This window comes from Tursiops truncatus, chromosome 14, assembly GCF_011762595.2.
Source record: "Tursiops truncatus isolate mTurTru1 chromosome 14, mTurTru1.mat.Y, whole genome shotgun sequence".
In the NCBI taxonomy this organism is placed as follows: domain Eukaryota; kingdom Metazoa; phylum Chordata; class Mammalia; order Artiodactyla; family Delphinidae; genus Tursiops; species Tursiops truncatus.
In genome coordinates this window covers 19,927,873-19,999,961 of record NC_047047.1, presented here as the reverse complement: position 1 = coordinate 19,999,961, position 72,089 = coordinate 19,927,873, and the positions used below count along the sequence as shown (strand labels likewise).

Below are 72,089 nucleotides of genomic sequence, written 5' to 3'. Positions count from 1 at the left end.
TAAATTTGAAGAGCTTAAAAGACACAAGTTTTCAGTTGACATTTATGAATGAGGTGTGGACCTCTGAGTTGTTTGTATTCAAATTAGAAACTTTGGAGCAAAGATGAAGGTGGCAGTTAAAACCATGGAAGTAGATGAAGTGTCCCAGAGGTTGTCTGAAGTGCTATAAGAAATATGGGATCCTGATTTCCCAAGAACACCAATCACTTAAGAGAAAAACAAAGAATGAAAAACATTTAATGAGAAAGTGAGAAAATATATCAGGGTATTTACCATTGAAGCCAAGGAAATCAGCAAAGTGAAAACAAAACAAAACAAAACATGGCAGAGAGAGAACTGTTACTTTCACTTCGAACACTTGGTTTAGAATTTTACCCAGAACATAGAGGCAAAGAAAGGCAGATTGTAAAATAAAATCTTGCATTTGTTCATTGCTTCCACCCATGAGGTCTCTGGGTTTTGAGAGCCAGTGGGAGGAAGGAGGGTAAGAGATGGCACAGTCAGCTGGGAGGCTCTTCTGTGGCCAGAGCTTTAGGATTTCAGAAGTCATGAAGCCTGGTCTTAGGGGCCCCCGGAGCTCAGCTGATGATGAGAAGAGGCAGTGAGACGTGGCTAGATCAGCAGCCAAATGATGACCATGACCCAACACATGGTCTGCTTAGAAGGCTGCCTGTGGTGTTAGATTTGGTTTCTCCTCATCCTGATTTCTGATATTTAAGCTGGCAGAATTTTCCTTCTAGTTACATTCTTTACTACTACACTCACTAATTGATTATTGGCACGGGTAAGGTTTTAACTGTCACTCTTATGTGTGGTTGGTGCAAAATATGCTTTCAGTAGGAGGGAAAAGCTGTATCTCTTGTTAACAGTGTGCCTGTGTCTCCAGCAAAAATAAAGGTGTTTTTCTAATAGTGCCCCTATAATTAGCAGAAATAGTTTATCAGTAAAGATGAAACATGTCTCCATATATCTGGCCCCTGCCAAATTGTTTTCACACCATTGTTCCGTGCACAGGCAGAGGGATCGTGATTTTATTGTGGGAGTGGGTGGAGGTGAGCTCACCATTAATTGGTTTTCCTCAACTTTTTCTCGGATGAGAAGAAAGAGATCCCAAGTATGCATTGTTTCCAGGGGCGAAAGGCGATCACCAGATGCTGTCCAGGGAGGGTCAAGACTAAAGAGAGGCCACTCTGTTTGTTCATTAAGAAGCTGATATCATGATGCTCTTCGCCAAAGTAGTTTCAGGAAAATGGTCAGCTCAGAAATCTGAAATAGGAGTGACTAAAAAGAAGGAAACTGAAAATTGTGTGTTTCCAAAGTTGTCTGGCAGAGTTGGATGCTGAAAGGCAAGGGAAGGGGTAGTAGAAAGGGAAGGTTTAGTTTAGTTTGCTTCATTTTCAATGGAGCAGCTTGAGCCTGGGCGTAGGGAGTTCACTGGCAAATTAGGTAGTAGGTAGAAAGCAGTGAGTTTTTGAATGCTACCACTTGTTACAATTTTGTGCTTCATCTCCGCAATTTCTCTTATTTCTACCTGATTGCAAAGCCCAAATTAGACAAAAATCGGTGGAGGGGTGGAAAGAAGATGCCAGTTATGCCTTGCTTTGGATGGCGGATAAATTGCTGAAGTCCAGTTTTGTAATTATCATTACCTTTTGTAAATCCTAACTATAAGGGAAGTTATGATTTAAAGAAATCCCTTTTTTAAAGTTAATGCCACGACTTGTTTTTATTTGTTAGTAAACAGGTATTTTCATATAGTTTGTTCAAGGAGAAGAATTAATGACTTACATATGCATTTTGTTTCTATTCTCTCATTTCTCTTGTGTACAACAGATCAATTTGTAAATATTAAAATGCCAGACAGGTTAAGTTCTTAATTCTTACTTTAAAAAAAAGTGTTGAAGACATTAGGAATTTGTCTTCAGACATGAAGAATAGACTCGGTTGCCAAACTTGGAAAGTAAGCAAATGTTATGGTCTTGCATTTATATACCTACTAATTAGGATATTAAATGATATTTCCATGACAACGGAAACTGTCTCCTTGCACGTTTGCCTTATGCCTGCAATAATAGATAACAGGGTGTCCAAGAATAGTAGCCTAGGGTCCTCGACAGGCAAGGTGTGTAGGTATTGACACAGAAGTATGCATGCAGGAGGCATTACTGCATTTCTAAAAATGATATTTGAGTTGCTAAAATAATATTAATAAATATTTCAAATATTAACCCACCAAATGAGTTATGACATTGAAAAGACCTAAAGGACTTTCCTGAAGTGTGTCACATGCACTGGATTCGGTAAATGATTTCTCCAGTCTCAAGAATTCTCCCACCATGTCATAGTGTGCTTGAGGATGCTGAAGTAACCAATATCTGCTCCACTTCTCTTGAAATGGACAGGGTTAATGGATCAACAGATGTTGCCCTCTCAACCTACTTTGTCTCAGGAAATAAAATTATAGAGGTGGACCCAAATCCCTAGGGAGTAATTCTGCCCTAGGGATTAGGGAGTGACTTCAGAGATGCTTAAATAAGCTTTTTGGAGTTTTCTGACCCCAGTGATTTTGGCAGATGAGAGAGAATGCTCTCTTGTCTTACTTCCTGCTAGCCTTTGTCCCAAATGTATATTATGATTGTATTATTTTGCAAAAGTACTACTGTGATAGAATTAAATTTAAAGATGATTTTAGATGGATTCATTGAATGTGCTTCAATCCTTTTAAAATTTCCTTTCTGACCACATTCCTCTGGTGAAATAATTGATTTCTTTTCACCATCATTGATTATTTTTGACATGTGAACTTTCTAAACTCCTTTCTCTTGCTGGTTTCTGATGATAGATTTTTGAACCATCCAAAAACCTCCAGGCAGCTACTTAATTCTATACTATCCTCCTGTCACATAATTTAATCTCCTCTCTCTCCCTCCCTCCCCGTCTCTCCCTCTCTCTTTTCCTGAGTGTCAGTTCTCCAGTGTTACATCTCCTAATCTTGACACACACCTGCACCAGATTAGTTTTTCATAGTCCTAATTTTCCATACTGAAAAACATTTGGTGCACTTCTGTGGCTACCAAATTAAATCTAAGTACCTTAGCCTGCCACTCAGAGCTCCCATGTTCCAAAGTCAATCTCTTATTTCAAAAATATATTCGCATGCTCCTCTATGTGAACCCTGTGCGCTGGCATGTATGCAACATTGCTCTCCCATTATACCTCTTTTCTCCTTCACGGGTACCTGAGACTCATTTTTGCTGTCTACCAGGAGACATTCTACATGTTCTTTAAGTCCATCTAGTATACATCCTCCCTTCTTGATGACCCTGTATCTGAGCCCTTAAAATGATTCCATCTTACTCTCCTAACATCTAGATCCATTTTTGGTACCCTACCTATGTTATACCTTGTCTTAGATTTATTGCTGTATTTGTTGCCCCGGCTACATATCCCACTACACAGCCTACACAGTTGACTGTGAATGTCTTTAAAGCGGGGATAAGTTATATTTATCTAAGTATCCCTTTCAGTCTGTGTCCCTAATTTAATATATGTTCAGTAAGTATGAGAGTAGTTTAGAAACTTATTGAATTTAAGTATGTTCACCCTTCTAAGACATGAAGTGAATGGAAGTTTGTATAAATTTGAGGGTATTTGGAAATATCAACGTTACAGTATCTAAAAGTTGACAGTTATTCTTTGAGAATTAGAAAAAACTCAGTGAGTTCCCATGTGTTATTCTGTTGCATAGTCTTGCATAATTATCTAAGATCATAACGTTTGCATTTTATGAACCAGAGTTTATTAAAGAATACATAATTTGGTAATTATGCTATAGATTATGAGTGACAGAAGTAACCCCTAAACTGATTAGGATCTTAATAATGCCTTATGTTTGTAATGATTTGGGAGTATATAGAGCAGCACAGAGACTATGTCTTCTGTGGGAGACTAGTCCTGACCAATGCTTCATTCAAAGCAAGTTCTGCAGACAAGTAAACTTGGGAAATGATGTTTTTTGTTTGCTGTTTTTTTTTTTTTTTTTTTTTCGGTATGCGGGCCTCTCACTGTTGTGGCCTCTTCCGTTGCGGAGCACAGGCTCCAGATGCGCAGGCTCAGCGGCCATGGCTCACGGGCCCAGCCGCTCCGCAGCACGTGGGATCCTCCCGGACGGAGGCATGAACCTGTGTCCCCTGCATCGGCAGGCGGACTCTCAATCACTGCGCCACCAGGGAAGCCCTGGTTTTTGTTTTTTAATAGTGTTTGAGAGTTTCTGTCAGTAAACAGGCAAATAAACAGCCCCAAAGCAAACAACAAAATGCAATTGAACTACATTTAAATATTAGACATCCAGATACCTATAGTCATTTGGCAAATCAAACAAAAAAACAAAAACAAAACAGTCTACCCTCTTGTGCCCAATCCTGCTGGAAAAACTGGCATCCTGCAAAATACACCAGAGGAAATAACTGATCTGAGGCATTTATAAAGCTTTCTATTAATTATTTTTGTTGCACAAATAATATTGTAGCCAAGGAACTTTTTCTAAAAGGAGAAATTGTAACCCTTGTGTCACCATTGTGGCATATGTTGTTCCCATTTCTGTGTTGCCTTTCAGGATTGTTCATGTTCATTTTCAGCATTTTATTGTAACCATACCATGCATATGGTTATTTCTAAAATTTATAACTACTCTCCTATCGTTATATACATTTTATAATTATCAATTAATGGCTATATATTTCATTGCATTTAAAAATATTTAGATTATTTCTGATTCTCATTTACAAACAATTTAGAAGTGAACACCTTTGTGTGCATAGCTTTCTATTAAAAAATCAGCGTACAAATCCTAAGACTACAGATAGGAGTTGAAGGCTCTAGTGATTATGGCCATATTGTTTGCTGTAACTGTTGGATCTGTTTATATAGCTTCCTGCGGTGATTGATTATACCCAGGCCTTCTACTGTCATGCTAGCAACAGATATTCTATTCAACTTAATTGACATGAAATGGAAACTTGTGAACAGGCATTTTTATTCTGCAAGCTGATATAGATGAAAATTAGTTTATTATAAGAATGATTTACAAAAACTTTTGCTGCTCTTAACCCATGACCATCTAGACACAGATGTATTTGTTCTAGTACCTATAGCGCTTTTTCTCCTGAGCCACTCATTGCATTTTTGATATTGTTCTTGTTTTCTCCAATTTCTCAAATATAACATTGTTCATGACTTTGTGATGACGTCTCAATTATATTTTAAGTAGCTTTCCATTTGTGTCATTACAGGCTCCTCTTTAAAAAATTTCAAGTTTTAGAGGAATTTTTTTTCCATTTCTGGATTTTTCTGTGTTATCTCTTTATGGCCAATTGGTAAAAATTATTTGAAAAGCTAATTTGTGAAAAATTCTTGCAAAAATAACCTAGAAAGAAATATATATTACTGTTTATTTGATAGCAGGTAGGGAAGGCCTTTCTAAGCATAAAAAAGGAAGGAATTTAAAAGTAAACAACTGATAGATTAAATATGACATACATTTTTTTTTTTTTTTTTTGCGGTACGAGGGCCTCTCACTGTTGTGGCCTCTCCCGTTGTGGAGCACAGGCTCCGGACACGCAGGCTCAGCAGCCATGGCTCACGGCCCCAGCCGCTCTGCGGCATGTGGGATCTTCCCGGACCGGGGCACAAACCCGTGTCCCCTGCATCGGCAGGCAGACTCTCAACCACTGCGCCACCAGGGAAGCCCGACATACATTTTTAAATAGTAAAAAAAAGACAAAATAACATAGTAAACTATACACATAAAAACAATTTTGAAATATATTATGTATGTCTTAGTCTATTTCGTAGTTAATGATCTCTTACAGATCAGTAAGTAAAAAGCCCTTTGCAGAAAAAAAATGGATAAGCTTTTATTCCAGTGAACATGTTTTGCTTTTATAATCAGGAAAAAAGAAAATTTATAATCAGGAAAAAGTTGTGATAAATAGAACATAAAGGTAGGCATTTTGCAGTTGTGCCACCTTTCTAAGTCATTTATTCTTACTGTATAATGATACAATCTTACTTTAAGTAAACAATCTTTTTTAAACTAAACAGTAACATCAGATATAAATGCTAGCGGAGTTTGAGTTTCAAGAGATTGATCAAATATGAAGAGAGAGCAAAACAAGGTGCTGAATGGGTATTTCCAGAAGGAATTAAAGATAGTGATGATAGGTTAAGATTCTTACTTTCTTTTTCTCCCAGGCTCCTGTATGACTGCACGTCGTCAGCTCTGTTGAAGAGTTGAGAAAAATCCCACCCAATTACCATGATTAGAGCTGCCATGCCAGAAAATATCACTAATGTTATTGGAATGTCTCAAAAGACACATAAGTGACTAGTTCTCAATTTCTCTCCTGATTTAGGCATTTATCATGTTCAGTAGATGGTACCCAAGCTTCTTGAGGAGAGGCCACGTGGATAAATAATTTTCAGAGAGGCCAAACCTGCAGTGACTGGCCCAGGGTCGTAGGGCACTGAGCAGTGTCTGCTGAAATGGGAAGAGAGGTTGCCAAAAAGTCAGTGTTGGGGAAGCTACTAAAGTAGTCTTGTTCAGGCTTCAGAGGCAGCACCAGGCCTCTCTCTGACCTGACAATGACGCTAAAGCTGACTACATGCCAAACTGCTGAGCTATACCCAGGCCAGCAGGGGTGGCACCAGCACCGGTCGTAAACCACTAGATAAGACAGAGAGTAAGTCATGGGACTTCTTGCACATTGAGTGTGGGGCCAGCCCCTGGGGATCAAGAACATTCCAAAACTTACAAGTTAAGACCAAGGCATGTATGACAACAACCAGAGCCAAAAACTTGCGGTCTGATTGTTATCAGCCTGCCGCCTGGTGCTAAAAGCTGGGCTCTTCAAGTGGCAAACTGAAGTCTCACCTGCGGGGTGGATACACTGCCCGGGACCTTCCCAAGTGGGACTCCAGATTGCTGTTCAAGTGACTTCCCAGCGCTACCTGTATCTGGATGTAGGTGCTTCCCCAATTCAGTGATGTATAAACCTCTGTCTTTACTATTCTTTCTTAGTTATACTGTTCTTAGTATGCTGTAATCTTTGTTAATTCAATACACTCTCTCTAAATTCTCGTTTAACTGAGTATAGAGTGGTTATTTTACCAGAGAATCCTATGAACCTTGAAACCAAAAGTTAAGGCTTTCATCAAAACAGTCAGACACAATAGAAAACTGTATCTGAATTCACAGCGCTAGCCTCACTTTCCTGAGTAGCTAGGTTTTTTTGTAGTTTGTCAAGAGCTGAGTGGTGGAATTAATCAGGCGATAGCATGATCACTGTTCTGTTGATTTTGATTATATATTCATCCCTATTAAGATGCAAACAGTATGGTTTGTCGCTATCCGGATTGCTAGGAAAAGTGTGGGCAGATTCACTCAATCTAATTCCTTAATAGGCTGTCCTAGCTGATAATACAGCCTCAGCTGAAATGGTAAGATCCAAATAGATTCAGCTGTCCCTGATACTACACTACCATTTTAAGATTCCAAAATTGTGACAAATATTTTTTGACTAATAAAATTGTTCAATATGGACAAAAATTATAGCAAGGTTTTCTGAGTGATTAAATTAATATATATATAAGTATCTATAAGGAAGGGGTGTGTGTGCGGCGGGGGGAGGCAGTGTGTGCACACATTTGCTTTCAGCTCATCCTCTCCTTCTACATTGGCCCCATGGATTTTAGTGGAAGTTCACCTGTATCTCTTGGTCTTCATATTTGCCTTTTGTTCTTTACCTGGGGTTCTAATGTTGTTCATCTCACTTTGTCATTGTTGACTGAATTGACCATTCTTTCCTGCAGTGTCTCTGCCCTTTTTATGTGTATGTAGTGGGCTCAGAAAACACCACTGAAAGTGGTTCTCTTAGCGAATTGAGAAAATAACTCCCTGAGTGATTTGACCTGCTCGATCCACCAGTCTGCCTTGCCATGAAATGACCACTATTTCTAGAAATTAGAACCCAGTACTAATAATCCTACTTTATTTCCCAATGCTTTCCCCCAGATTTCTGCTCTTCTGGGATTTTGTCATCTCATCTCTCAGAATGCCCTGCCCATGCTCTGTTCTTGCCTTCCTGTCACTTCATGCTATTTCTTATGTTGTTGCATCACATTTAATCCTTTTATCCTTCTGTTCTTATGGTTCCAGTGTCTATGTTTGGAATTTTTTTCTGTATTTTCCAATAGTGAGAGGAATCACATATCTGACCTTAGGAAAACCCAACTTGAGTAAAATCCAACTGGCTTCCTGGCAGGGCAACTATGGTGTTTTCTCCATAACCTAAAAGCTGTGGCGCTGTCAGCTTATAGAAGGATGACGCTGCAGCAGTAGTTACATAACAAAGATTATTTGAAAAAAAAAAACCAACAAAAATCTTGTGTGTATTATTTTTTTTTTTTTTCTATTTTTTGGCTGTGCTGCGCAGCACGCCGGATCTTAGTTCCCGACCAGAGATCGAACTCGCGCCCCCTGCAGTGGAAGTGTGGAGTCAACCACTGGACCTCCAGGGAAGTACCTTGTTTGTACTTTTAACCGCAAAGTATCAGAAGGAAGTATCTTTAAGAACCTTATACTTACTGTACTTTTATAATCTAAAAATATTACATTTCTTCCTAATCCCCCCCTTTTTTTCTCTCAGAACTTGAGCAGGCCAGTCCTTATTATTCCAGCCATGATATTTAGTGACCCTTAGAATTCTTGAGCAGCTGCTGGCTTGACATAGTGATCCAAAATACTGTGCAAGCACAGTGGATGGCAGGACACGTTGAATGGAGTGATTGGGAAAAATACGGAATATGGCCTTAATATTGAGAAGATTTTGAGAGTAGAAATAGGGGGTAGGGTTGGCAATGGTGGCATTCGGGAACAAATGGAGAGTATGAACAAAACAGGAGCTCAGGGAATGTTGTGGAGAGGTGAAGAGGCTTGTGTACTTGATAACTTAGGCTCCATGGGGTCAGAGTTTGGTAGGGAAATGGTTGGGAGCAGATGTAGAGGTTTTTTGTTTTCTGTTTTTTTCACTTTTTTGATTATTGACCTTTTTTTTTTTTTACATCTTTATTGGAGTATAATTGCTCTACAATGGTGTGTTAGTTTCTGCTTTATAACAAAGTGAATCAGTTATACATATACATATGTGCCCATATCTCTTCCCTCTTGCGTCGCCCTCCCTCCCACCCTCGGCTGAGGGATTTGGGCTTCACTTTTCCACAAGGGGAAGCTGTCTACTTAATATGTTCTGATGTCTGAAGCATGACATAATGACTGTGCAAAGAGAGAATCATAATTGGGAAAGGTGATGGCAGAGAAATCAATTAGGAGGCTGTTGTAGTAAGTCAGGTGAGGTCTTATGGGGGCCTGAACAAGGGCAGCATGCTTGAGAATGGGATAATCTAGAGGTGATCTGCTGAAACCAAAATCAGAATCAATAAGGATAAATCCAAGGTTCTCATAGGCATGAAAACATCCAAGTAATGGCACAGATAATGGTTAAGAAAAGACTAACTAGGCAGGCACAAGTACAGCAGACAGAGACCTGGGAGTCCAAGAGGACCATATGGTGAATGTGAGTCAGCAGTGTTGTGCTGTTATTAAAAAAAAAAAAACAGAACCAACACTGTTGAGAAATATATTAATAGGAGTGAGGCATGCACATGGCAGGAAGTGGCCTTTCTGCTGTATGCATCATTGTTCAAACTTTTACTTTTCTTGTGGACTCGATTGGTCTTCACATTTCAAGAGGTTGTTTAGGAAGTGTAGGGAGACCTAGAGAAGGCCAGTTCAAATGCTGGAGGTAACAGAAGGTCCTTGAGGTAAAGCTAATTCACAGTAAACCTTTTTCGACCTTGTGAGACCCATTGGTGCCATGGAAGTAGTTAATGTCAATTCTAACAGCTGAAAGAACTAAGCTTTCACAAAAGTCCCTCTGCATTAGTCATTATTTCCTCCCACTTTTATCCTTAACATAATAAGTAGTGGGGGGCTTTATTAGGAGAGGAAGAAAAAAGGAGGTCTTGAAGTGCTACCTTTACCCCCAGCTGGGTCTATATTTTCCTTCAGTTGTCTGATCCTGTCATCTCATCATACTTGTATGGACCCCTCTGCTAGGCAGCGTTTGAAAGTCCCTTTGGTGTCACTTTTCAAGGAAACCTTCCCTGACTGCCCAGACCATATCAGGTTCCTCGTTACGCGCTTTTTCTCATAGCACTTTTCCTAATGAGCAGTTATACACTCATTTGTGTAATTATTCTATAATGCCTGTCTTCCCCACCAGACTGCAACCTCCATGAGAACAGAAGCAATGTCTGCTTTTGCCTGCTGTTTCCCAAGAGCCTATATAAATATTTCTTGTATGAAATAATAATTATGCCTATATCACAAAAGGGAATGAGTAAGACAAAGAGGGAATTCAGAAATGCACGTCAAATCTTCGGTGCAGGTTTGGACCATTCAAAGAGAGGCAGCACATCTTAGTGGTGTGGACTCTGTTTGGGTCCAAATGCTGACCCTGCCACTTACTTGCTTGAGCAAGTTACTGAACCTCTCTGTGCCTCAACTGTCTCATCTGTAAAATGGACGTGATAATATTACTTACCTCTTAGGATTGCTATGAGACTCAAAAGCTTGATATTTGTAAAGCACGTAAAACAGTGCTTGGCACAGAGTAATTGCAGTATATGTTCTTAAAATGAATAGAACAGAAACAGAGTTTTGCTGCTTGAGCTGACTCTTTCTCCATTTGGAGTATCCACACTTTGTCTCCTCAGCCAAAATACTAATCTTCATTGCATTCTTGTTGTAATCTCTTACACTGGAGTCCCCTAAACTATGGTATGAAGGCCACTTGCTTTATTTTAGCTGATTCACAGGATAAATAAATTTTTAATTAATAGCTACGTGTTCATAACTAGTACATTAAATAGATGATTTCATTACAAAGAAGCTAAAGTAAATATTTTTCATGGTAAATATATAAATGAATTATATGTGACTCAATTTTCTTAATATTAATGAAGTCACTTACAAGTTTAAAAAAAAACTGTTGGATTCTATGAGTGTGCTTTGTGTAGTTTCTGGACACCATTTAAGTCGTTAATGATTTATTTGTTTTTCTGAATATTTTTTAGTATTGAAAAATTTTCCTACTTACCACAGGTTTGACCAGAGAAGCTGCTTTAGACATCTTAATGCTGTCAAGAGAGTAGAAAATTGGCAGTATTTACTTAATAGCTTTCTGATTGGTATGATTAAATGTGTAATTTTAATGTCATATTGATCAAAGGGTTTTGTTTTGTTTGCCTGTGATTTTGTACCTTGTAAAATGTTCATGAAACATGGCCTGAAGGAATATTTCTCAGTTAGGTTTTAAATCTAAAATTGTAATTGTGCTTATCTATGTGTGTTTTGTCAACATTTTCAACCTTTGAAGTTTATACTAGTCAATATGCTTAATAATGGAGTGGATTCCTGATATCTAGCCCAAATTCCTAGGGCTTAGGAGTTGATTAAATAGATAGCATAGTGCTTAGTGCCTCAGTTTACTAGAATGGTACCTTTGAGAATGTATGGAATTTGCATTTCCTCAGTCTTCATGATTTTTATGGAATATTTGACCTGGTCCTTGTGGTGATAGTTTTTCTTAATGCTAGAAAACTAATACTGCCATTCAACTGAAAGCTTTCTGGCCTTCTAACTTCTTTTTTTCTTTAGCTTTTAAAAAACTATGCTTTATATTTCTACAACTGAAATATGCCTAACCTTTTAGATTGAAAGTACTATATATTGTGTGAACATTCTTAGCACTTTTAGACTTGCCATGATGACCTGAAGGGCTCTGTCTGCCTGCTGCAATTGCCTACTGCCAGTATTAGCCCACATTTTCATCTGCCTGTATAGGCTATTGTCGTCAGCCTTTCAATGTTGAAAGAAAGAAATGTTGTATTACAAAACGCACTGTTGTATTATCTGACATTAAAAGGAAATGATTTATTCTAAAATAACTATTCTATTTAGAATTCTTTATGTTGAGTTTTGCAAACTTAAGCAGCAGAACTTACTTTTCCTTTTTGTATTTATTATTTGACTTTTTTTGTTCCTGTGAATCAAATGCTTTGAAATTAAGTTGCAAACTTTTAAACAGAATATCTCCATTTTTTTGTATGTCTTGAGCTTTGGAGTAAAACTCCTAGATTTCTGTCTTAGCTCCATTGTGCACTAGTGCTGGACAGATTTAATGAGCATTTCTGAGCCCTAATTAACTTATCTGTAGAATGAGGTAATAATGCTAACCTGCAGAGTTGTCATAATGATTAGAGATAATGTATATAAAATTCATAGCACAGTACTGGAAACATTATCATAAATTATTATCTTACATATGTTAGAGTAGAATGTAGCTATTTTAACTTCGGGAAATCTTATACACACACACATTTATTTATTCCCAAAAGGTAATCTCACTATCTCCTAGTAAATTAGTCAAAACTTTGACGAAGAAACATTTATAATTTAGTGTCTTTTTTTCATCATGATGCATTTCTGCCCTTAATATGCTGCTGTGAAATTTTAACATATAATCAGAATTTGGAGGAGTTTAGTAAACTTAGTGAGTATCAAAATAGTTTGGTGTATATTTTGTCATTTAAAAAATAGAATTCCTATGTTTTTAAAAATTTCTAATGCCTTTTCAACCATTTATAAATGCTCTCTTTTTATTTATGGGCAATTATTTTGACTACCTTGTATTCACCATTTTCCCTCTGCCAAGTTATTTTCAGTAATTCAGCTACTTCCATCAACCTGGTTGGACCTTTTTTAATGCATTGGTTTTATACTTGACTAGAAAATGAGCAGATCACTTTATTGCTGACCATATTTGAAAATGTGATTTTATAATAGAAATTATTTCATAAGCTACACAATATTGCAGAACTATCTGGAAATAATACATTGTATCTATCTGTTTTACCAGGTCTACTCTATACCTTTATCATGAAATCAAAATTTTATTAACATCAAAACTTTGGAAATATTAAATAATAATGAAAAGAATACTTAATTTAGAATTCTTTTTATAAAATTATTAAAGTAGAAAAATACAACTGAATAGTTGTAATACATCAGTTGAATGTATAGGTCAGTTACAGAAAAGTCAGTCTATAACCTCCTGAGATTAAGAGACATAGCATGCAGTGGCTTTTTTGGCATGAGAACCTATAAATATGACATTCTTTTTTGTAAGTGAAGCAGTTGAAACAAATTCTTTTGTATAAAGGGAATGGGTCAAAATTGAATTTGGTAATTCCATCAAGTGGGGAGATTCTGAGATTAGAAGATAACTGTACTAGTTCCTATGTTGGATGCCAATACAAGTCTCTTCTATGGTGTAGAAGATATAGACAAGTTCATGTGGCTTTGTTCATAAGCAGTTCAGGAACATCTAGACTAGGTGTTAGTGACATGGTAGGAGGGTATAATATCTTCAGAGCTATTTCACGGTGACATTAAGAGGGTGGGTTTTACATGGGGCACAGTATGAAGATAGAAATCACTTCTTAAATTCTGTGGGTCACCAAGGAAAATGCTTAGCAGGTATTTAGAGTCCATGTGGCCTAACAGAAATATTTTCTTGGCTTTTTTCTTTCCTTGAGTTCTGGGTGGACTTCCAAGCTCAGACAGGCATACATTGGAATAGGAAGCAAGTGGCTGTCAATTAAAAGACTCCTTTTGAAGACCAACAGTTTACTCTCTAGAGAGGAGCTGATTATACTCCAGTTGGAGCATAAGATAATAGTTCTATTTAATTGGTGACAGGCTAGGGATATCCAGAAGGAAGATGAAAGGGAAGAGAACAAACCTATATTGAGTGCCTACTTGGGAGTGGTTGCTTTAGTTGCAATATGTCAATTAATCCTAGAAGGAATACTAGGCTAGTAATATCATCCATGTCTTGATGAATGCTATGATATCATATATGCAACACTGTAGGTATGTTTCCATTATAAATTCTTGTTTAAAGTGGATAATATCAGTATGAATCTTATAGGTCATGCAGACTTAGGTTTTTCTTTAGTTCCAAATATCTATATGATATTTAAATTGGGCTTCACAGAATACCACTGTTTCAGAGAGAGCATTTTAGCCCCCATATGCATTCTCACATTCTTCCTTTGGAAAGAATGGAATCCCAGAATTAGGTGTAGGATAATATATGCCCCAGCCTCTGTTGTATCTAGATGTGATCATTGACTAAGTTATGTCCAATAAAGTGTCAACCATGGTGTGTGCAACTTCTAGGCCCTAGGCTTAGAGAGAAAAGGCATGACTCCTCTTCCCCTTCCCTGCTACCCAAAGGCTGGGTTGAGTTATGGTAATGAGATTTAGAGCACAAGATGGAAGCTGCCTATTGAGCAATAAGATAGAAGGAGCCTGGGTCCATGACATGGAGTAACCATATCAATTATGAACTGCATTCGCTCCAACTGTTATATGAGAGAGAAAAACCTTCTTTAATCACTTGCTGTGTTGCCTTTTGTCATAGCAGCTGACCTGGTATCCTAACTACATCAACACCTTAAATATCAATATATTAAGATGATAAAACAGTGAAAACAATACTTTTGTATAATTGGAGAATGTCTTTTTTTCCTTTTCAAAATAATATTAAAAGTGGTTTACTGATTTTCAAAAGTGAATCCATATACCCACAAAGGGTCAGGGATCTCCCAAGTTAGAAACTCCTGATTTCAGCAAAGGGGGAAAACATGTGTGACTGGAAGTGAGGTAAGTACTCAAGCAGGTTTAAATTAGGCTAGGGCAATAATAATATTAATAAAATTAATAAATATTAATTATATTTATTAATAAATATAATAAATTAATAGTAATTATAAGCACTTAATAGGTGTCAGGCACTATTCTAAGCCATTTATTTACTGATTTAATACTCACAATAAGCCTGTGGGATCAGTACTATTAGTATCCCTATTTAAGAAAAGAGGAAATGTGTAATTCAGGCACACGGCCAAGATCACCCAGCTAGTTAGGGGAAGAGGGGGGGTTTTAACCTGGGCAGTCAGGCTCAAGTCTCTATTCTTAACTATGTTTTCTTTTCGAAGATTAAACACTAAGTTGAGAATGGTTGGGCATGGGGGCAGCTTATGCAGTGTTATATTTATTATTTGAGCACAATTACTATGTATATTATCCAGGTACATGTTTCCACTCAAATGATACCTTTCCCTGAACTGTCTATTGTTTCCTCTAGGTCCCAAATTACAGAGAATTACTGGGTTCTTTAATTCTCAGGAGTTTTAAAACCATGTCTCAGAGAATAGCACTCTAACTATGACCTAAAACAACTTAGAATTCACAGGACAGTTTCCTAGCCAGTTGTATCTAAGCTTTCTTGACCTTATTATAGACAAACTTATTATAGATATCCTTTTTTAAATATTTAAAATTTTATTAAACATATTATTATAGTAGTTCTGAATAAACTATAAAAAGAAACTTCCTTATAATCCTTTTATTTACTAAATTACTTCTGTTCATTTATCTATAGGTGTTCATTCAATTCTTATCCATATGCAGATATATTTAAAAGAGATACTAAGAGTAGTGTGTATTTCTCTTTGATTGCTTTACATTTCTCTGTTGCTAACCAGAATGTGGTTTTGAGTAGACTCATATAACAGATTAAAGCCTATTAAATGTCTCGAAGGTGGAGCAGTCATGTAAACAATTGCATATTAACTCACTGGAATATTATTTTCTTAATTTTATTTTAAGAATTATATACAATTCTTGGCCTTCTCAGCAACAACACTCCCTCCAGAAGCATTTTTATTTATTTGTCTTTCTAAAGAAGATAATGAACCTGGATCATCTCTCAACAACAACTTGCCTACTTAAAGGTTCCTTCTCAGATTTAAGCCTTAAGTCTTGGTCAAGAATGCTTTAGACCAGCAACCTAAGTGTCCATCAACAGAGGAATGGATAAAGAAGATGTAGTATATGATGCATATAGTATCCAATGGAATATTACTCAGCCATAAAAAATAACGAAATCTTGCCACTTGCAAACATGGATGGACCTAGAGGGTATTATGCTCAGTGAAATAAATCAGACAGAGAAAGACAAATGCCATATGATCTCACTTCTATGTGGAATCTAAAAGAGCAAAATAAACAAACAAAAAAAATAGAAACAGACTTACAGCAAACAAACTGGTGGTTGCCAGAGAGAAGTGGGTGAGGGGTTGGGCAAATATGTGAAGGCGATTGAGAGGTACAAAATTCCAGTTATAAAATAAATAAGTCATGGGAAGGTAGCATACAGTGTAAGGAATACAGTCAGTAATGCTGTAATAATTTTGTATGGTGACAGCTGGTTACTAAACTTAATGTGATGATCATTTCTTAATGTATTTAAATGCTGAATCACTATGTTGTACACATAAAACTAACATTATGTATGTCCACGGTGCATCAATTAAAAAATGCTTCCAGACCAATTACTTTTATATGAATTAATGGAATTTTTGAAAAGAAGAAAATCTGATGTATGTGTTTACTGCAATGTTGAAATGTAGTGTGTGTGTGTGTGTGTATGTGTGGTTCTCTCCAGGACCAGTTCTCTAAGGCATAGTAGGGGTAATAACATGATTTATTGATTTAAAATATTTCTACGTAGATGAAATTTACAGAGCTACTCTCCAAAATGATTTCTTTGATGCAAAATTATTGGTGACTAATTTTTCATATTTATTATATTAATAAGTGTTTTCTCCAGTATGACTTCTGGTACCTAAAAGTGTTAAAGCCATTAACAAGAGTACAAATAGAGAGTTCTGGCTGAAGAAAATTCCACATTGATTACATACTCTTTCAGTATACATTCTTTGATGCTCAGTAAGGTTTTCTTATGGATGAAGTCTTTCCAACATTGACAACATTCATATAATTGCTCTCCATATGAATTTTTTGATGCAGAAGAAGGGCAGAACTCTGGCTAAAGAATTTTCCACACTGATGACATTCATATGATTTCTCTCCTGCATGGGTTGTCTGATGTGAAAGAAGGTGACAGTTTCAAAGTATTTTCCATAATCTTTACATTCATGGTTTCATCCAATTGTGAATTCTGTAGTGCATAATGAGATGAGATTTTTGGCCTTAAGAGTTCCCACATTTGGAGTTCCCTAATGGCCTAGTGGTTGGGATTCCAGGCTTTCACTACCGCGGCCTGGGTTTAATATCCGGTCAGAGAACATCCTGCAAGCCCTGTGGTGTGGCGGTGCAGCCAAAAAATTACATAAATAAATTAAAAAAAATAAAAGAGTTCCCACATTCATTTCATTCACACAGACTCCCTCTTACATATGAGTTCTCTGATACATTATGAAGTGGGTGTTCTGTCTGAAAGATTTTCCACATTCAGGACTTTCATGAGGTTTCTCTCTGGTATGAGTTATCCAATAAGCCTATAGATATGAAAAAAATGTTTTCCCACATTGATTGCATGTATACAGTTTGTCTCCAGTATGAATTCTCCAATGTGCAAAAAAAAAGATAGAAGCATTAAAGACTTTTGGACTTACTTCCACATTCTTTACATTCATAGGTTCTTCACTAGTATGATTTATGTGATGTCAGTGTAGTGAGAACTCTAGCTTCATACAGGCATCCTCATTTTATCATGCTTCAGTGTATTGTGTTATTTTACAGATTGAAGGTTTGTGGCAACCTTTCACCAAGTAGGTCTATCAGTGCCATTTTTTCCCAATAGCATTTGTTCACTTCCTGTCTGTGTCACATTTTGGTTAATTCTCAAAATATTTCAGACCCTCCACCAGCAAAAAGCTATGACTTGCTGAAAGCTCAGATGCTGGTTAGCATTTTTTAAGGAATAAAGTATTTTTTACTTAAGGTATGTATATTGTTTTTTTAGACAAAATGCTACTGCACACTTAATAGACTACAGTGTAATGTAAATGTGACTATAATATGCACCAAAAAATTCATGTGACTTGCTTTGTGGCAATATTTGCTTTATTGCATTGAGCTGGAACTAAACCTGCAGTATCTCTGAGGTTTGCCTGTATTCTTTACATTCATAGGGCTTGTGTTTTTAGTTATACCCTCACATGTACCAAGGGATGTACTAGAAGTAAGAAAGTTATCACTATCATTTGTTCAGTTATCTCCTGCTGGAGTTCTTGCAAATTGAACAAAGTGACTGTTCTAACAAAAGATTTGACTATATTTATTTCTCTTACTTACATAGCTTTCCTGATGTCCACTAAGCTAAATTATGTATTAAACTTTTGACACAAGCCATATTTTACAGACCTACTCCCTAAGCATAGCTGAGCAGGAAAAATATGATCTCCTCAATATTTACCGTTTCCATAGACTCTCCTAAGTACTTTCTTTTGTATGAATGCAACTTGCCTGAAGTGCCTCTCCTCATTTTTCCAATAATTGTTCAATTTGTCTTTACATTTCCAGACTCTTCATGATAGTTACCAGAGCTCATTTCTTACCATTTCTTCCATTTAAATGTCATAGAACTTTTTATCTTCAGAAGTGTTATTATTGAAAATTGATAATGTAATTTCAACTACAGTCTCTGAATCTGGCCAGGTCTTTTGGTGACTCCTTTTCTCTATCAGCCTTGGTTTTCCACATTTTCTGACTGGAGGATTTATATCTGTTTGGAAAGCTGATGCCCCAAGGAAACCAGGTCCTTGTATTTCTCAAGCAGCACGTTTCTGTGAATGAGCTGCTAAGCAGCGTACGACAGCTCTTCTTTCTCCTTCGTCTAGTTCACAGACACGTTCCTGAAGGTCACCCGTGTCTGGAACTAGACAGTTCACAACTCAGCTTCTGTTGCCTCCTCTTTCCTGATGGAGATTTCTTGAGTAAGTGGAGAGACCTGAAAACGCAACACTTCCCATCAGGACAGGTGCGGTTTGGCTTGGCCTGCCCCGACAGTGCGTTCACCTCTTGACCTGACTCACACGTGCCGCAGTCTAGCTGCTGCAGCCTTCTCCGTGTCACCTCCCTACCCCCACTCCCAGGCACTCAGGCTGACCCATGCCCAGTGCTGTCAACCTGCGTAGAAATGTCTTTTAAAGAAAAGGCTATTTATTCCTGAAGAAGATCTGTTGTGACATGAGGATTTTGTGTCCATAGGTCATGCAAAATATAATAATGTTTTAGAACTCACATCTACTTCTGATTACTCATACAAATACTAATTATTTTAAATTCTCTTTTTTATATCTCAATTACTGACTTAAAATGTAGGGTATTATAGCATAGAGATTTGAAACCTGGTTTAGCCAAGAGTGGTTTTTAAAACAATTAACGTAGATGTCTTTGGGTGGAGTTTTATTGTCTAGTTCCTAGGGTTGCCATAACTACCCTGACACTTGGCACATGGATCAGGGCAGGATTCTTAAATTATGGAATATGCTGCTTGCAGAGCCCAAAGCAGGTTTTCTCCTTGCTCATCTGGTCTGATTAACTTAATTTCATTGACATAGGGGACAGATGTCATGTTTTTCAGAACATCCAAGATGGTTCAGCTCTCTTCAGACTTCAATGTGACAGAAGACAAGAGAGTTAACCTTACCCTAGTGCAAGACCATAAATGTATGCTGTTTTCCTTCCCATGTAAATATGAATGGCTTCTGAACATACTTCTTAAGAGAGTTAGAAAAGAATATATTCACTAGTTCAATGACTGCATACATGAGTCTGTGTTAATCTGTTCTAGTAAAAATACCACATTTCACATTGCACCTGCTCTTGGGGTAACATCTTGATTACATTTGTGGTAGTCTACTGCCGTCTTCCATGACCCACATGGTTTTTGTAGAGGTCAGTCTTCTGAAATAAATAGGGACGTGATGGGGACCACCACCCCTAGATCCTTTAGAACATTATGGTTCACAGTAATTTCTGCTATTCCCCCTATTAAGGGATATTGTGTTTTTTTTGGTTTTTTTGTTTTTTTTTGTGGTACGTGGGCCTCTCCCTGCTGTGGCCTCTCCCGTTGCAGAGCACAGGCTCCGGACGCGCAGGCTCAGCGGCCATGGCTCACGGGCCTAGCTGCTCCGCGGCATGTGGGATCTTCCCGGAATGGGGCACAAACCCGTGTCCCCTGCATCGGCAGGCGGACTCTCAACCACTGCGCCACCAGGGAAGCCTGGGGTATTGTTTTTTATACACCATCTTGAAAGAACAAGGAGGAGGGCAGTATCCAAGACTTCTACTGGGCCTTTCCTTCTCTAACATTTCATTTTAAAGGACAGTGGGCCAAACTGGGAGATCTGCTATCTGCAAGTATGTTTGTTTCAATTGTACTTTCAGGGACCACTGACATTGATCACTGGCCGGATCCATAGACCCAGTGGAGTCGCTATGAACCAGACTTGAACTAAGACTCCTTCTGTTACCTGACTCTCAGAGATCCCCACTCTAATGGAGGAAGGGCATAATGATATTTCCAGTCCCTAGAGAGCAATGTTGTTTCATACTCTGTGTCTAACAGTTCTCAAAATGTCTAGTTTTCCCCTTGCTGTACTGTGTGGCTGTCTTTATAAACGACTGATCCTCAGCTGATCCCGCTGGGAACTCTCAAGTTAGAATGTTCTCTCAGACTTGTTCTGTTTGAGGTAAAAGGACCACATCTTTGAACCCCTAGATGGAGCAGTCACTGGATGCAATCATTCCCTGGGGAGAAGGCATAACCTTGGCAAGGCATCTTCCTGCAGTCAAAGGCAATTTCCAGAGAGGGACTCAGACATAAGCCACCAATAGATATCTCTCCTAATATCTGGAGAAATGAGTATTTTGGTCCTGAAAAGGGGATCTAGGCAGCACACCACAGCATCCACCACAAAACCATAGCCAGATTGTAATAGCAGAATGCAATGAAATATAAGAAAAGAAATAAGGTAGTGAGAAGGCCCAATATCAAAGTGTTCAAGCTTCACCTTGTAGTATTATCATAATGTCACTGAATATAACATTCACTCATTCATTAACTCTTTATACCAAATACCTTATATTGTGAGCAAGGTTAGGGATCCTACCATTGTTGGGGAGAGTGACAGGTAGAACCCGGGTCTGCTTCCAAGGACTTCTGTGCCCTTCCTACTAAAACTAAAGGTCTTATAGAGAACCTAAACTAAGGTTACTGCTTAAAAAGTGGAGAAATAGAGTACATTGGATGTGTGATTCAAGTCAATGAGGGACGTTTAGATAAGTAAGAATTATTATTACTTTAGGAAGTGAGAGCAATTTTCAACTTGTTCTTATAGTTGTGTCTTTTAGTATTTTATACTATGTGTCAATATAAATTCTTCAAATAGATTTTGGTTGTTGAATGGTTATACTTGATCTGCTGTCTGATTCTTCAATGTGACATACTGTATTTTTTTTTTTGAAGGGGATTTTTTTTAAAAAAAATTCTTATTGGAGTATAACATACTGTTGATGTAAAGCTTTGGCTGCATTTAGCAAAGGTGGATGGAGAATTGCTTGGCACTCATCTGCTGGGCCCTCTTCATAAACATTGATGTCTGATGGTACATGAAATTTTGTTTGAGTGGCTGAGCATATATATTAGAAACAGTATTAAGAGTTTCCTATATGTTGAAGTGAAATGACATTGCAGCATCATTTGAGGAAAATCACTCAGCATTAGTTTGCATTAATTGCTGGAAGTATCTCCTTTAAGATTGTTTAGGAGAAAAAAAGTATGTACGGATATCCTTAACATTTTGAGAGGACATATGCTACATACTGTTAGAAGATAGTTTTGTGCACTTTGTTTCAGAGAACACTGAGATCAGCCCAGGGATAATTCTAGATCTTGCCTTCTGGTGGGACTGACACATTGACTTATTGAGGTAGTTTTGATATACCAGAATCAAATAGCCCAGTGGTTCTGGATCCAACTCCTGTTCAGCTGTGAAGGTTCCTATATGAATGCCTCCGTGAAAAATAAAAATAGGAAAGGAGACTTGACTTACCTCATGCAAAGCATCAGATTGCACTAGACATTCTATTTATCTAAATGAATCCTCTTCTCAAAACAGCCCCACAAAAATGGGAATTATTGTTCTTATTTCATAACAGGAAAATGGTGATACTTCCATGGTCCTGGTTTCCTTCTTCTTTTCTTTCTTTATGGCTTTACCTTGTCCTACCCAAAAGAGGCATGAAACAAAATCCAGAGAGCAAAATGGATATTAAACCTATTGATTTTTGGTATCAGCGTGTTTTAAAGATCATTTCGAAATCATATACAGTTGGCCCTTGAACAACATGGGTTCGAACTGCATGGGTCCACTTACATGTGGATTTTTTACAGTAAATATATTCTGCAGTACTACAAGATGGATGGTTGGTTGAATCCTCAGATATGGAACGATAGATACAGAGGGCCAACTGTAAAGTTATACAGGGATTTTTTACTTGGATGGGGGAGGTATTCAGCACCCCCAGTCTCTGCATTGTTCATGGGTCAACTGTAATTGCCTTTCCTCATTTTAAAGATGAAACCCAAAAGGGCCCTGCAGCGGCTGAGGCCCCATGCCACTCAGCTGGTTAATAGTTGGGTGTAGTGCTTTTGTTGCCTTAGAGCCCATTCCTTTGTGGGTTATATTTTGTATGCAAATGGAACTGCAAAGCAACACAGTGCTTTAAGCTATGTAGGTGACAACAAACAAACAAACAAAAACCAAACATTGTTCCTATCTCTTCTTTTTTGGCAAATTTACTTTTGCCTTTTCAAGAGCAAAATGTGAAAACTGTTGTTTAAGGGATACAGTGGAGTATAGAGCGGCTGAGAAAACAGCCAGCAGCCTGCCCTCTGCCCCCGCCCCCATGCCGTGCGCCATGTGTGCCCCTGAATGTGGAGGTGTTCAGTGCTGGGAAGGAGAGGTGAGTGTGAAGTTGGCTTCACACTAAGCCATGAAAGAGAGTTTTACTTCAGATCCCCCATTCATGTTATATGTTTCAGTAATTAATATGGGTTTATCACTAATTTAGAAAATGGTCATCAGCCATCTCATTTAAGAAGTTCCTTGTTTTGTTTTAACATTTCAACTGCTCTATTTTATTTGAATTGTGTCTGAATATATAACTTTATTTTCATACCTTCAGAAGTGTTTCTTTTTGTGTAAGAAACAGATACCATGCCCTCTATCATGGACAGAATTCTGACTAGAGCATTGGCTCTCATTGTTGGTTATGTGTCGTTTCCACTTGGCAAGAGTATTTTTTACATTAGGCTTTGCCAAGGTCGACTAATATAACAGTTACTTAGAAGATAAGATAAATGCTTATTCTTCAAACACAGCTCACTGTGTTTTCCACTGACCTTGACTAAAGAAAGACTTCATGAAGTTCCTTTCAAAGACTGAGCTCAATAAGTAAACAAATGTGAAAAATGTAAATATTTTCATTGGCAGTTGTGAGGATTTAATTTCTCATTGAAACTTAAGAAATTCACCTGTTCTGACAACTTTCTGGTTCTATAAATTGGTCCATTACAATTTTTGTAAAGGTCTCTTTTTTTTCAATCCAATTATTGTCGAGACACATTAACCTCAAGTTTCAAAGAGAATAAGGCTATAGTCCTTCCTTGTAGGTTTATTTACCATTGCCTTATTTTTCTGATTAAGTAGTGCATTATCCTTTATATAAAAGAATACTCTTCTGACTCATCATTAATGGAACAAGTGCTATGAGTTAATTTTCTAATAATAATAGAGGAGCTATGGTCTGAATGTTTCTGTCCCCCTAAAATTCATATGTTGAAATCCTAATGCTCAATGTGATAGTATTAGAAGGTGAGCCTTTGGGAGATGATTAGGTCGTGAGTGCAGAGCCCTCATGAATGAGATTAACGTCCTTATAAAGGACAGAGAGCCGGCTTGTACCTTCTATTGTGTGAGGACACAGAAGGAAGTCAGCGGCCTGTGACCCAGAAGAGGGCCTTCACCAGAACCTGACCATGCTGGGACCCTGATCTTGGACTTCCAGCCTCCAGAACTGTGAGAAATAAATTCCTCTTGTTTATAAGCTACCCAGTCTGTGATATCTTGTTATAGCATCCTGAATGCACTAAGACTATAGATTGTATTGAGCTGTCCCAATTCTGTCATTTAATGTGATCTGCCACTACCATTTGCTTAGAAACTTGGCAGGGTTATAGCTGAGCCCATGACTGAGGATTAGAGATACTCTTCCATGTAATTCTATCTAGTTTGCAGAAGATTTGTGGTGGTAACCTTGACCTCCCTGGCAGAATGCACCATTGTGTGTACTGACCCGACTAGCCCTTTTATTCTTGGTTCACCATGCATCTGAAAAGTAGGAGAGGCATGGCTGACTTTTGGTCTAGAGCATCTTCAAACATACATGATAATGATGGCTTCTTGTAGTGCATGAAATAAAACCAGTGCCCTGATATATTCCTAGTTACATTGCTGTGTATAAACTGGGCACTCGAATGATGTGTGATGAGTATGTGTTCTGAAACTCTGTGATGCTCAAACCTGCCTGCCTGAAATGAAGCCCTTGATACCTAGCTATTCTCCAATGCAAAAGTAGCCAAGTGTTAACATCCCTTGTTTTCTTCTATGTAGAATAGTGCAATGAAATGGGATTTCAAGCCAGACAAGTGTAGATTTAAATACTGACCCCGCCCCCCAAGTATGTAGCCTCTATTTGAGTTACATGATTCCAGTTTTTAAATCTGGAAATGGTATTATATATATGTGTGTATGTGTGTATTATAAAATAGATTGGTTTTATTATTAAATGATAAAAGCAGGTGTTTGGAAATGTTAGTTTTTATTGGAGGAATTAAAAAAAGTTTTCTTGGCTTACCTAGTTTTTTAGAATATAAAATTAGAAGGACCTCTGTGAGTCACTGAAATTACCTATCTTTATCTTCTGGGTTGAGTCTTCTTACATAGATGCAGTCTGCTTCTTAAAGGTCTTCAGAGAGGGGAACTCTAAAGCCTCTTTGGCAGAGTATTCCAGAACCTAACAGCAGTCATAGTCAGGAAACTCTTTCTCATATCTGATCTAAATAGCTGGTGCTGCTGAAATTTAAATTAATTTTTCCTTGCAACTTATGTTTATTATGCTTATAGTAACCCTAGAAATGAATTTAAATGATGACTTAGTTATCCTTGAGATTACTTTTCTTCATAACCTAAAACTTTTGCCTGTCGGGAGAGTTCAGGGCCTCAGGTATCCCTCTTAATTTTGATGTAATGCATTTATTTTCTTGGCATGTATTGTCCTTGGTGATTGTCAGTGAGAAGCCCTTTGTTTCAGAAACTGGAGACAGAATGTGTTGGGTGAGCTTTCAATGTTGGAATTTAAGTCAATATCCAGGAGAGAGGTCTTAGAGTAGCTAGTAGCAATGCACATTTGAAAATTAAATGTAATTCACTTTTTAGGTCTCCTTAGTTTAAAAAAATGACCTATGTTTACAATTTGCCTGTTTAGTTTTAAACTCATTGCCTTTCTAATGGTCTCATATACATTTTATTACCTAAAATTTGAACCTTTTATTCCCTGGGTATGAAAGACTCTTACAGAACTTATTAAGCCCTTGGAGGATTGTGTTAGGCTCTTTAGCTCTGGCTGTTTTTTGCTTTCAAAATGATGGCTCTGCTTGTGGTGGCATATTCCATATGAAGTCATATGACTATAAAATCCATCCTGTAATTTATTTCTTTAAACCCTGTGTTCATATGTGCAGATTAACTGGCTGCTCTGCACTTGTGTCTACACAGGGTCGGCTCCTCAAACGGCTTTAAAACCTCTTATTTTGTAAGCGTACTACTGCAGTGTAAACCTAATTAAATGAGAACTTTTGGTTCAGTAGAATTACCTGTTTAGCTGTGCATAGGATGTTCCTGGTGAGGCTTGGGCTTGATTTTGTTTTGCTTTGTTTTTAAGTATGAAGCTCAATTGACAACATTGCACAGAAGCTCCAGAGTGTTTACACATATCTAGATATACACACATATAAACATTCATACAGAGACAGTCTTACATTTCAGACCAGAATATAGTTATTAGCATATTCTAGTTCTGTATAGGTTTTTCTCAAGAAATTTAAATAATATTCTTGGTGTGTGTAGGTAGTTTCTTACGCAAAGCTTAGTTTGCAATTAAACATGCACATAATTGTTACTAACTCACTGCTAAACATGGCACTACTATGCAGATTGATCCAGCCATCTAATGATGAAAAAATGATTATACCCATATCCCATTATTAACTGTAACTTAATCAACTATCATTTTATATTGATAATGTCATTTTAGTGAACGTTTCTTCTTCTAATAAATCTCCTAATAGATAACAGAATTCAGATTTTATGAAAGTGTTAGTTATGTATATATCTATGTTCATTCATTAAACATGTATTTATGGTTTACAGTAGGTGCTGTGAGGGTTTAATGAAAGACCCATTATGAGTCCTGCCCTAAAGGGCCTTTTGTTGTAATAGGAAAGATAATAAATATAAAATATCTATTATATAGTGTAGAAGGTACTCAGTACCACATAGAGCTTTAGAAGCTTGGAATAACAGTAAGAACTAATTTCCTGTTTGGGGAATTAACAAGGGCTTAGCTAGGACATGAAAGATGAAATAGACTAGTGTAGGGAGATGTTCTAGCCGAAGAACAAACTGTAAGGCAAAATTTATATGCAGTTTTTGTGGAAACTGTGGGAACTCTTCATTTTGATTGGAGCTTGGGTAATGGTGGTAAATAAGGTTGAAGCCTGACAGTGAAGTCTTTGAATGCCAAGCTAAGGAGAAAATTAGTTGCAACTGTACGTTCTTTGTTTAGCATGTTATGGGTATTGAATAGATGCCTATATGCTTTCTCTCTCTTTCTCACTCTCTCTCCTTTTTTGTCCTTACACCCCTATCCTTCTGCCTCTGTCTTGCTATCTTTAGATTGTTAGTTCATCAAATCTTTAATCTTTGGTTTTCATATACTCGGCATCTATTATTGGAGGTGCTAAAACAGATGTTGATGAATGAATGTTGAATAATCAAGATGCAACTTTATAGGTAGTGGAGAGATAGAGCATGTTTTAGCCTAGTACTTTGGGAAGCTGAAATTTGGGGAAAATAAGAGCTGACATCATTAGGTAAGAAGAAACATTGAAAAGAACTGATACCAGAGTTACATGGTCAGAGGTTGTTTCCCCAGTGTATACCACTAACTTCTACATCTGATAATTTATGCTAATCACCTGGAAATTTTTCAACCTGATTGACTTCTAAGCTTTACTCTTTGGAGATTATGATTTGGTAGGTGTGGGGTGCCAAGGATCTGGACTTGATTGTGATAACTTGCCAGGTCTGGGAACCACTTATAAATGAGATACAATGAGGGCCTGGCCTCATTTTCCTGTGGAAATGGAGCACAGGGGATGTACTCAGAAAATGTTACAGAGATATCGTTGAGTAAACTTGTGAACAAGTTCTTTCCTAGTGGTAGGAAAGAATCAAAACTGACATCAGGCTTTCAATCCTGATGCTGGGAGGCTGGTGATATCATTTGTGAAGCAGTGATGTTTAATGGTTGTTGACAGAGATATTAATTGTGCTTTGGACAGAGGGAGAGAGTGGGAGGAGCTAGGAGGACATCCAGGATCTCTGTCCAGAAGAGGGTTCCAGGGTTGCCTGGAAGAGAGGACAGCACAGAACTGGGGATTAAGAGTTTAAAGCTGATTCTTATGTATAATAATAGTGATTATGATGGTAATGAAAATGTAAATACTACTTACCATTATAAAGCTACCATTTATGTAGCAGGCTGCTGCTAAGAAATTTACATACAGTTTCTAACATCATCCTTACAAAAACCCTGGGAGATCCCCAATTTACAGAAAAAAAAAAAAAGACTAGGACTGAGAGAATTTCGTTTTCCTGTGATCAATAACGAGTGAATGTGTGGTGTATATGTTTTGATGACGCCAGCACTTGACATACGACTCCAAAAAAAATCTTTGTGCCATAGTGACAAAACAGTGAAGAAAGATCAGCTAGAGATTTTTTTCACTTACCTGAAAGAGAAAATGACAACTTGGAGAAAGTGGTTTTTTAAACAGCAATAATTGCTTCAGAGAGGTAAATTTGTATCAGAACTTGAGAAAATCTACCAGTTTTGGCAATTAGGAGATCATTAGCAACCTCTGAGGTTAGAATTTCAGAGAAATGGAGATGGAAGAAGACAGAATACAAGGTAAAAGTCTGTCTTCTGAGACCAGGAGAGGTTGATTGTAGCAGCTCTATCAGCAGGTTGGTGTTTATGGAAAAGAAAGAGGAGAGGCCCTGTCTGTGAATGTTCAGGGTGAAAATGTTCACACACTTTTAAAATATAGAAATAGGCTTGGAAGAATCTGAGTGTTGCGTAACTGTAAAAATGTCATTGAAATTGGCTTTAATTCAGGTTGCTGGCTTCTACGAGTAGGAAAAAACAATTGGAGAATGTGGCAAGTGTGGGTGGTTGGATGGATAATGATGTGACTTTGTCTCTTTATACTCTTGCTATTAAGGAGAAAAAGAGGATGGCTATTGGAAAGGCAAAAGAAATGCCTTTTCCTAGAAAAGACATATCTCTTGAGCCTCTCAGTTCCAGACAATAAAGTGTGAGTATGGTAGAAAAAGAATAGTTGAGCAGAAAATGATCTTAAGAGCCACAGACAGAAGCTGAGTTGTGACTATATCCCAGAAGTGCCTTAACGAGAAGGAAATGCTCACGATGAGCTATTTATTCAATCTCAGGGCTGGACATTCATGGAGAAGAAGGATCCCAGATTTCACCTCCTTGTATCTTTTCCCCAATTTTATCATTTTAATATTGCTTTTTCTCATTTTTTGAGATATAAATAACATACCATAAAATTTGCCCTTTAAGGTGTACTGTAGAACAATTTTTAGAATATTTGCAAAGTTATAGAACCATCACCACTCTCTAATTCCAGAACATTTTTCTAACCCCTAAAAGAGACCTCATACTCATTAACAATCACCGCCCATCTCCCCCTCTATTCAGCCCCACTATCTACACAGTGTTTCTACAGATTTGTCTCTTCCAGACATTTTGTGTAAATGGAGTCATACAATATGTGACCTTTTGTGTCTGGCTTCTTTTCCTTACCATAATGTTTTCCAGGCTTATCCATGTTATAGCATTTATCTGTACTTCATTTATATTTATGGATGAATAGTATTCCACTATATAGGTAGACCACATTTTATTTATCCATTTTTTAGTTGATGGACAGTTGGGTCATTTCAATTTTGGGGTTATTATGAATAATGCTACAATGAACATTACAGTACAAGTTTGTGTGTGTGTGTGTGTGTGAAGATATGCTTTTGTTTCTCTTGGGTATATACTTAGGAGTGGAATTTTGGTCATATGGTAATTCTGTGTTTAACTTTTTGAGCAGCTTCCAAACTATTTTCTAAAGCAAGTGTACTATTTTACATTCCCTCCACCAGTGTATGAAGGTTACAATTTCTCCACATCCTTGCTGACACTTTACTTTCCATCTTTGTGATTATAGCTATCCTAGTGGGTGTGAAGAGGTATCTCATCTTGGTTTTCATTTGCATTTCCCTACTCAATAATGATGTCAAGCATCTTTTCCTGTACTTATTAGCTATTATATCTCTTCTTTGAGTCAGTTCTATTCAAATCCTTTGTCCATTTTTTATTCCACAAAGAAGGGAAGGTCTATTTTGTCTGACATGACTGTTGCTACCTACAATTTCTTGTCATTTCTGTTTGCATGAGATATATTTTTCCATCCCCTCACTTTCAATTTGTGTGTGTATTTAGCTCTGAAGTGAGTCTCTTGTAAGTAGCATATAAATGGGTCTTTTTTTTTATCCAGTCAGCCACCATAAATGCTCTTTTGATTAGAACATTTAGTCCATTGACATTTAAAGTGATTACTGATATGTTTGTACTTACTTCCATTTTGTTTCTTGTTTTCTGGTTGTTTTTGTAGTTCTCTGTTTTTTCTTCATCTTTTAGTCTCTTCCTTTGTGCTTTGATGATTTTTTTTAGTGGTATACATTTGTTCCTTTCTCTCTAGTTTTTGGGTGTCTACTGTAGGTTCTTAATTTGCGGTTACCATGAGGTTTATATATGTTGACTATAACTATATCTACTTGCTTTAAACTGGTAGTCATTTAATTCAAACATACTCTAAAATATCTACCTTTTTTTACTTTCCTCACCCACATTTTGTGTTTTTGATGTCATATTTTACATCTCTATGTTTCTCTCTTCACTGTTTATTGTAGACAATTTCTTTTAACTTTTAATCTTTGTACTAGCTTATTTAAGTGCTTCATCCTTAGCCCTTACTATATATTTGCCTTTCCTAGTGCGATTTTTCCTTTCCTATAGATACTTCTTGTTATAGGCTTTTCACTTAGAGAAGATCCTTTAACATTTCTTTTAGGGTAGGTTTAGTATTGAACTCTCTTCATTTTTGCTTGTCTGAGAAGTTCTTTATCTCTCCTTCAATTCTGAATGATAACCTTGCTGGATAGAGTATCCTAGGTTGCAGGTTTTTCCTTTTCAGTACTTTGAATATATCATGCTACTCCCTTCTAGCCTGCAAAGTTTCTGCAGAGAAATCAGCAGATAGCCTTATGGGGGTTCCCTTGTATATGACTCTGCTTTTTCTTTCTGCCTTTAGAATTCTCTCTTCAACTTTTGCCATTTTAATTGTGATATGTCTTGGTGTGAATCAGCTTGGGTTCATCTTGTTTGGGAACTTCTGTGCTTTTTGTACCTAGATATGTGTTTCCTTCTTCAGATTTGGGAAGTCTTCAGCTATGATTTCATCAAATACATTTTCAACCCCCTTCTCTCTCTCTTTTTCTGAGACCCCTATAATGTGAATGTTGGTATGCTTGTTATCCCAGAAATCTCCTAAACTGTTCTCACTTTTTTTCATGTTTTTCTTTTTGATGATCTTATTGAATAACTTCCATTATTCTATCTTCCAGATCACTTATGTGTTCTTCTCTATCACTTAGTCTGCTATTCATTCCTTGTACAGTGTTTTTCATTTCAATTATTGTGTTCTTGAGTTCTGTTTTTTAAAATATATTCCAGTCCCTTGTTAGAATTGTCACTGTGTTCATCTATTCTTTTCCCTAATTCAGTTAGCATTCTTAATACTAACACTTTGAATTCTTTATCTGGTAAGTTGCTTATTTCTATTCATCATTTAAATTTTCAGGGGTTTTCTCTTGCTGTTTCGGTTGAGAGTAGTTCTGTCTTTTCATTTTACTTAACTTTTTCTGTCTCTGTGAATTTTGGTGGAGCAGTTACCTATAACAGTGTTAAAGAGGTGTCTTTATGTGGAAGTGTTCGTAAACAGTCTGCATGAGCCCAGTGCCTTTGGTGGAAGAGCTGGATTTGATGTGAACAGAAATCATGTCCTTCCTCAGGGTATACTGTCAGCTATCACCTTGGTGGGGCTGGAGATGGAGGGGCTAGGGCTGGAGCCCTGTATGGGGTGGGGCTTCCCCTCTGCTCAGTGGCTGTTACTGCCCTATCGGGGGCAGGGTCACATCCCAAGTTGATGGAACAGAAGTCTTTTTTTTTTTTTTTTTGCGATACGCGGACCTCTCACTGTTGTGACCTCTCCCGTTGCGGAGCACAGGCTCGGGACGCGCAGGCTCAGCGGCCATGGCTCACGGGCCCAGCCGCTCCGCGGCATGTGGGATCCTCCCGGACCGGGGCACGAACCTGTGCCCCCTGCATCGGCAGGCGGACTCTCAACCAGTGCGCCACCAGGGAAGCCCTGGAACAGAAGTCTTATGGCTCAGGTTTGAGCTAGAGGTTTCCTTTAAGCATGTGCTCTCCTCTATCTCAGCACAGGCACCCTCTCTGGAGCAGGAGGGGCCCATGCATGTTTCGAGCCGTAGTGTGCCAGCTGCAGACAGAGGTCTGGGCTGTCTCCAGTGTACCACCCCTGCTGCATCTGAGTCTCCTTTGCCCCTCACAGCCAATCACTCCCTGTAGCCTCTGCCAACCATGCTCAGTTGTGGAGCCATGAGGCAGGGCAGGTGGGGCCCACGTGGGCTACATGGGCTCTCGGCATGTATCAGGACACAGGCTGTGGCAGTCTGGCTGCTGTCACAGATTGGGACCACCCCTGATGTGCTGCCTGTGTAAGCATCAGCAGTGGCAGCCCCCACCATGCCATGGTCCCATCAGACGCCACCCAGGGTCCGAGTTGTCTCTGTATCCCCTTAGTGAGCTCTCTCCCAGGTCCTGGCAGTCCTCGCTCCAGTGCGGAGCTGTGAGGTGAAGTAAGTGTGGCTGGAGCATTCCAGTGCTCCAGTGCAGAGCGTTGGTTCAGGCTGGGGCACGTACTGGGGTGGTTACAGGAAACTGGGCAGCCACTGGAGCAGTCCTCAGTCAGCCCTCTGCCCCGCCTTGGGAGTAAGCCAGCGCTCACATGCTCCTCGCAAGTGGAGTCCAGGATTCCCACGGCCCTTCTGTGAGTTCCACTGGCTCTCCAACCAGCCAAGTGGGCTTGTTTTCCCTGTGTCAGATTCCAGGACTGGGCTGCCTGAGACATGGTTTGAAAAGCTCACTCCCCATGGCAGATCTTCACCCCTTCCCTCTGAGTCCCTTCCCAGGGGCACAGGTCCTGATCTGATCGCTTCTCTTCCCTTCCTACCCGATTGTGTGTAGCTCTTCCTTACAGCCTTGTTTGTACAGGAGTCTTTCTTACAGTTTCAAGTTTCAATGAGAATTGTTCCATATGTAGATGTATGTTTGATGTGTTTGTTGGCGGAGGCAAGTTCACTCCTTCCTACTCTACCATCTTGATTGATCCCCCTGTCTTTTCACTTTTTGATGGTGTCTTTTGAAGCACAAATGTTTTTAATACTGATGAGGCCAAATTTATCTCTTTTTTGGGAGGGGTTGCTTGCCCTTTTGGTGTTGTTTCCAAAAAATAATTGCCTAATCCAAAATCACAAAGATTCACAGCTCTGTTTCCTTCTAAAGAGTTTCATAGTTTTAATTTTTATATTTACATCTTTGATCTATTTTTAGTTAATTTTTATATATGGTGTGAGATAGGAGTCTACCTGCATTCTTTTGCATGTGGATATCCAATTGTTTCAGTACTTTTTGTCTTCAGAAGTTAATTGACCATAAATGTAAGGCTTATTTCTCAACTCTCAATTCTAATCAATTTATCAGTATGTCTATCTTTATGTCAATGCCGTATTGTTTTGATTGCAGCAACTTTGTAGTAAGTTTTGAAATAATACTACCTTTTAATATTATATAACGTAAAACTTACGACTGCCAATTTAAAGTTTGTGTTTTTTAATAATATAATTAGGCAGAATCATTTGCTAGTTTCTGTTCTTAGTCACCTTGGCTGAAAGTTGATACCTTTAGTCTCCCTGGCTGAAAACTTGATAGGACTTTGCAGCCCTTAATTTCTCTGAATAGAGACAGAGGAAAAGTGTCTAGATGGAGACTACAACTCTGAAGAGAAATTGATGGCTGTGATTGTAGAAATTCTACAAGAAATAAAATATTATTCAGCAATTCAGGTCTATAATTTGAATATTATTTGTTGCTGATTGGATTATAAAGTTATTTTAAACTTAACATTTATGGGTTTCCTTTTGGAAACCTATGTAGCATGAAAAGAGAAGCTTTGGATATATTATATACATATAATATATCCATATTTTGTTTAGGTGTACTCATGCAGTTATGCATATGTGAAACAAGCAGCATTATATCACTTTCTTTTTATTAATCTGAAAGAATAAATGTAGATAAATTGGAGTTAGATGTTAAAAAGCCAGAGTCCTTGTTTGATACTAAAATTGTGATGTATCAGTGTGTGACAGAGAGAGAAAGGGAGAACAAGAATACTAATGAACTTACTTTCTAAGACATTGCTGTTTTCTAAGATATGAATGTGAGTAATAAAAATATGCAAACAACATATGCACTCACATGCCAGGAATGTGTTTATTCATGGTATAGTACATTGAATGTGATGGGTGAAGTGCAAATCCAGCTGATATGATCAGGTATGTGATTCATCATATTTTGCAGACATTGTTTTGTTATACATTTGGGAAAAAAATCTCATCTAATAATAGGATCTGTATATTCTTTCCTTCTTTCAATGTTGTTTTCTCTTCCAAGTGTATGTCATTTATTTGTCATTTAGTGTGTGTACATGTATTTGTATGAAAAATGTATTATTATTCTCATATAATTTATGATGGGATTCAGAGTTGTTTGGTCTGGATTGAACCACCCTCCCATCAGTCTGTAGGTAATAACATATCCTTTGTCTCTTTATAGCAAAAATAGATTTTAAAAATAGTTGTATATGTAACCATCAAGACCATACACTACAATTAATTGGTTTTGTTTCAAATTCATTATGTAGTGAAAGGTGTAATTACACAGCTCAAATTGCATCCCTTTCTCTCAACATCATTGCTGTTTTCCAGTGGGTGGTGGTTTATAAATGCAGGAGTAAGGATGGAATGGGGTCCTTATTTGGTCAAAATAGTCTTATTTTACTCTATGAGGGAAATAGGCATATAAAATTTGGAACTAATTATGCAAATAGTTATTTCCACATATAATTTATGAATTTCATTTTAAAATCCTGTTCTAAAGGTGGACAGGCCTTTGAATCACATGTTGTTCTTTAAACCAGCTCATAATTATGCTCTGTCACACTCACCAAGTATACTGGTGCAACATTTATTTACCTTTCATTAATTTGGAAACAGCATGGTTTGCTAAATTATACACTGGTCATTCAGAGTCATCATATCAGATGCAATTGAAGGCAAGATTGAATGGTATGTTTCTGCTCCCACGTGCCAGCCTTTGTTGACATAGAGCACGTGGTGCTGTTTCCCATCATAATAATGGAGGCCATCTCCAGGAGGCATTCCTGGAGCAGGTCTGAGGAGAGTGCACCTGTGGGGATGGTGCAAGAAGCATTCTTTTCCTTCCAGCCCATTTTGGCTCTGCCACGTGTAGATTTATGTATATGTTGCCCACTTTCACCATCACTCGAAATAGGAATGCAGCTACCCTGTTACAGGGAGGTGATAAAAAATGCATTTTGAGCTGATGTTGTAAAAAATATCCTATTAAATTTCATTTCAGAGTTTTTATTATGTAATTTTGAAGATTTAGCTGTTTGTTTAGATAAATGCCAACGGCAAACTCAGGTCTTTACTCTGTGCAACTAGATATTCCATAATGTAACATACATGTTCGTGGAAGATAACTTTTTGGAGACAAAAGGTGAACTAACAAAAGTCACTGCTCGCTGACACGTTTTAACAGGGGTTCCTTAAGGAGGGAGACAGAATATTTTAAGCTGAGAGAGGTGAAGACGATTGAATTTTCTTTTTAAATGAAGGAGTTTACACATTCTTAGCTTATTTTAGAAATCCTACTCTGCAGACCATACACATTTGCATTGATTTTTGTGGGACAAAAGTGAAACTGGGGCTTCCCTGGTGGCGCAGTGGTTGAGAGTCCGCCTGCCGATGCAGGGGACACGGGTTCGTGCCCTGGTCCGGGAAGATCCCACATGCCGCGGAGAGGCTGGGCCCATAAGACATGGCCGCTGAGCCTGCGCGTCCGGAGCCTGTGCTCCGCAGCGGGAGAGACCACAACAGTGAGAGGCCCGCGTACCGAAAAAAAAAAAAAAAAAGTGAAATTGATTCATACCCTGTCACATTAGTGTAATTTGTAACAGCTTTGTATTGCATATTAAAGTTTTTTTTTAAATGGTGAGTTCACACTTTTTTCACAAGTATGCTTAAATTTAATTTAATATATGGGGCAAAGAGTAGAAAGAATGGCCTCTCGATACTTCTCTGTTCCTTAGAACATATCCTAATTTTTTTTTTCTCTTTTGCTCTGGAGTTCAATCATCATGCTAGTGATGTTAACAGCTAATAGTTTGTAAGTCTTGACATCTCTTCAGGTATTTATTTCAGTTGAGCTGTTTTAATCAAGCACTATTTTATTTTCTTATTTTTTTATCTTCCGCTTCTCCCACTAAAATAGTAAACTCCATGTAGGCAGGGGCTTATAGTGATCATAAAGGACCTGGCAGATCATACTAAAATGTAAACCTTTATCTTGTGGGCAGTGGGTGAGAACAAGGGTTTAAGTGGGGAAATAACCTGATCAGATTTACATCTTAAAGACAGAGTTCAGAGCAAGATCATGGTGGTCTCGTGGTGGGGGCATGTCTGGAGGCAGGGAGAGGACTTAGAAAGCTGATCCAATAAGAGATAATTATGGCCCAATTTAAGATATTGTTAGTACATTGTAAAATCATGGACTAATGTAAGCAATATTAAGGAGGTAGAATCCATGGGACTTGGTGCTTGATTGATGTAATTAGTGAGGGAAAGGCCGAGTGCAGGACCATTCTCAGGTTTCTTTTTGGCCAGTTAATGGAATCACGTGTGAAGAGAGACAAATATTTTTTCTAAAACACAATGAGTTCAACTAGGAGTTTGTTTCATGTGAAGTACCTGAAGGCCATCAAGAAGAAATATCCAATAGGTTGTTGGAGATAGGAATCTAGAACTCAGGGGAGAGATCCATGCTGAGGATAATAGGGTTTAAGTTTATCAAAGCATAAATGGCTGTTGAAGCCATAGTTAGGGAGATTTTCCAGGAAAAATATAAAGAGAAGACTAGGGCTCAGTTGAGCCCTAAGGGTTGTTGACATTTGTCCCATAAATAGAGCCCAAAAAGACGAAATGAGTAGCATCCAGAGAGGTAGGCAGAGAACCAGGCACATGATGTGCCATGAGAAGAACATATCAGGAAGTTTGTGGCCAACAGTACAAGATGATGCAGAGGAACTGAGTAGGAGAAATCTGTTAGACATTTATTGAAACAGCATTTATTGGGGGCCTGTTATGTGAGTGTGGCCTTCAAACCAACCCAGTAAATGCTTGCCACCAGCTTTCAAAGTGTTTCATTAAAGAAATCGTCACAGTTAATTCCTGATAATCTAATACAGGTTGTGCCTTCTGTTTCCCCCCTTTAAAAGACCTTTCCCATGTTGTAAGGAAAAAAGTAGAAGGTAAATGAAGAGCTATCTTTTCTGTATTCAGGTCCAAATGTATAATTCTCGGGAAAACATTCTTTTCCATGACGAATAATTTCATTGATTAGGAGAAAAATGGAAATTTTTATAAGGTTGCCAACCAAAGTGGTTCTCCACTTTTATTTTCAGCAAAGCTAAATCTGCATATTGAAGATGTATCTTGATATGCAAAGACCCAAAAGATGAAATGCTGACACACTTAACTGATTTCTTTCATTTTACTTTCTTGACGTTGGCTGTGCACATACATAGGCAGACAGTCATATGAGATAGTTACAATTATTTGGATGAAAGAAAATGTAATATTTTGCATAAAATGATGAGAAAATGTAATTGGAAAAACTGAAGGAAAAATGGAAATCCAATTTTCCTTAGTTTGGTACTCAGTATACAATTCATACCTGTCCATTGTGGTGAAATGAAATACTTTCAAGTTGCGTTGTATTTGGAAATTGAATCCTACTTTAATTTCTTGCCACTAGAATTTCTCCTGTACTTAAAGTTCTTACTAAAATGATATGTTAAAAACACAAATAGCATATTTATGATTTGCTTTAATCAATGAAACATAATAAAATGTCAAATGCTCAACATTGACAAGAATTTAAATAAAAAAGATACTATACTGAACAAACATTTGGATAAACACATAGAAAATGCCTACCAAATTCAATATAGTAGCTAATTTTTAAACTAGAATTTAGAAAGAAAGTCACTCATTTTGTAGACAAGAAAACTGAATTGGAAGAAGGAAATTTATTTGACTAAGGTACATTGACAACTCATATAGCCTTGAGATTGCATGAGGCCAATTTCATAAAGTTCTGCTGCTCCTTTTTTCTTACGGTGTTATCACTTGTAATGCATTCTCTTTCCCAAATGTATTTCATCTTTTATCTCTAAAAGATGGAATTTTCCTTGAATTTCTTATAGACCTTAATCTGGCACTCCTAAGGCTTTTACAACATTTTAATGTTTCCACATTTACTGGATATGTGATTGAGTGTGACCAATGCAGGCAAGTCTGCTTGACTTTACCTGAAGAGGCCTTTCAGTTTTACGTTTTATACCATTGCTCAAGCAGGAAGGCACCTCTACCTTCTGCCTCTTATTTTTTCCACCTGCCTCAACAGGTAAGGGCCAATTCAAATGTTGTTGCCCCTGTATAGTCTTCACTTTTCATCCTAGTCAGAATGAGTTAATCCTTCCTCTTTATTCTGGCTTGATGAGTCCCCCCCAGCTCCCTTCCCAGTCAAGTAGAGGCAGAGATGTTAGATGAATTCCTTGGAATTGCAGTCTGAGGTCAGGTGGCCATTGCTTATGGGGAGGCCACAGAAGCTGGAGCCAAGGGATGTGTTTTACAATACAGCATCCTGGGAAGAAGCCAAAATCAGGCAATGACTCGTCAACTCCAAATGGTTAGGCTTTGAGGGATGGTGTAAACTGGAGGCTCCAATCAGAACAGAACAAATGGTTTAAAATTGAGGAGAGAGATGGTACCTTAAAAAAAAAAATCACTAAACCAGAGAAGACTGGACTGTTCTTAGAAGATGCCTGCAGACTTGATGGGGCAGAAGGTAGGCATTAAAGACACTGACCTGAGGAGGACACCAGATCTTTTTTTCAGACATCAAGTAATGCTTCTTATACCATTTACATATAGTAGGATGATAAATTTTTATCTCATCTGATAAATGTAAGAGTCTTCATAGTCATGTTTTTATTGTATTATTCTTTGTTCTTCACTTAGTGTAATGTCTGGCATATCATTAGTGCTAAGTAAATATTTGTTCATTTATTTAGTAAATGTTGAACCCATTATATATGGAAGTGTGACATACTGACATTTCTAATTTTATAAGTTCATTAAATCATTCATTCATTCATTTAAAAAGTAAGTATTAACTATATCTTGGTAATTATACAGAGAAGCAAAATTAGTGCTTATTTCAACATCTAGAGGAGAAAGCAAACAGTAAATGGTTACCACGGTTGCATTAGGTATGGTGACAGGTTTCTGTATGGGGCATTATGGGAGCCCTTCTGGAAATAGCTATACTCTCAGGGAGAGGCTAAAGAGTTCATTTTTGCTGGGTGGAGGAATGAGCAGGAGGCTGCCAGGAGAGTCATGGGGCAAAAATGCATGTGAATGTAGGGGAAATGGTTTGGTAGGTGAGTGTACTGGGGATTGAAAAGGTAGGAGAGAGCAAATGCAAAGAGGGGTCAGATCATGAAGGCATGCTATACTAAAGAATTCAAACTTGATTCTTTGTCTTGAGAAGGACTGAAAGATTTATAAAGGGATTCTAAGTGCATTTCTTTTGTTCTTCACTGCTTTATTTTCCACCTAATTTTTGATGTCCTATCCCATATGTGCTTCTAGGAATCTATCAGGTCTTAAAACATTAAACCATCCAGGAATTAATGGAGGACTTGATACCACTGTCACAAATATAATCACCAGTCACTTAATGGTTGTATCTGCATTGGAAACTCCATGTTCCTATTTAATTATTTCTTTAGCAAATTTAAATTCAATGTCAGCTAGGCTTAAGCAACATATGTAGACTGAGACTTTTAAAAAATCTATTAAGGTACAAATAAAACATTATAATTACTTCTCATGCCAAAGCCCTTTTGGAATTGAATGTGTTGATATTTATTGTGGAGATAACCAGGCCATAAATTCTAAAAACACATTTTATTACTTCTAAATTAACACAGCTGAACTAAAATGAGACCATGGTTTATAATGACTGGTTAAATTGCAGTAATGTCCTCTTCAACCTAGTAAATTGGCATCATTATGTACAATCCTCACATTATAACAGCATTGCCTTGTAATACTTAGAGAATTTATTCTGTATCTTGACTTGTAAATGTGTTAAACCAGGACTTTCAAGTGATAGATAAATTTAAATTCACATGTGTTAATGATGTTGCTGTTTATAATTAATATAATTAAGGACAGAACTTCAGGGGTTTTCACAGCTATCATTTGCTCCTGAAATCTAAAGAAAAGTGGAATTACTCTACCATTTATTGGTATTCTGCAGATTTTATTCTTCAGAAAGTTTTAATGAGCTAGAATTATGTCAGAAACCTTGATATATGTCTTTTAAATTATGACAGATGATGTCTAAATAATTGTCTATCCTGATCTATTATTTCTTGAAAGGTCTTCAGGAACATAGCTTCAGTACTCTGTTCAGTGGATCAGTTCACTGTTGTATTCCCCTAGTAGACAGTTTTCCTTCTGATGAGATAACTGGCATTTCTTAAGTAGTGTTGGGCAAGGTCTTGGTATCACAATCCCAGGTGTTTGGCAAATCCCAGGAATAATTTTTCCTTTACTTGTTTCTGGGATATAAAGTGAGATACTGTTGTTGAAGTCTTTGTAAACATGGAAAATAATTTCTCACAAATAACTGATGTATAAAATTTGTATGATCCAATTTAGATAAAGGAATTAAGAACCTGACGATGAAATTTGCTGATTATAACTTGTCAGCATAAGAAGTATGATGGTACTTGTAGATCACACTGGGAATACTTCAGGCTAAATGTAGAATTCAAAGCACTTTTATAAATTGAAAAAGAGATGAGAAAATTTGATAGTAAATTTAATTGGGGGCATATTCCGGGAAGTACCCTTCAGAATAATAATAAGCTATAAATGTAGAAAATGAGAATGACACACTATAAGTTTAATAAGTGAAAAAAGATCTAGAGATAATAGTGAACTAAAATTGAACATGAATTAGTCACTCTTCTTTTGCATAGAATGTGTAGATTAAGTGCTACGCAGAGTTACAAAGAAAATGAAGCAATATAATGCTGCCCTCAGGAGACCAATGAACTAATGAAAAAAATATAAATATGAAAGGTCCAAACTATAAAGTATCTATGTTGTTCTCATTCAAACTCAGGGTAATTTGCCTACTGTTGAGTGCCTGTGTGGCTGGTTGAAAGGACCAAATGTTAAATGATTTTGCTCTATTTTATATCAGCACTGATAACAACCCAGTTCACTTTCTTCTGAGGTATCTCCTTGATGTATAGCCTGGGAAAATGTGGATCATTAAATCATTAGAAGCACTTGACCCTAGAGGATTATGTACCATAATATGCTACTTGAATTTTTTGGCTTAAATTATTTCAGTGTTTTAAAAGGAATCGGGCCTACTTTTTATTTCTTTTTTGGAATAGTAATACATGTCTCATCTTAGAAATGATATCCATCATTTATGTAGTCACCAAGCTTTAAATTTTTAATTTTTGTTGGGCTCCTACCCACGCCCACCCCTTATCAACATATTCAGTCTATTACATAGAATTTTAATTTCAGAACTGGAGAGGAACCTTAGAGGTCATATAGTTCAATTATCATCTGAGATATGCATCCTCTTTACAAGGTCTCTGATAAATATCTAGACTATTTTTTTAATATCTGGAATGACAGGTAACTTTCTAAGTCCTTTCAAATCTTACTTCCTGATTGATATATTTGTCCTTTCAGCTTTTAACCTGGTTTTGATCGTCATCATGCATGGATGTCTGCAAATAGCCTCCTAACTGATCTTTCTTCTCCAATTTTTTCTTTCCTAGAATATCTTTACACCACTGTTTCAATAAAATTCCTAAAACACTTTGATCATATTGCTACCTTGATTCAGAAACCTTCAGTAATTCCCTGTAGCCTGCAGGATAAAATCAGAACTCATTAACTTGACATAGTCTAGCTCAACATATATTTCTGGGTTTAACTTCACCTTTTTCAGCTTCCCCAGCCCATCCTTTGAGCTTAGTTGGTCTACTTACTTTTGCTGAAATTATATTGTTCTTTCTTGTTCCAGTGCTATTGCTGATGCTACTTCCCTTGCCTCTTCCTCTTTCACTACTACTCTCCTCTTATTTAAATACTACACATATCTTAAGAGTGAAGTTGATCTTGGGGAGACAGCAGTGAGTGGTGGCTTGAAGCAGGATCTTAGTTCCCTGCCCAGGAATTGAACCCTGGCAAGGCTGGATGAAAACCAGGAATCCTAACTGCTAGTCCACCAGGGGCTAGAGGCTAGAAGCAAAGTTGCCCTGGCTTTTGCCCCCATTGAAAAACAAGAATGTCTTAAGGAGGCAAAAACCGTAAAAACAGGTACAAAGTTTATTATTATTAGCATAACACAACATGTGGGAGGGCACGCCGAGAAGCAGTTTCTTTAGACAGAAGCAAAGCAGGAATACACACCCAGAGAGAAAGGGTGTGGGCGTCTTCCTTATTGAGGAGGAACCTGGTAAAGAGGCAGTTAAATCATTTATATAAGGGCAGTTCTTCTGGGTCTTTGTTCTCCTCTGGCCAATTATCTTGCTTCTTTTCCCACATCTGACCTGTCTTAGGGCCCTCCCCAGTATGCATGCACATCTTTTTTTAAGATGGATTCCAGTGCAGAGGCCTATGGGAGGTTGACGCCACCTGTTATGGGGTGACGACCCCTCCCTTTTTGACCCTCCAAGGAGCCTTCCTGTGCATGTACAGTTAGGGAGGTTTTCTTGACTTCAGGAGTGATAGATGTGGTCATTTTATCTCTTTATTCCAGCAGACCTCAACTCCTGCCATTAACTTTATCCTTGAAGTGTCTAGGGAAAACAAAGCTCCAGTTTATTCCACTTGACAGACTCCAGCTGTTCACCCAGGGCTCCGTCTACCTCCTACCTCCCAGTGCTCTCTTTGGTAAATTACTCCAGACCACACCCAGCATACTGTGACTCTTCCTTTCCTGAACCCTTATGGGTGCCCATTTTCAGCCTCATTCATTTGGTGCATAATCATGAGCTAACTTGGGACAGTTCTCAGATTGTTATATTAAATTGTAATTTGTCTTTTGTATTGATGTTTAACTTTTTTTTCACATTTTAATACTTGGCTATCTTCCAGATTTATTTTATGAGTTGATATGGTATAAAGCATATGGTTTTCTAACTGTATTCCACCAAATCTTAGGGGTTCCTGGAAATATGACTGGGGAGGGCGAGGGTATAGACTGGAATTTGTGGTTCCCCAACAACTTCTACCTGAACACCTCTGCTTTGATCTGTTTTTATACCAAATCTATGCATCTGATTACTTTTGAGAAAAGCATTCAGACTAAAGATGTTTGAAAACTGTGAATGAGTTTTCCCAGAAAACTTGGAGAGGAACCCAGACTTGGAAAAGAGAGAGTGGATTTTATGTCCACTTTTAACTGTTCACTGTCTTCTACTTTAGTTTCCTCATTTAAAAAATTACAAGGTCAACACATATTACCTTACATCTCTTCCACTGTAGAAGTTAATGATGCTAAGAAAACTAGCTTTATTAAAATATAGTGACATCTGATTTTTTTATTTTTAAAAAATGTTTATGGAAAGTATATATTTATTTAGACCATTCTATTATGAAGTTGCTTGCAGTTTTTAGTTGCTGTTATGGCCAGAATGTTCTACATATGGTACATTAATTATATAATAATTAAATATGAAAAAGGCAAATTCTTTTCCACTCTTTCCTTTTGATCAAAATATTATATATGGCATTCATGTACCTTTGGCTCTTTGGTACCACTTGCAAACCCTTAATTAGCATCATACCAGAAATCCTTGTATAAACTTTAAAACCTTGAGAATGTTGTCTTCAAAAACCACAGAATTCAAAAACAAGGTGAGGTGGGTGTACAAGCAGTTTAAAAAACATGAAGGCTAGATCTGTGTAAACTTAGAGAATGTCATTCCTTAGATCAATTTTTTTTCCAATATCTTTTTCAAAGTAGGAGGCCACCATAAAGATATGTAACAGATGTAAGGCAGAGGAAAGATCTTAAACTTGCTTGTTTTGCTTGTCCTCATACCTACAGTATTTAAGGATGCCAGTAGTTGGCACCAACAGAGTATTCAGTTTTAAAAGTGGAAAAATTTAAAGCCTGAAGTTTACCTAGTTTGAGGTCTGCTAGGAGATTACCACTTAACTGAAATCATATCCATACTGAAACAGATCAAAACCTGAACTTTGCAGATTATGTTATTCAGCAGGTTTCAGCCACAAACCAAAGTCTGCAGATGAGGGACTAAGATTTCCAAGAAGTTAAGCATAGAATCAAGATTTTTCTAATTCTAGAGAAATGCAACTCAAAACTACAATGAGTTACCACCTCACAAGGTGGTTCAGTGGTTAAGAATCCGTCTGCCAATGCAGGGGACACGGGTTCGAGCCCTGGTCCAGGAAGATCCCACATGCCGCAGAGCAATTAAGCCTGTGCGCCACAACTACTGAACCTGCGCTCTAGAACCCGTGAGCCACAGCTACTGAGCCCGCATGCCACAACTACTGAGCCCGCATGCCACAACTACTGAAGCCCACGCACCTAGAGCCTGTGCTCCACAGCAAGAGAAGCCGCTGTCATGAGAAGCTCATGCACCGCAACGAAGAGTAGCCCCCGATTGCCGCAGCTAGAGAAAGCCCATGCACAGCAACGAAGACCCAATGCAGCCAAAAATAAATAAAATAAATAAATTAAAAAAAATAAAAACACGAGAAGATACTAGAATAACAAGTTTTTTTTTTGTGCATCACTGTAGAATAAGATGCTTAAAGTTGTCATGAGGAATAGTACCTGGCACATCTCGGAAAATAAGGCGGATGTTTCCATGTTGATAGTACTGTGAGGTGCTGGTATAAGAGCTTATGCTGCTGGTCCTGGCATTTGTTAATAGCAACATTCCCCCAGGAGCTTTTAGATGTCTCTTAAGCAGTGAGAATCCTCTTCAAATTCTAAGAAATAATCTCTGGGGCTCAACATTTGCACTTTCTCCTCAAGCAAGTCTGTCTCATTTAAGAAAAGAATTATGGCGACATTGCTGAAAACCTGGTTATTGACAATCCTTTCAAAAATGCTCAGAGATTCTGTAAGGCATTGGTCATCTATCTTGCCTACCATCTGGTCAAACTCACTGGAAGAAATAAGGAAGCATTCAAACCGACATTTCCTTTTTGATCTTTGACTGCCTACATCAGACATTTTGAAAGGAACATAGTAAGTTTCAAATTTGTACTTAGGAATATTTTGTTAGGTATTCTGCAAAGCAGAATATCCTCTTGTAATGGAATGTATCTGGCTCTTCGAGCTTATCCATTCTCAAGGAACTAGTTTTACAGATTCACCCAGCTGAAATTACCCATGGTTGTCATGTGCTTCCATCTGCCCACTGTGCCCTCATAGCAGAAGAATATTGAGAAAACGAAACAAAAACCTGGCATTGTCACCATTCCCTGGGCCACCATGGGTGGCCAGGGTTGTCAGCTGTCATCATCTTGTCTTTATTGAGTTGGTTTGAATTACCTCCCCAAGGAATACGAAGCTTCTCTTGAAATCTACAAGCACTTGCATACCTTTGGTCATGTTGCTGGAGATAGTGGGGTGAAACCCCTCACCAGCGCTCTTAAGCGTCCTGCCTGTGGATGACCCACATCAGCTTCAGGAAGATGGACCTGCTGCTCTGGTTTGCTCCTAGAAGCCCGGTTTTTCATGAACTGCTTCAGGTAGGTCTGACTTTTCCCAGGACAGGCATTTGTCCATCTCCCTAGATTCTGCTGCTGCCTGGCTTGCCTTCCGTTACCACACAGCTGGGTAAGTGTACTGAAAGCGCAGACAGAAAGCGAGGAAGTCCTGAGGTTTCATTTTCCCTCCAAACAGTATTAACCACTGTAAAGAGTCTCCTTGGAGTTTAGTACAAGAGCATCTCTTTTGGAGGACAAGAACTGAACTTGAATCCTGGGTCTACAAATGAGGAATCCTGGGCAAATTACTTAACATTATTGAATCTCAATTTCCTCATTTCCAAAATAAAGATAATCATAACTGTCTCTCAGGATTGCTGTGAACAGCAAATGAGGAGAGCAGTAGTCTAAAATGGTTAGCCCAGCGCTTGGCACTTAGGTGTCTGGACTATGTTACCTCCTTTTGCTTCTCTGTAATTACCTTTTTTTCAGACTTATTTATGAATGACTTTGGAAATTTTTCTCAATAATCAAACATTTAAAAGATGAAAGTTTGTCACTATTCAGACTCTGAAAACACTTCTAAATGAGATCAAACATTTGTTAGTAATGACAATTTCAATTCAGTAAGTTGCCAATTGAGATATTTAGATGTCTACTTCTGTTTGCTTTGTTAAAAAAAATCAACCACATTTACCTGTGTTGGGGAGGAGAGGAATTAAATAGAAGGAGGTAAAGGGGATTTTATGGGAGATGGACATTTTCTCTATTTAATATTTTGTTTTGGGTGGTGGTTACACCAGTGTATACAATTTTTAAAACTAAACATACTAAATATATCTGTGCTTTTTATTTAACAAACAAATAAACTGAGGTATAATATACCTCGGTTTAAAAAAGTACCCACATTACTTTATATAGTATTTTAAAAGGTTATATCTTCTACTTTATTCCATCTAAGAGTCCAGAACAAGAATCTCATTATTTTGTTAGTCAAGGCTCATATATTTATTTATGTATTGTTTATAAGACCAGGTATTAGTATATCTGAGATTAAATTTATGGGGTGTGCATGCTCATTGATAGACGATATCATTCATTTTTAGTGTTTGCTTTTCTCTCATTTTTGAAACCTACAACTTCACTAGGCATTGAGCCTGTTGTAAAATATGTGGGTGAGTTATTTATAGAGTTTAAATTAAAAGCCTTATGCATTTAAACTTGGTATTAAAATAACATATTATTTCATTCATAAATGAAGAAGTTCAGAGATTTCCTTGTTTTCTGAAATGGAGTTATGCATTATTTAGGAAATATGTCTACTAAAAACTTTAAAGCATAACTTCCACTTTAATTTAAATTTATTTTACTTAAGTTTACCCATTTGAAAATGTGAGTATACAAGTTTACGGCCATGTTCTTCACGTTGGTTTTACATTTTAAGCTTTCCGAGTTCATGATTTTCCTCTTTGATCTTAGTGCATTTCAAATGTTCCTGTGAGAACCATAGTTCAGTTGCTTAAGGCATGTGTTTTACATAATGTTAAGATGTTAGGATCACCTGTAAGTTCTTATAATTGGACTCCATTGTATTATGATTGCTTACCACCCCAAGTAGTTTCAGAATGTTTAATGCTTCATTCTTTGAAGGAATGATGCATTTTTAGTTTAATTTCACTTATTTGTTTTCAGATAAAATTTTCCAATATTACATTAAATGGTATTTAATGACATCAAAATCTACTTAGGGATTTTAAAAATATATATTTATTTAGATGAGTTTTGTAAAAATATTGGTTCATATTAAAAGACATAGCTTTCATTTAGAAATGTTATTTTAGGTCATTTGGCAGTGATATGACAAGGTACTAGAAAGTCACTGACATTTGCCCTTTCAAACTGTAGGAAGACTATTACAAATTATTTCAGGCTTGAAGAAGTTACAAAAAATATATATAATATTTTGATTAGCAGAAGTACCTTCATCCTTTCTAAATCATTTATTATAGATAGCTTAAAATTTATTTTAAACCATTAATTAATTTGGTGCTTTAAAATACACTGACTTTTCCCCTGTGATTTTGAAATCCAATTAGGTCAGGTATATAAAGGTAGGTGGTGTTTTAAGGTGTTACCAGTTTAATAGTGCTGGCACTCTGCATGTGTTTATGACGGTTTTGCTTCATGCAGTCACTCTGAGCTGAATACATTTGCTATTCTAAAAATGAGAGAATCTAAGTTTAATTCTGTCCCTCTGTTTAGGAAGGTGATATTGTGTCCTTTTTATCCGATACTTTAATGTAAAATTTTATAAATTCATTTGATAAATGTAAGTGGAAAATGTTTGAATAGATTATTTAGATGATACTTGGGTATACTAACATCATCACTGCCTTTAATCAGGTGTGGTCATTGAGGTGTGAATAGCTGGCATGTAGATATCCTCATGTGGACTAGTGGGCCCAGACAGTACAACAACTGAATGGAAATTGTAAATGAGTGAAAAGTACCCCAACACTCAGTAGCTCCTTAGCTAGAAGTACATGTTTCACTACGTATTTTGCTTTTAAATTTTCTGTTTAGATATTTTGGTCTTTTTTCTATTAGGTCATTTGTCTTTTTCTTATTAATATGTGGCCTTTCATTATATTTTCAAGATAGTATTCCTTTGTTGGTTGTATAAAGTTCAACTGTTTTCTGCCATTTTTTATTTCATGGAGACTTTTGATGCTGCTACTTTTGAGATAAATAATTTATCATTGTTTTAACTTGCATTTTGTGGGTTTCCTTTTTAGTGGAAGGCATCTTGCTTAGGAATTCTTTTCTAATCTTAAGGACAAAAAATATTTTCCGATATTTTCTTTTCAGTTTAAACATTTTTTCATTGTATTTTCTTTTTAGTTTAAACATTTTTTCATTTTATACTCAAATCTATCATTTGTCTGGAATATATTTTTAAGTATGAGTCAGGTAGGAATCTAATTATGTTTTTCATTGTGTGGATGAATACAATTTCCCCAGTAGCATTTGTAGTCTGTTTTTATGTTTTTTTTCTTGTATAAATTTATTTTATTTTTACTTATCTTTGGCTATGTTGGGTCTTTGTTGCTCTGTGTGGGCTTTCTCTAGTTGCGGCGAGCGGGGGCTACTCTTCATTGTAGTGTGTGGGCTTCTCATTGTGGTGGCTTCTCTTGTTGCAGAGCACGGGCTCTAGACGTGTGGGCTTCAGTAGTTGTGGCGTGCAGGCTCAGTAGTTGTGGCTCACGGGCTCTAGAGTGCAGGCTCAGTAGTTGTGGTGCACAGGCTTAGTTGCTCTGTGGCATGCGGGCTCTTCCCGGACCAGGGCTTGAACCCATGTCCCCTACATGGGCAGGTGGATTCTTAACCACTGCACCACCAGGGAAGCCCATGTAGTCTCTTTTTGCAAGCTCATCTGCCATGTACCCTCTGTCCACATTGACTTTCCATGTAACATAGATCTGCTCCTGGACTCTCTCTTCTGTCCTGGTCTGTTGGACAATTTCTAAGTCAGTATATTTTACCATTATTGCTGATTTGTAATAAGCCTTAATATCTAGCCAGATAAGTATCATATCTAATTTTCCACATGGTGCATATTTTCCTTTCTTTCAGTCTTTTTGTATTTTAATATGTTGTCTGTTAAATGGTATATAACTGTATATTTAAGAGCCACACTGGCTATCTCTGCTTTTTTTTGGGCACATTCTCTTTTTTTATTACTTTTATTTTATATTGGATTATAGTTGATTAACAATGTTGTGTTACTTTCAGGTATACAGCAGAGTGATTCGGTTATACATATACATGTATCTGCTCTTTCTCAAATTGTTTTTCCCTTTAGGTTATAACAGAATATTTAGCAGAGTTCCCTGTGCTGTACAGTGAGTCCTTGTTGGTTATCTATTTGAAATATAGTAGTGTGTATATGTCAATCCCAAACTTCCAATTTTTTTATCTCTGCTTTTTAATAATTTATTGTAGCCTACTTTCATTTTGCTTAGGATTCCTGCCATATTTGACATTACTACTAATAGCATACATTGTACATTTTTTATTTGATTCTGTCTTTTTGAATTTTTGCCCTACTTTTTATTTTCTTCTTAGAATTCTCTTCATTTTGTAATCATGTATCAGACCAGGTTCTAAACCATATGTAGTAATGCTGGTATATCTTGAGGCCCTGGATCTCCCTCACGACCACAGAAATTCACTGTTTTTTCAGGGTCTTATTAAAGATTTAATCCTGTGTTTAAAGGTGCCTACAGGGCCCATTAGACATCTGAACTCTTCCACCAGTGGGCCACTTTAATATAATCTTTATTCAATCCTCCTTTTGTCATCAAATTAAATATTTTTATTGCCTTGGCTTTTTTTTTTTTTTTGCGGTACACAGGCCTCTCACTGTTGTGGCCTCTCCTGTTGTGGAGCACAGGATCCGGACGCGCAGGCTCAGCGTCTATGGCTCACAGGCCTAGCCGCTCCGTGGCATGTGGGATCCTCCCAGACCGGGGCATGAACCTCCATCCCCTGATCGGCAGGCGGACTCTCAACCACTGCACCACCAGGGAAGACCCTGCCTTGGCTTTTAAAATAGACAGCGTGTTTGTTTGGGGGAGAAATCAGGAGAATATAGTTTAACCTCCAAATCTTTGGCTATTCTTCAGCACAAAGGAAAGATATTTCTTCTGAACAAAGCTCCCACAAGCTTGTGGGCCATCTGATACTGAAGACAGAAAATTTAATGGCAAATGCTTGGCTCTCAGATGTTATTACAAAAGTTACCACTATTTCAGGAAAGGCAAGTAGGTCTGAATTGGAGCTTTGGTCAAGAAATGCCCATTGTAGCAACCCCGACTCCTGATTAGATTTTAGAAATCCATGTTTTTTAGGATCTGCTTCTTTTTTTTTTTCTTTTTTAATTGGGTTGTTCATTTTGATATTGAGTTGTATGAGCTGTTTGTGTATTTTAGAAATTAAGCCCTTGTCCGTCGCGTTGTTTGCAAATGTTTTCTCCCAGTCCACAGGTTGTCTTTTCATTTTGTTTAGGGTTTCCTTTGCTGTGCAAAAACTTGTAAGTTTGATTAGGTCTCATTTATTTTTGCTCTTATTTCTTTTGCTTTGGGAGACTGATCTAAGAAAATATTACAGTGATTTATGTCTGAGAATGTTTTGCCTATGTTAACTTCTAGGAGCTTTTTGGTCTCATGTCTTATACTTAAGTCTTTAATCCATTTTGAGTTTATTTTTGTGTATGGTGTGAGGGTGTGTTCTAACTTCATTGATTTACATGCAGCTGTCCAGTTAGGATCTGCTTTTTGAAGGTGTAGACGTTTCAGAAATTCACCAGTTCCTCTGTCACCTTTTTCGAGATATTCATGAAATATTTTTATCTTATCTTTGAGTTTGTCAAATTCTAATATCCAGAACTGTGCCTGGCTCCCAGGAGTCATTAAATAAATGTATGTTGGGAAAGTAAAAAGGGATGTGGGATGGAATCCTGACTGGAAGACAGCTAAGTGACAAAAATTAGGCAGAAATGAAAATTGTTTCACCCTCCCACCTGTAGAGGGAGAAAAATACCACAATGATAATGGAATTTTATATACAATGACTTTGGCAGTTTCCCAGTGCTGTTAATTTTAGGAAGACACACCTAATTTAATTTTTGGCTGCTGTTCCTCTCATAGAAGAAACTGATTTATTACACTTGAAAACTGATGTTTTGATTTTCAAGAATGCCAGAGGGATTGAATACTGGCAGCTGTGAAATATCTTTCCATGCCAGTTCGTGAGAATCTTAGTGGGCAGTGGATTTAGTGATGATTTCAATGTTTCAAGAAAGCTAGTGGCAGCTGTACCTTTATGTAGCATACATATGAGAATCAACTAAAGCAACAGTCTTCTTTTTGTTTGCATGAAATTTTGTAAGGTCAGCCTGGTGATGCTTAACATTTTCAGTGATCAGAAGTCTGGAATTGACCATAATCACCTATGCCTTTGAATACTTTTTAAAGAGTAATAATTTGGTAAGGAACGCAGGTTGGTTAATGGCTTCTTTATGGTTCTTGTTGGTGAGAAGGTTTGGAAAAAATTCAGTGATTGAAATGGCCCCACTATCCACTGCCTTGTTACCTGCTCTCAGTATTACCAGGTGCTTGATGCATGCAGCCCAGGCAAGAATGTCTGAAAGGTTATATTGGGCAAGCAGAAATTTAATTCAGATTCTGATGTTGTAGTATCAAAAGGTATGACAAGCAGAGTAATGGTCCCTCAAAGTTGTCCACTGTCTGATCCCCAGAACCTGTGAATATGTTCTCTTTCATGACAAAGGGGATGTTGCAGATGTGATTAAGGTTAGAGACCATGAACTGGGGAAGTAATCCTGGATTATATGGGTGGCTTAGAAAATGGAGAAAAGGAGCTGTGAACCAAGGAGCTGTGAACCAAGGGATGTAGTGGCATCTAAAGCTGGGAATGGGCCTCAGCTGATTGCCAGCAAGAAACTGCAGATAGTTCTACAACCTCTAAGGACTGAATTCAGGGAAAAACCTCAACAAACAGAGAAACAGATTCTTCTCTAGAGCCTCTGGAAAAGATGCAACTCTGCTGACACCTTGATTTTTGTCTGCTGAGACTCATTCTGGACTTCTGACGTACAGTACTTTAAGGTTATAAATTTGTGTTTGCTTAACCTACTAAATTTGTAGTAATCTGTTATAGCAGTGATAGAAAATTAATACAAAGGGTAACTGATTTTTCCCTTTAAAATGGTCATGGATACAAAGGAGAAATCTAATAAAATTTATGAAGACATTTCATTCTTAAATATAACATTTTTCTTATCTGAAGAAGAACAAAGTGTTGGCTAATTTATGTAATCTGAATTAAATAATATTTTTCTAGAGTGTAGTTCCTGATGAGTAGGTAATAAGTATGAGGAAAAAAGTCATAACCCTCCATTCAAATAAGAATTCATTTATAGTTTTGAGTTTTGGTGCTGAGTGATTTGATTTTATCATTGTATTCCCTTTTCAGTGAAAAAGGAGCTGTATTTAACTTCCCAAAATGTTAGTTGATTAACTTTTTTGGCCGCTAAAAGCAAACTGCTATTAGGATCACCCCAAATTATTCCCTAGATCAACGTGTCTTGGCTAAACTTTCATGTGTAAATCAAATCCCTCCATAATCTTGTTTTTAAATATTCCTCTTGGAGATGTACCTCAGAGAAGGATCACACGTACAACCCTGTGTTATTTTTAACTTCCTGTCGGTGGAGACAAATCCAGAAAGAGAAACATTAGTCTTTGCTATGACTTTGATTTTGCTAGATTTTAGAGTTTATACTTTTTCCCAAGGATAAAAAAGACAGGGAGAAGTAAAAGTCCACGGGTTGACAAATTCTTTGCCATTTCCCATTTTTTTCAGCTGACAGTGATTAGCCGTACCTATACAAAAACATCTTACTAAATATTCATGAGTCTGTTCAGGATAGTTTTATGGTATACTACACTTCTTCGTTTCAGTAATAGAAAACGCAGATGGGAAAATGGAATTGAAGGTATGCATATGAAACTGAAAAGGAACCAGTGAAGTAAATCAGTTTTATCACTTACTAAATCATTCTCCTGGCAAAAAACAGTAGTAGTTCAAATGGATTTATCTTATTCCAAATTATATGCGAAATTAACTTTCACGTTTTGTTTCTTCCATAATCTAACTAGGCCTGTTGTTACAGTTTAGAGAATTGCAGATGGTATGGTTTTTCTACTTTAGTGTGAAATCACAGAATTAAAAAAATGATGAACATGAAGATATATAGCTGAATGTGTCAACATGATAACTGATTTAAGAGAAATAATATGGACAGATTATAAGCAGACCTTGTAACCTATATTATGACTTAGAAGTGGTTAAGAATGTAGGCTGAGCCTGCTTGAATCTTACTGGTTACTTCATATTGGGACAATTTTTAAACTTTAGAGGATCTCAGTCTTCTCATGTATAAAAGGGGGATTATAATTGTACTTAGGTTTGCAATGAGCATTAAATGTGTTAACCTGTAAAGTAGTTAAAACATTGCCAGACACGGGATAAATGCTCAACACATGTTTGCTATTATTTTAATCTTTAATTATAAACATTTTCAAATATACACAAAATAGAGTTGCTTATATGACTAGCTTGTTTCTTTTTTATAATGAACTGTCATATATTCCTCACCTGGGTGCTAGAATTATACAAATGTTGCCAGTTTTTAAATGTGTCTCTTACGTTTTTGTCTGGATGTTATAAAGCATGTCATTTTACCCCTAAACGCTATTCTTAAAAATATAAAATATGGGCTTTAAAAGAACATAACCATTTTGTCATTGTTCCATCTAGCAAAATGTAAAATAATTTATTGGTTTCAGCTAATATTCAGGCCACAATTAGGTATTCCAGTTTGCTTTAAAAATATTTTTTCATAGTTATTTGTGTGAATCAGAATTCAAACAAATTCCGTATATTGCATTTGTTGTTATGTTTCCTAGACCCTTCTCCCTTTCTCTCTCTCTCGCTGTCTTTTAAAGTTCAGGTTTATTGAGATGTAATTCATATTCAGCAAATTTTACTACTTTTAGGTGTGCAATCCTATGGATTTTGACAAATCTATCTATTTGTGTAACCACCAGCATAATCAAGAAGTTCTTTCGTGTGCCTTTTAGTCTATTCCCTCCCTGTTACCACAGTTCCTTGAAACAACAGATATTTTTATCTGTCCCCATAGTTTTTTCTTTTCCAGAGTATCCTATAAGTGGAATCATGCAGTGTCTAACCTTTTAAGTCTAGCTTCTTTCACTTAGCATAATTATTCTGAAATTGGTCTTGTTGTTCCCTTTATCATAGCTTGTACCTTTTTCATTGCTGAGCACTATTCCATCATATGGATAATGGTTGTTGCCACAGTTTGTTTATCCAGTCACAAGTGGATGGACATTTGGAATGTTTGTCATTTGGGTTATTTTGGGTGATTATGAATAAATCTTAATATAAACATTCACAGTAGGTTTTGTGTGGATATATGTCTTTTCTTTGGGGTAAATGTCCAGGAGTATCTATCTAGGTTTGCTGGGTCACATGGTAAATGCACGTTTAACTTCTTACAGCACTGCAAACTGTTTTCCAGAGTGGCTGTACCATTTTGCATTTCCAAAGCAATATACGAGAATTCTGTTTGCTCCACATTTTAGTCAATGCTTATTATTTTCAGTATTTTTTTATTATTATTTGACCATTCAAAAAGGTATAAAGTGATGCCTCATTGTAGTTTTAATTTGCATTTCCTGATTACTAATGACCTTGAGAATCTAAATGTGCCTGTTTTTCTGACCCCTCTTTTAGTCAAGACCAGGCTGTCTCCCACACATTTATTTATTTATTTATTTTCGATTCAATTGTTTGGTTGAGGAAACTGAAAATCTTGTTTCTTCTTCATTTGTTGTTTAACATGATCCCCTATCCTTCATCATTCTTATAAGCAGAAAATTAGCTTCTAAGTTAGGTTTCGGATATATGTTTTTGATGGAATGCTTCATAGGCCATCTGTTTCATATTGTATCACTTCTGAAGGCACCTAACACTGATTGACACTGGGTTCAGATGCTGCCAGTGTTATCCCTTCATTCTAAAGATGACCATCAAGACTTGCATGGTGGCGCAGTGATTAAGAATCTGTTTGCCAATGCAGAGGACACGGGCTCGAGCCCTGGTCTTGGAAGATCCCACGTGCCGTGGAGCAACTAAGCCCCTGTGCCACAACTACTGAGCCTGTGCTCTAGAGCCTGGGGGCCACAACTACTGCAGCCCGCCCACGTAGAGCCCATGCTCCACAACAAGAGAAGCCACCAAAATGAGAAGCCCGTGCACCGCAACGAAGAGTAGCCCCCACTCACTGCAACTAGAGAAAGCCCGTGCACAGCAATGAAGACCCAACACAGCCAAAAATAAATAAATACATAATAAATAAATAAATAAATAAAGATTCTCATCAACTGTTCATCTAATAGTTTCATCCATTTACCTTTTCCTGAATCAGTTATCTTGTTAGGTGTTACAAACAGGAGTTATATATTCTAATTTTCCCCTTTCTCTGTATTTATCGGTTGGTTTTCTTCTGTAAACGAAGAGTTTTCCTCACTAGGGCTACCCAGTTACCTTAGAGTTTATTTAGAAAAGTTGGAATTGATAACTTTTAGAGGAAGGAGTTAGTTTCCTTGAAATTTCCAGTGATAATTAATGGGTGATGGTCATGGTAGGAGTGAATTTTTTTCTTCCTTGTTGTTGTCTTTATCATTGCATGTCATTATGAATTCATGATTTTTGTATATTCAGTGTGTTTCAGTCGATTTCAGTGATTCCTGCTTAGTTCAAATTCAGGTTATATTAATGAGGTAAAAAAGAAAAGCAAAATGTAGAAGTCTGTAGATTTTTATATGTACTTGGATCTGATTCCTGGACGTTTTTTATGGTTATTTGATTTGTATATCATGCATGCACCAATCTCACAGTCATGAAATTATGTAGCTCCAGAAAAAGAAAAATAACAATAACCTGGTAGTATTTCGTGGGGATTGATATAAATTAATAAATTAGGAAGGACTGACATTGTTATGATACCAGGTATTTCTATCCAAGAACACCATTTCTTTTCTTTCAAGTATGTTTTTTGATCTTTCAGGAGTGTTTAAATATTTTCTTCATGCAAGTTTTTCACATTTCTAAGTAGTTTGTCTTTTTGTTGCTGTTTTAAGTCATGTCTTTTGTTCCATTAGATTTTAAAATTGTGTGTTTTTATTTGTATGTATGAAGGCTACTGGTATCTTTTATTGTTTGCAGTAGTTTTTCACTTGGCTTTCAAGGCATTTATTTGTAGTGTGAGATAATCCTACCTTTTCTTTTCTAATTCTCATGTGTCCAATTGTTTTGTTTTAAGTGTGTTGGATTACACTTCCTAGGCAACGTTAAGTAAATAGTGGTGGCAATAGTGCACATACATTTCTTATTCCTGAGTTTACTGTCAATATTTCTTGCCTTTCCCCACTAAGGCAGAGTTGGCTTTTATTGTTACATGACTGTAATATGTAAAGAATGGGAATATGAGACTGGTTTTAATACATGATACTTTGTCTCAGAGCTGGCTGGCAACTGCAAATGGCATTTTAATGAGAAAATGTGTCAGTGATGTGACACATCACTTTCCCCACATCATTTTCCCTTTTAATTCCTGGTGCAGCAGGGAATGCACTTGCACAGCTGGGCATGCTTGCTGACCTGACTTGCTCTCTGTGCTGGCTACAGCTGCCTCTCACCCCCACTGTGCCCCTATTGTGTCAGGCAACAGGTCTAAACAGGCCTCTGGAGTCAATCCTCATTTTCCCCTCCTCTTAGCCTACATTCTGTTTTTCTTTCCCTAAAAGAGACTCAGAAAATAGTGTATTTAAGTGTATTGTGCCTAAAACTCGTTCGAAAACACACCCTTCATTTTTAGAATAAAACAACCTCCTAGGGCTTCCCTGGTGGCGCAGTGGTTGAGAGTCCGCCTGCCGATGCAGGGGACACGGGTTCATGCCCTGGTCTGGGAAGATCCCACATGCCGCAGAGCGGCTGGGCCAGTGAGCCATGGCCACTGAGCCTGCATGTCCGCAGCCTGTGCTCCGCAACGGGAGAGACTACAACAGTGAGAGGCCCGCATACCGCAAAAAAAAAAAAAAAAAAAAAAAAAAGTAAAATAAAACAACCCCCTAGAGGAAAATGGAACTCCTGAAGTGGTCGTTGGCCCCTTGGGCATCTGATGCCCCCATTTTCTCACTTGTTATTGGCATGAGTGCTGAGGACGCTGTAGCTCTCTGCACATCACTGCTCTGCTGTCTGCTTCTCTGCTGTGTAGTAAATCTTCAAATATTACCAAACTGTCAAGAGTATAGCATTCTTCTGATTATTTTCTGTCAAGAACATCACCTCCTAAAACCATGGCCTCCCTTCTTAGTTATTATTGTCAGCGCTGTCAGCTTTGCGGTCGGATGTGTCCTATTTTGGAGTCTGGCCTCCTGCTTCTTATTCCCCTATTCAGCCTCTGGCAGGCTCCCTATTTTTTCACTGTATAACATAAAAGTGTTTTATTCCTTTTTTTCAAAGTTTATAGTTTTTCTTTTCCACAAAGCCTTCCTTTTCTTTTAGTTTAGGGTTTTTTTTCCCAGCACTTACCTTTTTTGTTGTTACTTTTGTTTTTAATTTAAATATGAAAGTTCACTTGGAGAAGCCTTTATTATCTTCTTCATCTTTTGTAATTTCACTTCTTACCACTAAATTATTGTAAGAGCAGATCTTTAGCTTTGGGTTGAGCTTTCTAGTTAAGATATATTTGCATTTATTTTAGCATTTTTATATTTTTTAATCAGAAAATTGATCTTGAGTTCCTGCTGTTCTCAGTTATCTTGCAGCTAAATGAAATCTTTGAAGTTGATAATCCTTTCTAGAAATTGATAAAAATATAGCCTCTTATAGAATGGGAAAATGTGTTTTCTGATAGGTATATGGATCTTATACAATAAGTAATTGTACAGAAAATGTACTGAGAAAAATGTTGTATAATTACCCTGAAAGGAAAAGAGACGGTAAGCACCACCCATTCAACGAGTTTTTAGAGTTTCCTGTGCTATGGACCACTCTGCACAAGGCTTGAAGGCTCTTGGGGCAACAGTAAAGACGGACACATGGAATCCTGGAAAGCAATATTGGTACTTGCATAAGTACCATATGAGAGGTACAGAGGAAGACATATAGTCAGGGAGATAGAAGACCTTTTAGCCTTTGATGATTCAGATAAATTAATGAAGAGATTATGAACAGAGGAAAATAATAGTACTTTCCTCATAGGGTATTTGGAGGGTTCAGTGGGCGGTGGGTCAAAGGGCTGAGCAAAAGGATAGCACATAGTAATAGCTCAATCATTTGAGCAGTCAGTATTACTAATAATGATCAGAGGGTTTGAAATATTCCTAATTCTGTGTTATGAGCTGTACCTTTTAAACTGTTAGCTGGGAGGAAGGACATTCTATCCCGAAAATTGAGGCATCTCAGCAGGCCACATGCCTGAGTAGAAGGCCATTACTTTTTTCCAGAGTGAGCCAAGGCCGTGCCTCCAGGAAGCCAAGACTACTCTTCGAAAGTAGTTTTAGGTCTGTGCCACTGCTTAGAATGGTGATGAGAGAGTTAGTGTTTTGAGTAATAAAATATACATTATATAATTTGAACCTGGAAAATGATTTGTCTTTTTTATTTTAAAAGAAATAATTTCTCAGTTTTCCTCATCACAGTATCCATTGGCTTATAAATTAGAAGTGTGTGTGTTTTGTGTCCTAAATATTATCCTTATATACTTAATGAAAGGGTCTGAATTGTCTCCACTAGCGTCCTTTTTTTTTTCTGTAGTAAAGTTCATTAACCCCCATTGCTGTTTAGAAGATAGGAGGCATATTATTGGGAAGAACTGTGTTTAAGACATTTCCTAGACTAAGCTTAGCCAAGAAAATGAAACGTTGGGAACTCAGTATTAAAAAGAAAGAAGTGAAATATATTCTTGTGGATTAAGGAAAGAATGATGCTCATCTCGAGTCACAGTTGTTTCTCTGTGGAGATTTTCAGGTTTGTTTTTTTTTTTCCCTGAGACACCAGTTTACTCCTCAGAGTATTAGGAATGAGTGGAAACTAAGCAGTGACTATTGAAGGCTTAAATCAAATTGAGAAACATCACTGTCTCACTGAGCTGCAGGTGTCTCCTAACTTCTCTCTAGGAATTTGAAGACCGATCTTAGCAAGAACAAAAATGTGTTCAGTCTTCAAATTTAATTAGAAAGCAAAGCTTATAACTCCCTCTTGTAGGTATACACAATCAAAGTTAAGTATTTTCACCGAAGATGACACTTCGCTTTCTGAAACCTTTGAGTACTTAACCCTTCATGTCCTCCTTTCCCCCCAGTGGTTACAAGTTTGACTGCAAAGGACTATAAAGGTGAAGGTTTCTTTAAATCCTAGTGAAAACAGGTTTCATTTGTTACACCTGCTGTAACCGCTCCTTTGAGGAAGCTTGCGAGCTTTTTTCCTGGAGACTTTTTGAAACAGGTATGTTTAATCATGCTATGCTGGTCCATATTTTGCAAACTTATATGTATATGAGAAGGGACTTTTTTTTGGCCCTAGGTTTTTTTGTAGTACTTCTCAGAGAATACAAAGATTATTGTTTTGTTTTTTTTTTTTTTTTGCTGTACGCGGGCCTCTAACTGTTGTGGCCTCTCCCATTGCGGAGCACAGGCTCCGGATGCGCAGGCTCAGCGGCCATGGCTCACGGGCCCAGCCGCTCCGCGGCATGTGGGATCTCCCCGGACTGGGGCACGAACCCGTGTCCCCTGCATCGGCAGGCGGACTCTCAATCACTGCGCCACCAGGGAAGCCCAAGATTGTTGTATTTTAAAATAGTTCTTCAGCTACTGTCCTTATTTATTCAAATATGATGAAAACCTACTGTACTTAATTTGTTAATTGTCTTCAGATATTCAGGAGCCAGTTGATGTTTTCTAACTGATGGGGAGATAATATAATATATTGATATGAACTTTGCATTCCAAAGGAATTAGTAGATGACAAAATATCCTTCATTATTCTTTTCTAGCATTTTCTTAATCTTTTTTGTAAACACATTATACTCCTATTTTAAAACTTATGCTTTGTTCTTTAAAAAAAAAATTACATTTGCTCTTTCAGGACAAGACTTTTTCTGTGGCTGATAGAGGCCTGTTTGTCTGGAACATGTGACTCGATTACTTTTTTCTTGATACAGGATGACTAGAGCTACAATAAACATTATTGTCTGGCAGTATTGGTAATTTGCTTTTTAAAAGTGTATCAGATGGGGCTTCCCTGGTGGTGCAGTGGTTGGGAGTCCGCCTGCCGATGCAGGGGACGCGGGTTTGTGCCCTGGTCTGGGAGGATCCTGCATGCCGCGGAGCGGCTGGGCCCGTGGGCCATGGCCACTGGGCCTGCGCGTCTGGAGCCTGTGCTCCGCAACGGTAGGGGGCCACAGTGATGGGAGGCCCGCGTGCCGCAAAGAAGAAGAAAAAAAAATGTACCAGATGAAGGAAAAGCTGTATTTTATTTGAAAATTAAATGTAAAATGAGATATCATCCAAACCTTTTAATATAAAAAATGGTTTAATTTTTGGTCATTTCAGATGACATCAGCTCTTCCTGAGTAATCAGTTTCACCATTTTGTTTTGCTCTAAGCACAAGGACTGAATGCAATGTGTTGTTTTATCTCCTTCTCCTTCTCTGTTCTCCTCTAGTGTATTTGTATTGCTTTAAGAGATGTGGGACATATTTCTGTTGGTGTATAAGTTCAAAACTTCAGCATAAAAAAATGCAATAACCGAGGCTTTTATTGTTTAAAAGAAGCAAATCATCATAAAATTCTACCATCAATGAATATGATCATTTGAATTTTTCCTGTGCAATTTTAATTTAAGTTGACTCATATTGGATCATTGAACCTAGTATTCTGGTTTGTACCAGAACACTATTTGGGAATGTACTGCATAAAATGAGACAATTTATGTGAAAGAGGCTCGTCAATAGAATATATTTATAAATGTTATTTTGAGGAATGTTTAACCATGACTTAGAAAAAGACATTGAAAAGGGTGTTATGATGGAATTTTTCTGACATGAATGCAGTTATCACCCCAAATGACACGGTTGACTGTCTATTAGGCACATTCATGAAGAAAGACATGCTGCAGGGGGCAAAACAGCAACTGTGTCATAAGATTCAGCTTTAATTATTTAAGCTTCCCATCATTGTTTTGCATTTATTTATACAAAAATCTTCTAGTGGCATTTCTTACACAGGTTTTCCCCGCTATCCAAAAGTAGAGCATTCCTATGAAACCTTTCGTAAGCTGAAATGGTTTCCCCTTAAAACAAAGAAACAAATACCTTAGAACACAACTTGCTGACAGGATGCACAATAGAGATAAACCACAGATGCTCACACACACAGTTCAAGGCTTGATGCTGAGATGTGGAGCGTAGTTCCCAGGAAGGAGCTTGGTGCAACCGCCCTTGCTGCTCAGGATGCCCTCCCTCTGTAAGGGCTCCCTACAAAACACATGCTGAGTGCGCTGTTTTTGATTTTTGCCTTTGTTTGTAAAAGCGAAAATCCTTTTCAGATCTCTTTCTCTTAGCAAAACCAGGTACTAATGTAGGTATTTCATAAAAGTGAGGTGGCATAAAGTGAACTTTCAAAAAGCAGGGGATACCTGTGTTGAGTTCCTGCCCATCAAAATCACAGAAAGAATTCTGCTGCTGACTGCTTGTCAGTGGAGCATATTTCCATCTTATTTTAACTTTGCCGATCTTTTGGCGCTTACAAGACTAACAGTTTTGTGGGGATATTGGTGTCCTGAGAGAGATTTTGAGAGATGCTGGTGTTGCTTTAGGAAAATGAATCTGCATTTTATATATGCGTAGCCTGTTCTAAGAGTATGATATAGAAAGGGTTTACTTTTTGGTTGTTTCTTTTGATATTGACTAACTTGTTTGTTTTCTTTTTACTTCCTATTCATTTTTTCCCCAGAGGTGGTCATTAGAGCTGATTTTAATGTATTTTTTTTTTCTGGATTAGAAAAGTTAAATCATCTATCTGTCTCCCTCTCACTTTCACTTCTCTTTTCTGCTGTCTCTTGGAAGAGTGTGAGCCAATGAGTTGCTTTTTGCAGTAATGCCAGATGACCAGTTGATAATGTGTGTGCGTAAATTCCTTTTGTGTGTGTGAGACAGTTTTGAGATTGGAGTTTTATTTTTTAAAGTTTAATTTCCTGATCTTCCACGTTCAAAAAATACCATCTCTTTCACACATACCACACACACACCAAACAAACTCTTGCCTTTATAAGTCAAAAAATCTTTCTTTAATGCAAAAAAGGGATTTTTTAGTTTTTGTAACCACAGTGGCCAAGGGTTGCATGGCTTTAGACATGGCTGAACCCTGGTGTGTATCTATCTCTTGGGCTTGCTTTCATCTCTGTTACCTTCATTCTCAGGCTCTGTGTGGTGTTTTACCTGCTCACCTCTGGCAGCTCCAGCAGAAAGTGAACACCTCTTCTGTAAAAGTTCCATCAATAGCACAGCGAGGGCTTCCCTGGTGGCGCAGTGGTTGAGAGTCCGCCTGCCAATGCAGGGGACACGGGTTCGTGCCCCGGTCCGGGAAGATCCCACATGCCGCGGAGCGGCTAGGCCCGTGAGCCATGGCCGCTGAGCCTGCGCGTCCGGAGCCTGTTGCTCCGCAACGGGAGAGGCCACAACAGTGAGAGGCCCGCGTACAGCAAAAAAAAAAAAAAAGAAAAAAATCACAGCCAATCTCTGATGTTCCTAGCTAAGCCAGGAACAATGCTGTTTTTGAGCCTATTGCTGTGGCTCCCATGCTGTGACCCTCTAATTGGCCAGGCTTTGTCACATGGCACAGGAGTGGCCTTAGCCTGCTCTGAACCATGATGATTGAAAGTGGAGTAGCAGAATTCGCCAGGTGCAGTTACCAGTGAGAGAAGCAATCATGTCCATTTCCATTGTTCTTGTTAGAAATGATGTGCAAATTCTGGATTTTTAAATACATAGATGTCATTCAAGGTCTCAAGTCTTTCATTTGAGTCTTAGGGATTTGCCATCCCAGGCTGGAGCCAGGAGCTAGTTTGAGTCACATAAGGAGCCAAGGATAGCTCTCAGGATCCTGGGGGAATCTTTAGGTCCAATGACTGTGGGAAAGGAAGGGAAGACGACTACTGCTAGAATATGTTGTTTTTCCTAAAGGGTTGTATACCCTATGCCAGTGTAATGCTGTGTTAAGTTTTGTATGGACCCAAAGAAAAAGTTTATAACTCATAGCAGAAAGGAGATAATCAGTGATTGTCTCTGGCCCTCAGATGGTCTGATTCTGTATCTAACTCATCTTTCTATGAGGTCTAGTCCTCTCTGAGCTTCCTTTTTGATTTGCAAGAGGAGATGATGCCTAAAGGGTCTTTTTCTAAGGAGGCTGTCAGTGGTAAATTCAGTGATGTGTTCATCCCAGCAAGTATTTATTTAGTACTTACACAACAACCTCAGAATATTAGGATATGGAGAAGCCAAACTGCACAGTTTTCTGTCCGTACAAGGAGATTAAGGCCCATTTGGTCAAAGAAAGTAAACACAGGAATAGTTTGACAAGATGGAATTATATTTTTTAACCTTTCTATAAAACCCTTACAGACATTCTAATTCCACCGTAATTTCAGTCTGTCAGAACTCTCCCAAATTTATTTTCTTCCCTCCTCTACCTGGACATCACGGTTGAGGCCGAATGTCTCTAATTAACACTCAGGAGCATTTCAGTTCCATTGTCCCCTTTATCAGTATGCTTTACTTAGATGTTCCTCAAACCTTGAACAATATAGCCTTTCACTTGACTTTCTCCTGAACCTCAGGTGCATTGCTACAGTTGTAGAACGTTGGGACACAGTTGGGTTACTGTTGTAGAACACAAGGAGCAGTCTTCAGTGAATACATAACTATCAACACTAGATCTCGCTCACCTTCAGAATTCTTAAGTGTAGCATTTCACTCTGATCACAGCCTTCTTTATTTGCAACACTTGCAGTGTGTCTTCACTCTTATTGCCCAGGCTTTTCTCCCTTGAACCGTATCTCCAGGCTGTTAACCTTCTTACTCCATCATGCTCCTGGTTTCTCTTTCTTCCCTATTCCCTGTTGACCTTCTCTCTGGCAATTCAGTTGAATTGCTGACCCACCATCTTCCTCCTGTCCATTACTTCCCCTACTTTTGTGCCTTACCTTTACAGCACAATTCCAACACCTATCAGTACTTCTACCTTCTTACTTCTTGTACCCATGTGGCCAGCACTTCTGAGGAGATACACAGCAATGTAGGTTGGCTTCACCACAAGTTCATGGTCATCAACTGCAGTTGTGCTCCAGTGATACCCTTCTTTTTTTCTTTCTTTCTTTCTTTTTTTTCTGAGACCTACTTGCTTCATTTAAAACTTAATTTTATTTTATTGTGGTAAGAACACAAAATGAGATGTGCTGTCTTAAATTTTTAAATGTACAATAATTGTTGTTGACTATAGAAATAGTGTTGTATAGCAGATCTCTAGAGTTTATTCATCTTGCTTAACTGAAACTTTATGCCCATTGATTTAGTAACTCCCCCTTTCCCCCTCCCTCTGCCCTGACAACCACCATTTCACATTTTGACTCTATGAATTTGACTATTTTAAATATCTCCTGTAAGTAGAATCATTCAGTATTTATCTTGCTATGACTGACTTATTTTATTTAACATAATGTCCTCAAGGTTCATCCATGTTGTTGCATATTTCCTTCTTTTTAAAGGATGAATAGTATTCCATTGTATGTATGTATTTTCTTTATCATTCATTTGTCCATGGCCATTTAGGTTGTTTCTGCATCTTGGCTAATGTGAATAGTGCTGCAGTGAACATAGAGGAGTGCTAACATCTCTTTGAGATCCTGATTTCAGGTTTTTTTTGGATAAAAAAACTTCAGTCTCAGAAGTGGGACTGGTGAGTCATATGGTAGTTCTATTTTCAACTTTTGGAGGAGTCTCCATACTGTTTTCCATAGTGACTGCAGCATTTTGCAATCCCATCAACAGTGCACAAAGATTCCAATTTCCTCACATCTTTGACAACAGCTGTTGTCTTTTGTTTTTTTGTTAATAGTTATTCTGACAGGTGTGATGTCATATCTCATTGTGATTTTGATCTGCATTACCCTGATGATTAGTGATGTTGAGCACCTTTTCATATACCTGTTGGTCATTTGTGTGGCTTGTTTGAAGAAATGTCTATTCAAGTCCTTAGCCCGTTTTTTTTTTTTTTTGCGGTACGTGGGCCTCTCACTGTTGCGGCCTCTCCCGCTGCGGAGCACAGGCTCCGGACACGCAGGCTCAGCCGCCATGGCTCATGGGCCCAGCTGCTCTGCGGCATGTGGGATCTTCCCGGACCAGGGCACGAACCCATGTCCCCTGAATCAGCAGGCGGACTCTCAACCACTGTGCCACCAGGGAAGCCCCTTAGCCCATTTTTAAGCCGGTCATTATTATTACTTTTTTTTTTTTTACTTTTGAGTTGTAGGAGTTCTTTATATATTGTGGATATTAACCCCTTACCAGGTATATGGTTTATGAATATTTTCGCATTCTGTAGGTAACATTTTCGTTCTGTTTATTGTTTCCTTTGTTGTGCAGAAGTTTCTTAGTGTTGTTTTTTAATCCCCTGAAATGATTTGGAATTATATGATTTTTTTTTCTTTTAAATCTACCTTTGGATTTGCTATGTAGCCCTTTAATGATACTAAAATCCTATAATCAAAGAGAGGTAGAATTAATATTCAAAAACAGAAGGTCAATCAAAGAGAGGGATAATAATAATATTGGGCTTAATCCATGACTTAGGAGTATGGTTTTAAACTGGTGTGAGTAAAATACCCTCCTGGTAATAGTTTTGACCTCAAAGTTGTCAGGGAGGTCAAAAAGCTTCTTAGTTTGATGTAGTCCCAGTTGTTTATTTTTGCTTTTGTTGCACTTGCTTTTGGTGTCATATTCATGAAATCATTGCCAAGACCAATGTGATGAAGGTTTTTCTCTGTTATCTTCTAGGAGTTTTTACAGTTTCAGGACTTACGTTTAAGACTTTAATCCATTCTTCTCTCTTTCTATTTGTTCTTTATTGGTCTGTGCCAAATCATTTTCTTGGCATTTTTTTTCCAAATCCCCCTACTGATCCCCACCTCCTTCCACTTGATACCTTATTGTTTAGAGCAGCAGTATAGCACAGAAGTTAGGAGCAGGGACACATCTAGGCTGTGTTCAGGCTCTTGCTCTGCAAGTTATTTTGTGATCCTGGGTAAATAATTTAACTTCTCTTTGCCTCTCTGTCTTCATCTGTAAAATGGGGATAGTAATGGCATCTATCTGATAGAGATGTTTTCAAGGATCAAGTAAGTTGATGTTGGTTGAAAGCACTTAAAATAGCACCTTACACATAAGAGGAACTATGCAAGTTTATCATTAAAAATTTATCATTTTTAATATTGAGGCATTGAGGCTTTTAGACCTCATATCTCTGTTTCCATCCTCCATACCTATGATTTTGTCAGCAGCTTATCCACTCTTACTCATTTTCTTCATTCTCAGAAATGATACATTAGTAGATCATCCTTTTTGCTTCTTCCTGCCTCCTGCCTAGCTTCATGTTTATCCTTCTTTTTCTTCTACATCTTAAATCTACTCCTTGATGCACAGTCCATATCCTGAGCCTATAAACATACTGAAATATCTCCCATTCTAAAAACAATAAAAACATCCTTATTATCATCATCACCATCCTTATCAGAAAAAACAGATGAATAAAAGGCATCTTCCTCTGATAATTCCTCATATTCCCAGGTCCCTTCTTTATCTTTTCTTCTCTCATGTAGATTTTTTTGAAAAGGTTAGTCTTCCTCCTTAATTCAGTGCCTTCTGGCTCTGACTGCAATTTGCTGATACTGAACAAGGAAGCCAAGGATTAACTGTTTGTCATATTCAAAGATTTGCTCTCTGTCCTTGGTCCACTCTGACCCTCTTCAGGATTTCACACTATAGCCAATTTTGACTTTCCTGACGTAAGTTCTGTATCAACCATCCCACTCTCACCTGGTTCTGCTCCAGGTCTGACTTTCTCCTTGTCTCCTTTCTTAGGTCTAACTCACATTTCCTAAATATATGCTTTCCCCCACGTCCCATGTCTCACCCTGATCCTTCTCTATATATGTTCCCCGGGGTAATTTAATCTATTCCCATCATTTATATACTGTTTACCGGATGTGCTAGTGACTCACAAATCTCTATTTCTAGTCCCAAACTCTCTCCTGAGCTTTCAGACCTCTTTCCAGCTATTTCATAGATGTGAACATCCATAGGCATCCCAAATTCAGTGCATCTAAAATTAACCTTTTTCTATTCCCAATTGTCACATTCTTCCAGAATTTTACCTTAGTGGATGCCTTCACCATGAAACTAAAGAGCCCAGGACAGAAACCAGGTGTTCCTCTTAGAGTCCTCCCTCTCCTTGTATTCAAGCCCCTATTTATATCACGATACTTAAAATTGTATCTCACATCTCTCTCATCCTCAGTCTTAACTCTCACTGCCTTACTTGAGTTCTTCATTTTCCCTTGCTGAGCTATTATAAGAATCTTTGAATGGCATTTTCTCCTGATGTCACCTGCTATCTGATCTATCTAATGTATAGTTGACAGTTACACTTCTAGAACATTGACCTGATTGTGTGCTGTTTGGCTTAAACTTCTTAGATGGTTCCACATTTTATGATCCAGCTCTTGAAATATGCAGTATTCTTCACCAGCCACCCCCAACCTCAGTTCTGGTCAGAACCCCTAAACGAACAAATGGAACAGATCTATTCCTCCGTATGATGCTCTCTCTTAAATGCCTACATGCCTTGTTGTTCCAAATGCAAGTTTGTGTGTCTGATGTACAGCGAGGCCAAACAGTACCAAAACGTTTGTGTTTGGAGCAGAGGAAGGTTTTATTGCAGGGCCATGCAAGGGGAACAGGTTGCTTATGCCCCCCCGCCCCAAACCCTAAACTCTCCAGAGATTCAGCAAAGCACTTTTAAAGGCAAGGTGAGGGAGGGCTGTGGTTGGTTGCTGCAAACCTCTTGGTGTCGGAATCCTTCGTTCTTGCATCTGTCCAGGTAGATCAGGTCACAATGTTCCTGTAAACCTTCAACAAGACAAATGTTATTCTCTGTTCTGCAACTTTTTATCTCTATATTAATGGAAAAGTGTTATACCCTTAAAGGTCAGAGCCTTGAGAATGGGCTCTCCTGTTTATTTCAGGCTATAGGCAACATTCTTAACTTAAAGCAAACGCAATAGAATACAAAGGTTAAAGTAAAAGAAGAAGATCTAATATGAAGTCAGATTTGTTCTTCCCTGTTACATTGTCCCTGACTGTGCTAGACTTACCTATTTCTATTCTCTGGCAACCTTTTATTTATTCTTCCAGACCAAGCCCAATTGCTCTCTTTGGGGAAGCCTTTCACAAATCATTCATAATTGTAAACATTGATTTACTCCCTTTTACTTTTCATAGTGCTTTGTAGATGGTAGTTATCATACTGGCCTGGAACTATTTGAATTCCCAAAGGGCTCTGTGCATTCCTGTATTCCTAACACCCAGAACACTGCCAGAACTTAGTAGGCACTTAGTGAATGTTTAAATGAATTTTAGAACTAAGCTTCTCTGTAGGAGATACTTTGTCTCTGTAGCTCAGAGTAAAGATAGGAAAAATGGTGAAGTAAGAGAGTATCAAACGAAGAAAGAAAACTGTCAGTAGATCAAATGATATGGGTTCCACATGGAGAAGAAAGGAAGAAAGCATGAAGAAATAGATCCAAAGGTATAGGAAAACAATGGGGAATGGCACTAGCAAAGGAAGGAAGGGATGTCCTTGAAGCGCCGCTGACCAGTACACCCAAAGAATGACAGGGAAGGATGGCAACAGAAAGAAAAGGGCAACCTTGTGAGCGAGAAAACTAAGTAGTGGAAATGTCAGAGAGCATGTGGAGAAGAAAGAAAGAGACCTTTCTTCGCAGCTGCTTTGCCTGTTTCTGCTAACTAATGATACTAGAAAGCCAGATACTTTCATATCTCTAAATCATGCAATCAAAGAGCCCTGAGCTCAAGCTGCATTCTCTTTAACCTTGCCCTACAGCCAGTCTCCAGTGCAAACACCTTTCAGTGCTATGCTCTTCTCCAAGGCTTTTCTTGCAGAAAACAGACAAAACAAAAACCAAATTGATGTTTTACAGAATTGTTGAGCCTTATTCTTGTTTCCTGAAGGATACTAGGGAATGTAAATCTTGGAGGATCATGAGAATCACCCTGCTCAGTGGTTGTAAAATGTAGTTGGGCAGTCCTGCTTTGCCTAGAGAGGCAGAGGACTCCCCTGTTATGCTAATGGGGCCTCTGATGTATGGGTCAGTTAGAAACAATATTAAGTATTCATATAATAAGCTGCATGTGTGTGTGTGTATATATATATATATATATATACATACATACATTTTGTTTGTGTGAAGAACTGAAATATTCTACCTTTTTTTACTCCTTAGAAACTTTAGATGTCCCTTGGAGAGGTTGATCAGAAGATCTGCAAGAATGGGAACTGAGCCCAAGTTAGATATGAAAACAGGACACTGGGACCTTAGGTCAGCTTTGTATCTCTTCCATTGCAAGGTCCTCTGAATTTTTTTAAGTAAATAAATTTTATTTTTTACAGCAGTTTTAGGTTCACAGCAAAATTGAGCAGAAGGTACAGACATTGCCCATATTCCCCCATCCCCACATAGCCTCCTCCATTATCAACATCCCCCATCAGAGTGGTACATTTGTTACAATTGATGAACCTACACTGACCCGTTGTCATCACCCAAAGTCCATAGTTTACATTAGGGTTTACTCTTGGTGCTGTTATATTCACATTGGTGTTACACATGGGTTTGCACAAATATGTAATGATACATATCCACCATCATAGTATCATACAGAATAGTTTCATGCCCTAAAATTTCTCTGTGCTCTACCTGTTAAAATCCTCCTTTCCCCCAACTCCCCTCACTTTCCCCCTAAATAACCTTTTTATGGTCTCCATAGTTTTGCCTTTTCCATAATGTTATATAGTTGGAATCGTACAAAATGTGGTCTTTTCAGATGGGATTCTTTGACTTGGCAATAAGTATTTAAGGTTCCTTCATGTCTTTTCATGGCTTGATAGCCCAGTGCTTTTTAGTGCTGAATAGTATTCCATTGACTGACTGTACTCCAGCTAATTTCACCTACTAAAGGACACCTTGGTTCAGTCCAGTTTTTGGCAATTATGAGTAAAGCTACTGTAAACATCCCTGTGCAGGTTTAATCCCCTTGGGTAAATACCAAGGATTTCAGTGGCTAGAGTGGAAGATAGCAGTATGTTTAGTTTTGTAAGAAACTGCCAAACTTTTTTCCAAAGTGGCTCTACTATTTTGTATTCCCACCAGTAATGAATAAGAGTTCCTGTTGTTCTACATCCTCACCAGCATTTGGTGTTGTCAGTGTTCCGGATTTGGCTATTCTAATAGGTGTGTAGTGGGTTGTTTTAATTTGCATTTCCCTGATGAAATATGATTTGGAGCATCTTTTCATATGCTTATTTACCATTTGTATATCTTCTTTGGTGTGGTGTCTGTTAAGGTCTTTGGCACGTATTTTCATTGGCTTGTTCATTTTCTTATTATTGAGTCTTAAATGTTCTTTGTATATTTTAGATAATAGTTCTTTGTTGGACGTGTCTTTTGCAATCAAAAAATTTTTAATTTTAATGAAGCCCAGCTTATTAATTCTTTCTTTCATGGATTATGCCTTTGATATTTTATGTATAAAGTCACCACTGCACCCAAGTTCATCTAGTTTTTTTCCTCTGTTATCTTCCAGGAGTTTTATTGTTTTGCATCCTACATTTAGATTTGTGATCCATTTTGAGTTCATTTTCGTGGAGGGTACCAAGTCTGTGTCTAGGTTCATTTTCTTTCCTTTTTTTTTTTTTTTTTTACAAATGTGGATTTCCATTTGTTCCATCACCAGTTGTTGAAGAGACCATCTTTGCTCTATTGCATTACCTTTGTTCCCTTACCAAAGATCAGTTGATATATTTATGGACTCTTTATTCTGTTCCATTGATCTGTTTGTTTATTATTTCACCAACACCACACCATCTTGATAACTGTAGCTTTATAGTAAGTCTGGAAGTTGGGTGTGTCAGTCCCCTGACTTTGTTTTTTTTTGGTATTGAGTGGGCTATTCTATGTTTAGAATATTTTTAAAAGTTTAAAATATTTTTTAAAGTATATTAAGACGATGAGCAAAATAAACCTGTAAATATTAAGGATAAATAGAGAAATAGGAATAAATATTTAGTCTGTTGCTGTACATATAACATTGACAAAAATAAATCTTATTATAATATTTTTATGAATAAATAATACACAGAACTAAATTTCATTTTAATATTGAT

At 37.7% G+C, this 72,089-nt stretch overlaps 1 pseudogene; it reads right to left on the bottom strand.

Moving 5' to 3' along the window:
- Positions 1–44,915: 44,915 nt before the first annotated feature.
- Positions 44,916–45,925, bottom strand: LOC101328579 (guanine nucleotide-binding protein subunit alpha-13 pseudogene; annotated as a pseudogene).
- Between the last annotated feature and the right edge of the window lie 26,164 nt (positions 45,926–72,089).